The sequence below is a fragment of the Benincasa hispida genome, chromosome 6 (genome assembly GCF_009727055.1).
Source record: "Benincasa hispida cultivar B227 chromosome 6, ASM972705v1, whole genome shotgun sequence".
In the NCBI taxonomy this organism is placed as follows: Eukaryota; Viridiplantae; Streptophyta; class Magnoliopsida; order Cucurbitales; family Cucurbitaceae; genus Benincasa; species Benincasa hispida.
Window position 1 is genome coordinate 8,804,993 of NC_052354.1, and position 72,089 is coordinate 8,877,081.

General features: G+C 31.9%; 5 protein-coding genes and 2 non-coding genes across 8 annotated transcripts in view; 4 read left to right on the plus strand and 3 right to left on the minus strand.

The window, feature by feature from the left end:
- Positions 1-2,053: 2,053 nt before the first annotated feature.
- On the minus strand, positions 2,054-3,243 carry LOC120080201 (transcription factor MYB30-like). Its single transcript, XM_039034775.1, has 3 exons — positions 3,086-3,243; positions 2,888-3,017; positions 2,054-2,805 (listed from the first exon to the last, which is right to left on the minus strand). The coding sequence occupies exons 1-3, from the start codon at positions 3,216-3,218 to the stop codon at positions 2,211-2,213; spliced, it is 858 nt and encodes a 285-aa protein (XP_038890703.1). The 5' UTR covers positions 3,219-3,243; the 3' UTR covers positions 2,054-2,210.
- Positions 3,244-18,254: 15,011 nt separating this feature from the next.
- TRNAL-CAG lies at positions 18,255-18,335 on the plus strand. Its single transcript has one exon. It is a non-coding gene; the product is annotated as a tRNA-Leu (tRNA).
- Positions 18,336-30,968: 12,633 nt separating this feature from the next.
- On the minus strand, positions 30,969-32,276 carry LOC120079475 (60S ribosomal protein L34). Its single transcript, XM_039033675.1, has 4 exons — positions 32,116-32,276; positions 31,909-31,988; positions 31,484-31,593; positions 30,969-31,384 (listed from the first exon to the last, which is right to left on the minus strand). Exons 1-4 carry the CDS (start codon positions 32,192-32,194, stop codon positions 31,291-31,293), a joined length of 363 nt encoding a protein of 120 aa, XP_038889603.1. The 5' UTR covers positions 32,195-32,276; the 3' UTR covers positions 30,969-31,290.
- A 10,077-nt stretch (positions 32,277-42,353) lies between these two features.
- On the plus strand, positions 42,354-45,360 carry LOC120079052. Of its 2 annotated transcripts, XM_039033240.1 has the most exons (4): positions 42,354-43,330; positions 43,401-43,781; positions 44,592-44,833; positions 44,935-45,360. In XM_039033240.1, exons 1-4 carry the CDS (start codon positions 42,454-42,456, stop codon positions 45,196-45,198), a joined length of 1,764 nt encoding a protein of 587 aa, XP_038889168.1. In that variant the 5' UTR covers positions 42,354-42,453; the 3' UTR covers positions 45,199-45,360. The 2 variants fall into 2 exon arrangements, with proteins under 2 accessions (XP_038889168.1, XP_038889169.1); XM_039033241.1 differs by lacking the exon at positions 44,592-44,833 and having other exon boundaries at positions 44,935-45,059.
- Positions 45,361-46,067: 707 nt separating this feature from the next.
- Positions 46,068-46,148, minus strand: TRNAL-CAG. Its single transcript has one exon. It is a non-coding gene; the product is annotated as a tRNA-Leu (tRNA).
- A 1,727-nt stretch (positions 46,149-47,875) lies between these two features.
- LOC120079053 (protease Do-like 8, chloroplastic) lies at positions 47,876-53,293 on the plus strand. The gene is made up of 15 exons (XM_039033242.1): positions 47,876-48,178; positions 48,365-48,545; positions 48,715-48,834; positions 49,211-49,304; positions 49,422-49,520; positions 49,649-49,715; positions 49,938-50,013; positions 50,098-50,164; positions 50,781-50,998; positions 51,166-51,233; positions 51,414-51,493; positions 52,136-52,222; positions 52,343-52,450; positions 52,617-52,839; positions 52,952-53,293. Exons 2-14 carry the CDS (start codon positions 48,367-48,369, stop codon positions 52,740-52,742), a joined length of 1,389 nt encoding a protein of 462 aa, XP_038889170.1. The 5' UTR covers positions 47,876-48,178; positions 48,365-48,366; the 3' UTR covers positions 52,743-52,839; positions 52,952-53,293.
- A 16,931-nt stretch (positions 53,294-70,224) lies between these two features.
- LOC120079041 (NAP1-related protein 2-like) overlaps positions 70,225-72,089 on the plus strand; it is a 6,012-nt gene continuing 4,147 nt past the window's right edge. The window contains exon 1 of the mRNA XM_039033225.1: positions 70,225-70,540. Coding sequence (XP_038889153.1) covers positions 70,412-70,540 — 129 coding nt within the window. The 5' untranslated portion in view covers positions 70,225-70,411. The remainder of the gene's footprint in view (positions 70,541-72,089) is intronic.

The following is a 72,089-nucleotide window of genomic DNA, read 5'->3' on the forward strand; positions in this document are numbered from 1 at the left end:
ATAAAAAATTATGTTTCAGTGCAATGGGAAAAAACTATATCGATTTAATGGAAGGTAATATATGTCAAATACGGTTGAGTTATATACTCACTTTGACAAATGTTTTCTGAAGTTAGAGTGCCACAAAAATATTAACTACAAAGCCATAAATTAAACTACATGTGAAGAAGTCAATAAAACATTAGAGAAATGATACATAATCGAACTTACTAAAAAAGAATACACGACATTGAAATTCAAACTAAGAAAAATATTCATATTGTTGAACGTTGATTCATTTTATCATTTTGAAGTGAGTATACTTCGGTAAGATAATTGACATTGCACTAATTTTTTTAAAGTCAAAGATTCAAATTCTTGTACCTTTATTTAAAACAAAAACAATGATAATAAAATAAATTGACTTTAGATCATAAGAAATTAAGATTGTTTGAATATAACCTAGTTTGTGAACTTTATATAATTTTGTGGTGTCCATTGGAGCAACAGCTAGCTCATTGAAAAAGAAAGTGGAAGAATTAATAGTGAGTTGGAAAATGTGAGAAATCTCCAACCTTTTTATGTTTTAGTTTTTGTCAAAGTTGTAAAGCTATTAAATGGGCAACAATTCTCATGAGGCCTTCTGCTTCTTTTCAATGCCCTTTTCTTTACACCAATAGTAATGTGTAATATTTTCTACATGTTCTACCCATACCAAACTTGTTTTTCCAACCTGTAAAACACCCAAACTTAATACAAACCAATCCTCCAATATTATCTCGATTAAATCCTCTCGTTTGTTCGTTAGTCCCTGAATTTTCAATCGTTTTATTTTGGTCTCTAAATTTTCAAATCCTTCATTTTAGTCTCTAAACTTTTAAAAACTATTTATTTTTGTCATTATTAAATTATGTTGACTCTTATAGAAATGTGAGGAAGTTTGTATTTTTGGATGACTAGGTTTTACATGTATTAAACAAGATAAAGGTGAAATAAAATGCCGACAACCAACACGCCAAAATACTGAATTACCAAAATTTTGAACTAAAAATGTCTTTTATATTTTTCCGCTTTACCACTTTATTCAAAATTAAAACTCTAGATTTTTTATGGTAGTTTGGTCATCCAAAAAAACAAGTCACCTTGCTATTTGGTTAAAAAGTTAACAAAATCTTAATATAGTGGGACCAAAATAAGCACTTTTTAAAAGTTTGAGAATTAAAACAATCGTTTTTAAAATTTAGATAACAAAATAAAACAATATTCAAAGTTTAGGTACTAAAATAAAATTTAAACCTTTTCTTTTTTTCTATTTTCTAAGAATGTGAGACAGTTAGGGATGTTTGGGATAGAGTAAAGTTATTTTGTGTAGCTAGAGAGTTGTTTAGTTTTGTGGTCTACGGTATAGGAAGTTAACAAGTCATGGGGTTTATGTTTTTTAGTCATAATGTAGCTCACTAATTTCTTGAACAAAACAACGAGTCTCACTCCAACTTCTATTCCATGGACTAAATAAGCTAGGGTTTGTGTAGAAATTGGTCTTCTCAAGGAAAGTTGCTCGAGGCTTCGAAAATAATACAAATGCATTTCAAAAGTTAGAAGAATAGTTTCATAATTATTTTGTAGATGAACTGTGGCTTATGAGTACCTATTTATTTTCTTTTTATCAATAATTTACAAAACCAAACTAAAATTTGAAAACTAAAAAATAGTAACTTTTATTATTATTATTTTTTTTTTTTGAAATTTGACTATGAATTTAATCATTGTACTTAAATAAGATACAAATCATTATAAAAAACAAAATGGTCACCAAACAGAGTCTTTAATTTATAAGTTATGATAAATTTAATTATATAAAAAATTTAAAAATTATTGTTAGACACACATGACTATAATTTAACTATAATTGAATATATTATTTCCTTTTGGGGCGAATATTCAAATTTTAATATATATTTTTTTTTACAGGCATTAAATTTTAAAAATGTTAGATATTTGAGGACTACTAGAATAGATGATATTAAAAGAAGTTGTGGAGAGCAAGAAATTAAAATATTAACAGAAGAGAACAGATAAATAAAAACATGAATATATAATATTTTTACATGATCTATATTAATATTGCTAACTTTGAAATTTAAATCAAGAATGTAAAGGAGAGATTAAAAAAATATATATATTCCCCCCCAAAGAAATTATTTTTTTTTTTTTTTTTTTTTTAATGTTCTTCAAATATTTTCATCCAATATTCCAATATCATTAATCCCACAATCTTTTGTTTGGACACCTCCATTTTCTTCAAGCAACCATTTTTCAATCACAGAAAATGGTAATCCTTCACAATTAATCCCATCCTCCATACCCTCATATTTTTCACAATTACCATTTTCAATACACTCATACTTCAAAATTGACCCAATTTCCTGATCGCCGCCGCCATGTGGGGTGGTTTTCGCCGCCGCCTTGGGCGGAGTTTTCATCCACCCAGTCAACAATTTGGCTATGTTCTCAGTGCTCGATGCATAAGCGGTAGCTTGGGCCTGGGCCTGGGCTTGGGCTTGGGAAGAAAAAGAGAAACAGCCAGAGAAATTAGGAGTAGTTGAATTTTGTGGTGTAAGAGCTTCCCACAATGCTTGTCTTGCCATTCTAATATCAGTTTGAAGTCTCTTCTCCCATTGTCCTCTTGCTATTCCTTGCTTTGATGTATCTCCATAATTTGACCTCATGTGAACCTTCCTCAACTTCTTTTTCAAATGTGTATTCCAGTAATTCTTTATATCGTTGTCCGTTCTTTGTGGAAGATATGAAGCTATCGCAGCCCATCTATATAACCAAAATCTCAACGTGACTGACAGCTTTACATCGTTAAAAAATTAAAATGATTGGATCGTAATTCTTTACGTACCTATTTCCCAAAAGGGCTTGAAGATGAATAATCATTCTCTCTTCTTGATCAGTGAAATTCCCCCGTTTGATTCCTGGTCTAAGATAATTAGTCCATCTCAACCTACAACTCTTGCTACATCTAAGCAATCCTGTCAAAAATCAAAAAATAGAATGTAAAAATGAATAAATAAATGAATAAATGAATAAATGAAATTACCTGTATTAGTAGGAACAGCTCTCCAATTTCCAGGGCCATGTTCTTGAATATAAGAAACCAAAACAATATCTTCTTCAGGAGTCCAAGGCCCTTTCTTTACACCTTCTTTATCACAACATGGAGGCCTTCCCATTTCTTTAATTCAATTTCTTCACCCAATTTTGAAGTAAGGTTGAAAATTTCTTTGCTTTTGGGAGAGTTTAAATAGACCAAAAAAAATAATAAATAAAGTGGGTTGGCAAAGAGTCAAAAGAGCATTAAATTGCTTCAAAAAATATATATTTAAAAAAAATTAAAAAATAAATAAATAAAAGCATTAAATTATAAATACAGCAGCAGCATGCTCCAACTCACTTGTTTCAAAAATTACCACTTTCATCTTTATGCCTCACAAAACCGCGTTATATTCAATGTGGCAGCCTTCACGATTAATAATAATATCGATAATATTAATAATAAAATTCTCCTTTTATTATTATTATTATTATTATTATTATTATTATTATTATATGTGTAATGAATTATGGTCCTTTTTTTTTTTTCTTTTCTTTTTGTCTTAGCTGACTCTACTAGAAATTAGCTAAATAATAATGGAATCTAATTTTTTCCTGCTTGAGTTCTAAGATATCTTCATTTCATATATGTTTTATTTATATATGTTTAATGTAGTGTACAATAATTTCTCTTTATGAAATGGAAACATGTGAAAAATAATGTTGCAGGGAAATCATAATGTAATCTCTTTTTTTTTTTTTTTAATAATGCATTTTTTCCTTAATTTTGATTTTAGTTTCTATTTGGTTTCTATATTTTAAAATATTATACATTTAGTCTTTAAGTTTTGAGTTTTAATTCAATTTAATCCCTGAATTTCAAAATGTGATAATTTTACCTTTGAGATTTGAGTTTTGTTTCAATTTAATCACTATGCTTCAAAATTGTACGTTTCAAACATCAATTTTTCATTAAATATTCAATTTATATTACTTAATTAAAAATAATTATGAAATTAGTGATAAGGAAAAGTTAAATTTAATTAGTTATAATTCTTTTAAAGATTTTTAATTTATTAACGTAAATTAACTTTAAAGACAGAAAATTAGTATTTATTGAAAAATCAAGATTAAAAGTATAGATGTTTAAATATATGGATCAATTACAGCAATTTTGAAATTTAAGAAAAAAAATTGAAATCAATGATTAAATACATAATATTTTGAAATCTGCGAATAAAAAAAATTAGAAGTGGGATTGAAAAAATGATATATATTCTATTTAAACTATTCTTAGAAGTTGGTGAAACCCTTTTGTTACGTGTCATGTTTTGGATTTGGGTTTCGAGATTATTAAATTTGATGTTATTATTAAACTTTCATTTATTATTACCTTATTTGAATTCGATTGTCTTTCTTTTTGGGAAATAAAACGTCGTTATATCTCTCTATCTCTTATTTCTTTTAAAGTTCATTTTTAATGGCTATGGCTCAACAAAGTAAGTTCAGCCATGAACACTACTACTTGGGGTGTTTGTCTTACCATCTTCAGTTCATAATAAACTTTCAATTATCTTAAAAAGATGGAGGTAATTCTCAACAAATTATGATAATATAAGCTTAACTTTTTAAACTAAATTCGAAAAGATCATGAAATAGAGTCTTACTATCAAAATAAACATAATTCAACTGGCATAAAGTTGCACTATCAACCTTGATGTAAGAAATTCAATTCTCCTACTTTACGTATTGTATAAAAATTATGGTTGTTTTCAAATATCGGAAAATTAGTCAATTTATTTGTAAACATAGCGAAATATCATTGTCTGTCACTGATAGACAATGACATTTTGTTATATTTAAAAATATTTCCAGCAGTTTTACTATTTAAATCAATTGAAAAAACTCACTACTAATGTATTATTTATTGATTATCTACAAGGAAAAAAAAAACATATAATAACTAACAATAAAGTATCGCAGAGAGGTAGTTTGACATGTTTGAGAATTAAAAATGAAAAAGAAAAATGAATTTTGAACGAAAGTTTAGGAGTGTCTAAACGTGAAATACATTGAAAGAGAGAGTCTCAAGTTAGGAGAAGTCTAAACTCTTCAATCTTTGTGAATCTGGATAGGGCGAACTATCCATTGTAATTGTCTAACTCTATTAATGAAGTTCTTTTCATCGGTACACTACCACTAGGTGTAGGGATGATTATACAGAATTGGGTTATTATTCTTTGTGATCTTTCTACTACTGTTTTCTTTTTTACTCTCTAGCTCATATCTTGTCTATGACTCATGTCAGATTTATACTTCATTAAATATATAAGAGGGAATTATTTTTTAAACAATATTTGATTAGAGAAAAATAATTAATTAAAATTACAACACTATTTAAATTAATTTAAGGTTATGATCGTAACATTAATAAATTGAACATCACTTGAATGAAACTAAAAACTTAGGTTTATAAACTTAAAATTGATATAATTTAAAGTCAATTTTTTTATTTCATTTTCCCCTGTTTTGTAAATGAAAATATGTTTCTTCTTAATTATAAAGATTATCTATCACAAAATATTTAAGGGTTTCTATGTAAGAGACCTAAAGAAAATCTTATATTGCATTTTTTAAAATTTGAATTTTTTTTAAAGGTGACTTTTAGATTTAATTTGGACAATTATATTCTTTTTTATTTATTTATATCCAAATTTTATATATTTTTTCCTAATTTCAAAACAAATTTAATGATGAGGAGAGAAAATATATTTATTATAGAGAAAAAACACATTTAATATAATGTTTCTCATTTATCAATTGGAGAGAGAAAATACATTTATTGTAATTTTTTTCCCATTCCCAATTTAAAAAATATGCATTTAATGAAATTTTATTTTCTATTTACGTTGGTTTTCACATATCAACTTATTGACTTTTTTGACAGATTAATGGTTATTTTAAATATACCTTAAAACTTTTTACGAATTCGTGCTTATTTTAAATATACCTTAGAACATTTTGTTACGTATTTGAAAATATTTTAACCAATATATGAAATATACTACCGTTTCTAAATTAGAGATTAACTAAATGTTTAACATAAATCACAGTATAAACCGATATATGAAATATATCACAATATATAAATCTTCATAAATTTCATTTACACTACAATATAAATATCATAATACATGATGTCTAAATAAAAAAATAAAAAAAAAACTCTCATTATATCAAATAAACGAATACATATTCCACATTATATATCAAGTTTCCTACCGAAGCTAAAAAAAAGTACATATATATCCTAGTATATATAAGAAATAGGAAAAATAAAACTAAAAAGTTGAACTGGATCTGCCGTTCATCTGCTCCGAGTCCGCCGTCCCCATCCATTTGTTCCAAACCCATGATTGTCGTTCATCCACTCTGAGTCCGCCATCACCATTCTTGTCATCCCGTGCTTGTCCTGTCGCCGGATTGCCCATGTCATCCGTCTCCCACCCGTAACTCACACCGTTGAAAAGAGAAAAGAGAGAAAGGGAGAAGGAGAAAAGAGAAGGAGGAGGATGAAAGACCTTGAAGCATGGGAGGAGAGAGAATAATATATATATATATAATACAGGTGAGGGTTAAATTGTAAATATACACTGATATTAATAAAAATAGGGAGAAATGAAACGTTCAAGACATTAACGTAATAAATATCTATTTTTAAGATATTTTATGTAGAAATCCTAAATAGTTAATATTGTTTTAGGAATAGTTGTCGTACTTTGTCATGAATGAATATACCTAGTTTATAAAGAGTCGTTTCTTGTTATTAATTCTCTATCTTCTCTCATAAAAATTCTTTCGTCCTTCTGTAATAATTCTCTTTTTTTTTTTTTCAATCTTTAGTTTTATGTTCTTTGTGTTCTCGTGCGAATTCTCCTATTGTCATCGTTTTTGATAAATACTGATATAATATCATTGATAAATTTTAAAAATTCTATTATATTTTGTAAATATTTTTTTTATTTTTCTATATTTGAAAACAATACTATTTTTTTTCTATTATTCAAAATTCAACTCAATTTTGATGAGAAAAAGAAGATATAATATCATACTTTTGTCATTAACCAAAACAAGATGCATATAAAAAGCTCAAATTCTGACTTTGCTTAGATACCTATTACTATTACTTGTGTTGAAAGTATATTTGGACTTGAGGGAATGGACATAAAGTTGAACGAATTAAAGAACATAATGGCGTTAAGATTATAAACTCTAGGTCGATAAGCATCGGGGTGCCTTGTTATAGAATTAAAAAATACATGAAATCATAAAAATCATAACTTTCATATAAAAGAAATTATATGAGCCTAACGACTTTATGTTGTCTCCTTCAGACAAATTTACTCACCCTAATATCTGAGTTGAGTTTAGAGAGTAATTATCTCTTAGAATAAAATAGATTACATTTTTTATGTATGTAGCACCCTGTCTACAAGATCAACGAACTAAACTTTGTGGATATACCGAACTTCTTCAGCAAATTTTGAAAATGGAGATAAATTTTAAAGGAGAAAAATGTTATAGAAAACATTAAGAAAACAAATTGAAGGAATGACATATTTATAGACTAATTTGTGGCCATTTGAATAGTCATGTCTCTTGTTCAATTTAGTTATTTATGAAATGATACAATCATTCATGAAGAAGCACAACTTACGGAATTGAAAAGATACAATCCTACATGAAGAATTGCATACCATTTATTCCAACTGACCTAACTTGGTTTTTGGTTCATAGTAAGAAGCTTTTGATAAAAGTTTTGTACATCATTGTCCCACGTTGAAAGATTTTAATTCCCTTTGGATTTATTTTACTACTATGTTTTTGTGAGTTCCAAAATGTGGTTGAGGTAGTTGTAGAATCTCCTTTCATATGAAGACTGTTGTTTGGCCGATGAGCGGGTAAATTCTTCGTCTTTTGTTGTTTTTGTGTTTTATCTTATGAGCACAATTTCCTTGATTCTAATATTTTTCTGGCAAATAAGTGCTCGTCTATTACGGGTGTTATGTTAATCTTGAAGAATAACCGATGTGAAACAATTAGCACCAAGGTCGTATTGAAATTATTTTCAATTGGGCACTGGTAATTCCACGGCACAATTATCATTCAGATCAACAATTTAATTCCATGTGAAAGCAAGTTCAAAAGTTCACTTCGAGATCAAGAAGACTAAAAATTCTAAAGTCAATTCTGACATAAATACAATTTTAAGACACTAATCAATGTACACTACTACAAAAACCATATTACTTGATGCTTGGAACTTTTGAGTACTTGACGCTTTTATTAAATAAAAGCGCAAGTAACATGTAAATTTGATGAAAAATGTCAAGAATAATGGAAAAAAAAAAAAAAAAGCAGAGGTTGGCAGAAATTTTTTGACTTTTTTCATTCCGTTTTTACTTGACGGTTTATAAATTTAAAGTAACATGTGGTTTAATTTTTTTTAGGGTTCCATATATATCAAAGCTCTTCATCCCTGTCACCCTCTCCTCTTTTTCATTTTCCCTCTCATCCCACGCTTCAACTTCTGATTTCCATCTCTTTCAACTTCTCCCTAATTTTCATTCATCTCTCCCTCCTTAGGCAGCCACCCTCCCCTTTCATATTTTGTTCCTCTTCTTCACGATTCTTCACGATTCTTCACTTTTTCTTCCTTCGTCTCCTCCATTAATGCATTCAGTAGCACACCCGCTGGCAGTTTCTTTCCGCCGCCAGCCAAAGAAGCTCCCAACTGCAAATCTATCGTTGTTCAGTGGTGGAAGGTCGACGTCGTCTCGATTGCTAGCCATGAGGTGAGTTTTCCGCCTTCTCTCTTCTCCAACCTATCTATCTCTCCTCCAACCCCTCTCTCTCTTAACTTTCAGATGTACCATCCCAACAACTAATACGTCGCATGTCTGTCGTAGCTCATTGCCGATGTACTCCGCCCTTAGTCACCAACCATCCAATTTTTGTCAAATTTTGTAACTGCTATGTTTTTTTCGTATGGAGTTGTTATGGGGATGGGTTTTGATAACTCATTAAGTAGTAATGCAAGATTGTGTTTAACATCCATGGTGTTTGGAGGTTATGTTGTGCTTTTTGAGGTGTTTCGAAGTGCTGTCCAGCAGACGTTGAGGTTTCAACGTGATTTTGGTAAGTGTTTTAAGGGTTCTAATGATTCTTACCAATGGGTCGAGCAGGTACCTTTCATTTTTCTTGTTTGATTGTCCCCATCTTCCTTCCCTCTTCATTTCTTGATGATTTTTCCATTTTTCCTATGATTTTTCTTGTTCTAGGTTGTGACTGAGCTATTCGAATCACTTAGGAATGTAATGTGGTTCTTGATTCTTATTTTTCTTCTTATTATTGCTATTTTGCATATTGCGATTTGTTGTTTGATTGATTTTTATGGAGATGTGGCTGAAATGGATGATCTGATGATTTGGTGGGTTTCTTGGAAATTTTTAAATACCCATAAATTTTTTTTACCAAAATTGATTGATGTTCTTTGTGATTCGGCTTTAGATTCAAGATTTGGAGAACATTAATGTGTTGTCCAAAAGGTTATATCGATTTCGGTAAGATTTTCGATAAGTATATGAGGTATATCTTGTTTGCTATTGGATATTGGGTTTGCTCCATTGTTGCCCACAATATTTTGGCCAATGTTGGTGGTTTTGCTTGAAGATTTTTGAACACTCAATAAGTTTTGACATTGACTTAGTACTATCGGGCACTTTTTTGTATTAGATTGAAGTGTTGGAAGGAGTTGAGTTGTTGTCCAATAGGTTTGAGAACGATCTTGGCAAGGTATTGGTAAGTTTTGAGGTTAGTATTCGTAGTTCTTTGTTACCCATTGAAATATTGATCTAATAATTGAGTTATTTTCAATTTTTGATGTTCAATTCAAAGATTTCAAGCGACTGGAGCCACTATCCAGCAAAGTTAATGATGTTTGGACGTTTTCATAGGTATTGAGGCCTTGAAATTCTTTTAGAGTTGTTACATAGTTGCTGGAATATGGGTTTGTAACTATTATTATTGAATTTTTCGTAGGTTGGATTACTTAATTAGTTGTAGTTTTGAAGTGGCATTCGAATCAAGCCACATTTTGGGTAATTTACTTGGAGTTAATTAGTTATTTTGGTGAATGAAATTAGGTCCTAGGGGTTGAACTTAAATTTGGATTTATGATTATAGGTTAGAATTCTAGACTTTTGCGAGAGAAGCTTATTTTTTTATTTGTAATTTCTGCATTTGTAATTTTGCTATCATATTTTTAAAAATTTGTAACTGGAGTGGCTAGACTTAGATTCAAATTATTTGTAAATGAAAAATTGCACGTTTTCTCTTATTTGATTTGAATGATGTGTTTCTAATCTAGTGATTTGGATTTTGTTGAACAGTGTGTGGTGAGACACACTTGGTCGTTGATTTTAAACAAATATTTTGGAGGTGTATTTTCCTTTTTCAAGTGTGGTTTATCAAATGTTCAGGGGAAACTTTGCCGAAATTTTTATAAATTTTGATTTAAAAAATTCTATTTCTAACGGTTTTTACTATGAAAGATTGCTAGCCACTTAGTTTTGAAAAATGCTTTTAGAGTATGACATTGGATTTCATAGTTTAGTTGATTTGATTTTAAATGTTTGAATTATATTCTCAACTCTTGGAAACTCATTTGTTATTATGATTTGGTAAAATTTCTATGTATTTGATTAAGTTTTAGCAAGATTAACACATTTCATATTCTGTTGAACTTAGACTTGTTGTGCTACTACTTAGTTGTGGGAATAAGTATTGCATGCATAGAAATTTTTCCTTGCTTGTAGATAAGATTGGGCTTCCAATATTCTCTTCTACTCATTGATTCCTATATTAGTTTTCTATTAAAGGTGTAATTTGATTGCCTTTATAGAGGGATTACAATTGTGTCAAGTCGCTTTCGCTTGAAAGTTGTGAGAGTTGGGAGAAAGTTATCTGCATTCTCCTTGTGCATGACTTTTTGTCATTATTGTATCTTAACACTTATTTCTATATTTTGAAATTTGATGTTATCGCCATTTATTCTATTTTGCAGGTTTACTTGCTTAAACATGGCTTGCGTGACTCTTAGTTCTCGATCTTTAGACTTCAAAACTCAATGTATAGTTTAAATAATGTACTTTGTTGAAAGGCTACTTATTAAACAATTTGTCACTTTTGTGTTTATTGAAAGTTGAGTTTTGCATACAAAAGCAATAGTTGAGATTTTATTTTGTACATGTACATGTGAAAGAGAAATATTATTGTAACTTGAACATATGGAATTTTTAGTGAATATATTGAGTTGATAGATTTTAAATGTGAAGGAACTCGTTTACAAAAAGATCCTTGAGCGGAAGTAGATCATCCAAATTCCATTTAGATTGAAAACATGAATTTACAGCAAACATTCAGATTATGCATTCTAAGCAAAATTATAGCATGCTTTTTAAAATAAGAAATAAAGATTAAGTGATTATACCTTTGAAGAACACTTCTTCTCATACAACTCTCGAACTGTCACAAACTTTTCGAACAACAACAAAACTCAAACACTGCAACCTTGAAGACTTTCTTCAAGAATCTCACGAACCAAAAACGAGACACGACCACTTATTTCTTGGTATACTTGGGGTGAGAACCCATGAGTTGTGGGCTCTGACTATTTTGGTAAGGAGGGATTTTGTGAGTTTGAAAGAGGAAGAAGATTGAGGAAGATGACTATCGTATATCAAGTTTCTCAATCGTATAGTCTATCGTATAGTCTCTGCTAATTTCGTGTAGATAAGATATGGAAAAATAAAATTATATTTTATTTATTCCATTTTCCAAAAAAAAAAAAAAAAACTATTTAACCACCCACGGTTTGAGAGCAAAGTGGATTATTATTCAAAATAATAAATAATATAAATAAATATGATAACCAACTTATCATATTATATTTATAACCTGTAGTTTTAATATTGCATTATATATAATATAAACTATAGTTCTTCTTCTCTATTTTATGGCATTTAATATAAATCATATTTGTATTAAATTTAATAACTATGAATCTCATTCATAGAAAATATATTTGAATCAAATATTTATTCCTATAATTAAATTATAATGTAACAAATACATTATGACAATTATATCATATATAATTGAATTTAATTAATTATATCATATATAATTAAATTCCCTCTTATTAATTTAAACCATTCAAAATAACCCAAAAACTGATTTTCAACTAAATTCTTTTGAGCTACTATGGGGACCTTATGAACCTATAGCTTAAAGCTCCAACGGTACGTGAATAATTAATTAAACTCTTTAATCACATTATCTACCATTTGTTAACTATCGGACACTCCACTAAAGGCCGACAGCTGCACTCTTAACACTACAGATATATTTTTATGTTTATTAGATATAACCAATCAACACTATGATGACCCTTCACAAATTGCTCATAAGTACAGCTGGACAAAATTACAGTTTTGCCCATATAGTTACATCTAACTCTTAAAGTGCCACCGATCTCTCTAATGAACAATAGATTATAGTCTCGGTCCAAGAGAGGGTGTAGCGCCACAATGTTCAAGACCCAAAATCAACCCTTAAGGGAGCAATTTATCTACTTACCTCTGTTTCGGGAAATGAGTGAATTCTGTCTTATGTAGTTGAGTTCACAGCTCTCCAATAAGACGAATCTCCAAAATATAGGCATGTTGAGTCGGCGATCTGGCCATTCTCACCCATACAAATCAAATGACCGCCTTCATAAGTAGGAGTTCACAACTCACTCAGGATTAAGGTCATGTTACCTATGGTCATCCTAGTGAAATGAAAGTTTTTATTATAAACAGTTATATAATGAGACTAAACATTTCGTGGTCCGGTATTGTACAAACTCCTTTGTATAGAATATTCCCACTCGCATGTCTAATACATGAATGATCAGGATCAAATCATTTATAACACTTTACAACATTTTTAACATCTACAAAGTGGACCATACTTGTAATGTTACCAAGATAAGGTACCCAACCTTATCCATATACTACAGATCATTTAGGTTATCACTTAAACATGATCCATCTGTATGTCTCCACATACATGTTTAAGTTACAACGATAACCTTAGATGTTAGTTTATTAGTTTGTGGTTAATGTAACTAAAATATCACATATTTCATAGACAAAGTGAATAAAAATATCATATATTACTAATCACATAAAAGTTTGTTCATACAAGGTTTACAAACTATAGGACCCTACGAGATTTAGGGCATCAACCTCAACAAAATGTATACATATGATGTTTATTTTGTTGATATAATTGTATTATTGGAATACAAGGCAGAGAATGAGAATATCAATTGGGGCATTTAATTTGAAAAAAAAAAAGACATACACTTGACAAATAAAAAACGTCAAGAGTTATCATATATGATACGTAATCAATGTCAAGAATCAATAAACTTGACATACCACCAATGTCAAGTGTGTTATCTTTCTTGACACGAAAATTATATTAAGAAATATTTGTCTTGACGTTTTTTCGGAATCAAGTTATCACATTATACTTGACAAATACTCAATGCTTTTATAAGCGTCAGGTATACTCTTTACTTGACATTGGAAAAACGTCACGTAATCCAATTTCTGTAGTAGTGGTACATCTTGATATTTGAATTCAACCATTGAACCATTATATATAGCAAAAAAAAGCTATTACAAGAAGTAAGACAAATAAGATTCAAGAGACCTTCACACTATTTCTTGAAAAACTAGCTAATTCACAAGAAGAGACAAAGATTTTCTAGCCAAAATTTATGTATAATGTTAGTTCAATGAGTCTAGAAGAGAATGAAATGAAGATGACATGGAAAAAGTCATATAATTTGGAAGATGGTATAGAGGACCAAAAAATGTGCAGGAAGTGTGAAAAAAATGTTGTCAAGTATGCACTCCATTGGAATTCGTGATATCAAATATTGTCAAACGTGCACATCAAGCTTGTCATCTTCTAGAGAAGTTATTAAAGACTATTTGGAGCATTTTTACATTTTTAGTTTTATATTTTGACATATTAATTAGTATGCAATTAAATTTCAAGTTCCTATGTCCTATTTTCTACAATTTGCACTATTTGTATTTGAATGACTTGAATTCTTAGACATTTGCTCATACTTTTGGCTTTTAAAATGACTTGTGATGCTCTTCAAAAGTCATATTAATGATATTACAAATATTGTGTTTATTCGACCCCCTTTAGTGTTGTCCTTAATTTTCAAATCTTGTTGTAGATTTGATGTTTAAACCAATTCATTAGATTAGAGTCTTGATCAAGCTAATTCTGGAATGAATTATCTTAGGATCTAGGAGTGAATTGTCTTAGGATCTAAGACTGACTATCATAGAACTCGAGATTCGATCTAAACATTATTCATCCTTCTCACTAAGCTCTTGGTTAGAATCATTTGTCAAGTTAACTTTATTTGTGTGTATTTACAAAGATATTAGAAGAAGCTCTAACTTTACATAAATCAAATATTATAGACGCTTATCAAACCCTATTTGAGACCTCGATTCTCTCCAACACTAAACCCCTTATATTATGTTGGAAAAGAAAAAAGCAATTAACAAATAAAAAGTTGATTGAATTTTTATAATGAAAACTAACATTATATTTAAAACATCCTAGGTATAATACATTGGTACAAAATCTCCAATTAACGCCACAGAAATATAGTTTCAGCAATTAATAAATTAAAGAAATATCAATAAATATATCCAATAATGCAATGTAGTAGCAACATCATTTCTTAGAACAACTTCTAATGAATCCCCCAAAAACATGTATTACATATTAAAATACTATAATGATTAATTATAACCAACCGAATTTCTATTTTTATATACTAGTTTAATAATACGTGCATTGCACGTGGTTAGTAATTTTTAAAATAGTAGCATACGAGAATACATAAACAAATTTGTAAGTTAACCTAACAAATTTAATTATTGACATATTGTATCAACTAAACTATTTTAGACTTAGTTTATATTTTATTTCTTTAAAATATTTTTTTATATAAAATATGCATGGGATCGTTATCATTACAATATAAAATACATGATAAGATGAATGTGCAAATTAAATTTAAAATTGAGTTTTTTAAAAAAAGTTTTGAATTAATTACACAATTATTTGTTATATAGTTTTGATGTTTATTATTTCAAATATTTAAATTTTCTTTTATATATATTATGTTTTAGGTCGACTATGGATAACTAGTTTAAATAATAAATTTTAAAATAACTCATAATAAAAGCGGTGACATTCTTAGCATAACTTGATTGGTCAAAGGATTATATATCTTCTTTTTAAATGTTAGCCTCGTAAAAGTCAATAACATAAAATAATATTTTTATTTGGTTGTGCCTAATGCTTAGTCTTAAAGTAAGCTTTCAAATATAGAATTTATTCATTTAAATTTGTTAATTTATTATTAACCGTTAAAGTAATTTAATATCTTTAAAAGATGAAAAATGGATACTAAAAATTAAAGATCAAGTCATAATAGATCTAAGATATAATATAATAACAATAATGTTGGTTTATTATGATATTTACTCAATAATATTTTTTTTATGGTCCATAGAGTTGTTTCAATTATATTAACTTCCAAGCTCTAAAAAATTATAAGTTGAATTTTTGTGGAGCATTTTTATAATATAATCTAAGAGAGAGTATAGACAAAAACTAAATCTAAAAGATTTTCTCCATTTTTTCTTAAAAATATATTTCATATGGCCTAAAATTCAAAATTTTATGGAAGTGAGTTTTTATATTTAAATACAATGCAATGTTATAAAATAAATCTAGAGAATGAAGATGGAGTAAAACAACTTATTAGAGATCATGTATCGAATACAAATGAATTTTATTAAGGTGGATTATTATATTTAAGTACAACCCAATAAGATAAAACAAATTTAAAAGAGTGAAAATTAGGTAATACAAATGTATTAGAGATCAAATATTCTCCAAAATCAAATAAATTTTATTTGGTTGTGTTATTATAATATACCATTCAATGAGATAAAACAAAATTTAAAATAATGAAAGTTGGGTAAAAGAAATATTATAGATATTGTGTAACCTATAAAATCAAATAAATTTTATTGAGGTGGGTGTTCAAATCTAAATACATTACAATAAAATTTTAAAAAAATAATAAAGAAAAAATTGAGTAAAAGACAGATTATTTATCCCATAGTCTATGAAATCAAGGGAGGGAAGTAATAGTCAACATACCTTATTTGGCTTTAGATTATTTAGCATTTTCATTTGTTTCATTCTCTCCCTCTTCCCACATAGTGCTTTTTCTTTTCAACTTTCATGCAAAATAAGTAATGCAGGCAAAATTGAATGAGTCACTAAAAGTTAAAATAAATAAATTTAAATGAATCATATACACTTATTTCCAATTATAATCGAAGATATATACAATGAACAAAAATTTCCCTAATTTAAATCAATCCTTCCAATGGAGTCAATGTATGGAATCGTCAAACACCTTCTATACACTTCCCATTTGAAATTCAAATCTCATCTTTCCATGTAAATAAACTCCTAAATCAAAAACTCAAAAACTCAAAATCAAAAGACAAACAAACACATTTCAATACAACATCTAAATAAAATTACATCTTGCGAAGATCCATTATCTACCTGCATTGAGGAGATATTTCCATTGTTCCGCATTTGGGTTTTTCATATAAATAAACTTCTAAATCAAACCCTTGAAAATCTAAATACAAACAAATAAATTTCACACTAAGATCCATTATCCACATAGATAATTGAGAAGATTTTTTCGTTGTTTTGCATTTGAATTTTTGGATATAAATAAATTTCTAAATCAAAACATTTCAAAATCCAAAAACAAACAAATAAATTTCAATACGATATCCAAAAGAGCAAAATAATATAACTAACCATTTGGAATCGCTAAAGATTTATTATCCACATGCAAAATGCTCATGCTAAGAAGATTACTTCTATTGTTCAGCGTTTGGATTGACTATCCATATTTCTTCCATTTTCACAAAGTGATCTATTGACCTTATTCCTCTCGAATTTCTTCAGTAGTAAAAAGTTATAGGTCCGTGCCTACTTGTATCTTTCGGATGAAAGGTTTCATTTGAGTTGTGTTTTTGCAAATGAGGTGTCTTTCTATAGAGGATTTAATTGGAAAAGTCACTTCCACTATTTTCCAAACGGACACCTACACTCAAGTTTTAACCACTCGATGAAAGACATTATAAGAATTTATGAAAAATGTAAAGATAAAAGAGATATATAAAGATTCTCTTTATATAGCTATATATATAGAATATAATCTTCACAATGAATGCAATTTGTAATATTGAGAAGAAGAAAAAAAAACAACTTTAATAATGAAGAAAGAGATTAATGTTTGGCAGAAGATTGAGAATATAAAAAATGGGATTCATTGCATATATATGCTAAAGGTATGCAATGTATCTCTGCTCAAACTATGCAAAAGCTTATGATCTGTAGACTAGAATTAATATATAGCTTTACTATTTCCAAATTAATTCCTATTGTTACATAAAATAGTACACTACTGTTTTTTCTTTTTTAATCTTACACTTTTTAAATTGTCCTTATTTGATTTGACCGCAATTTTGGATTATTCTATAGATTATTTTGTTTTCTATTTTTAGAAAGAGCAATACTTAGCACCCAAGTCCATCTTTTCATTCCTCTCCATATATAAAAACTAACTTTTTTTCAATAATTTTCTTTTTTTATATAATTGGAGTGCCACAATAGATGGGTCATACACCCAATTTGATAGTTTAAAAAATTTTGAAAACCAAAAAAAGGCATGTTTTTTCAATTAAGTCTCTAAATACATATCTATACATCTTAATTTTTTTTTTAAAAAAAATATGCTTTAATATATCATTAACTATGTAGAGTTTATCCCTTTTTTTACTTTATGAATAATTATGATGTGTTTGGGATATTACGAAAATGAATAAATATGAACTTAACTAATCAGTGCAATTTGATGTCAAAACGTCAAGATGGCCGAGTTGGTCTAAGGCGCCAGTTTCAGGTACTGGTCCGAAAGGGCATGGGTTCGAATCCCATTCTTGACATTCTTTTTTATGGTTTTTCTTGGTTCTTTACTATTCTATCCAATTGAGACAAAATAGTTATTTTAAAAAAGTAATAATAAATCAAAAATTTAAAAGTCCAAAGTACCCCTAACACATAGATTTTAATTATAACTACCGAAATTACCAATATATTTTTAAAACATATTACCAATTGATCTCCCCATAAAGCTAACCCTATTTTTGAAGTTGTTACTTTCAACATTGAATGAATAGACAACTCTTCCCTTTCCTATCAGTGAACTCTTTTCCTCTTCCCGTACCTTCCATCTTCAAGGTTCTCCTCCATAGAAAGTGCAACCAAAAGTAAACAAAAACCCACCAATGCAAACTTGAACCTTGTCGAAAATTTTGTCTAGGCGTTTGGAACTCACAAAATTCGTTCCTATGTAACGACAGCAATCCTGAGGCAGTGACTGATGGTCGGCAACTGGTGCCGGTAAAAAAACGAAAGAGGAGAAAAGAAGGAGAGAGATCGGAGAAGAGAAAAAACATAACGCCCATCGGAAGCTAGTGCCGACAACAACAACGAGGTGTTGCGTGCAGCAATGACTTGGTTTGCAGTCGAGTGAGAGACGAGAGGGAGAAAGGCGGCAAACTTCTCCTGTGGGTCTGATGCAGTTAACTAAACAAAAGAAAGGGGCTGAGATCGTGACGGTGAGTAAGGGGAAGAGAGATTTCGTGTGTGGGGAGCAGCTCATATAGGGATTTAGGGTTTTATTGTTATTGTTATTTTATTTTTCTTTTCCTTCTCCCCCTTAAATTCCCAATCTTCCAACAAAACAAGTTTAAACTCCCAAATCCCCCCATTAAATTTTAACCAAACTCTCATATCTTTTATAACTTATAATTCATATTTCCAAAATTATTTTTTTGGCAAAAATATCTAGAATTTAACCTAAATAATATGACATAATTAATTTTAAATTACCGTTTGTTTCCTTTTAATTATTCTATCAATGAAGCAAATCTGAAGTGTGAAATTTTGTTTACATATCTAGTCATTCCTATATATTGATAAATATCATTAAAATTTAGAATGATGGCCAATATTTTATAATATTGCACAACGTTTTTATCTATAAATATAATCTAAACATGCAAATCATGATTGAATGAATGAACAAAAACATGAACCATTAAGGAAAAAACAATTCTATGCATAAATTCCATAACGGAAAACAAAAAACAAATAAAGTGATCATTTAATTCTTTACTAATATACAAATACAAAGAGCATGTAAGAACAAACTTTAAAAAGCAATATTTTATTACACAGTTATATATGATTATGTTGTAACAAATTTATATGAAAAAATTAACATGTATTAAACAAATAAAATTACAGTGTAACTAAATTGTAAATGTATGAGAAACAACATATAAAGTATAGTAATAATATATGAAAAAATTAATATGTATTAAACAAATAACAAATTTATAAGTACTTGAAACAAATAAAACCAACAATAAATATTCACAATGAAAAATATGAGGTAAAAATGCACAAACAAATAAAAAACCAAACTCAACCAAGTTTTGGATTTTTACATGACCTATGATTATGACCCTTACTACCACAAAGAGTACAACATACATGACCTATTCTCTAAGTAAGACGGAATTCTCTTTTTTCTAGGTCTTCCAGCCAAGCGCTTGACTTGAGAAGGACGAATGGGGTTGTCGTTCAAATTACAAAGACTTCAAAATTGTTGTGCATTACCAATAGGTCATGTTTCCTACCTATATAGGGGTTATTTTCATCCTACTTACCATTAAACAAAACTCTTAATCGTTGAACAACCATAACAAGAAAGCATTCAGCATAGAGGATGAAGAAAGCTAGGGATACATGTTGTATTCTAATATTTTATGTTTGAAACAAAAGGAAGATAAATATAATATTAAAAATCATTTAAAACATGCGAATCTTGGTTCAGATTAATAGAAAGAATAATATAAATAAAAAAAATCTCAGTTAGGATAATTAATACAATATGATATTTTAAATTTCAAAACAAAATTAGTTGATGTACAAGATTCGAAAATTGAACAACTACTATATCTCGAGATTTATGGTAAATTAAATTATCAGCTTGAAATGATGATCTTAGTTGACGTTGAAAGTTTGTTGGGATATATAGTTGAGCAATTAATTAATTATAGTCTCATTAACAAAGATGCCGAATTAATTACACTACAATTAAAAGGGACAATGAGGACATTTTAGGATTTCAAAAAATTATGCTCACGTGAGGTATATGTGTTTTGCTATATTGTCTTGCCTTCTGCTATTTTTTCAAATGATAGTGTAATTACTGCTATATACCTGATTATTCTTTTTTTTAAAAAAAAGACAGTAACATGATTGTTATACTATGTTATAAGATTGTTTGAAAAATTCGATGACCCCAAAAATCTATCAACCCAATCCATATGGTTTGGGTTTGGGTTATTAATTTATTTGGGTTGGATTAGATTCAGATAGAGATATTCGGGTATATAGAAGTAATTATACTATCATTTGAAAAAACAGCACAAGGCGAGATCCTTTTGAATTATAGCGAAATGAATGAATGTCATGTAAGTCTAATTTTCGAAAATCCTAAGATGTTCTCATTGTCCCTTTTAATTGCAGTGTAATTAATATGACATCTTTATTAATGACATTGTAATTAATTGTTCACATATATCTCCCAGCAAACTTTCAACGTCAATTAAGATCATCTTTCCAAGTAGATAATTGGCCATAAATCTCAAGATTTAATAGTTGTTTTGAACTTTCGAATCAGATTTAATAGTTGCTTTGAATTTTCGAATCTGTACATCAACTAATTTTCAAAAGTTCTTTTGAAATTTAAAATATCAGATTATATTAATTATCCTGAATGAGAGTTGTCATTTATATTATAATTTCTGTTATATTTATTATCCTTTTGTTTTAAACATAAAATATTATAATACAACACGTAGGCCTAGCTTTCTTCATCCCCTGTACTAAACCCTCTCTTGTTATGGTTGTTCAATGATTAATAGTTTTGTTCAATTGTAAATGGGATGAAAATAATCACTATCATAACTTCCGATTTATTGAAATTTTTGTTGTTTAAAGCACATCTTTTAACCATTTTATCGATCTAATCCAATCTAAGGTTTTTCTAACTTCTGAATATATTATTTCTCGATTAAAAATGTATCATGATGGTTGTAGCAATCCTAATGTTATTAGGATCATGGAAGATAAAGATATATTATGGTTCTTGTCGTTTGTTTCAGATTGCTCCCATAATGATGTTTGTACTAAAGTTGACCATATTTCATCTTGTCAATCAATTTCTCCAATTACATTGCATACTGGGTCTAGCAACACTAAAATAGGTTCCTTGTCTAAAATGTCCAATAACACCTGTGATATTGTTAACCTACTAGATTTAGATTCGTGTGTCATAGACTTCACCATAAAGGAAGGTTTTATTTCTAACAACAAGGATGCATTAAAGAAAGTTACTTGCTATTAAACATAGTTTTGAACTTAGGACTGCTCGCTCAAATCAAACGTCTCTTGAACTTTGTTACAAAGACACTTCTTGTAGTTGGTATCTTAGGTCATCTAGTTATAAAAAAAAGTGGTTTATGGATTGTTCATAAGTTTAACAAGGTTCATAAATGCTCTATTGACATTGTTAAGGATGCTCATAGTCGGGCCAAATGTTAACACGCTACTTATGTTAAGAAGTTTAATTGTAAGGAAGATTTAGGCTTGCATTGTCTCTGAATTAAGTGCATCAGCTGTTGGGGAGACTGATTTGTTATCGAGAAATCAAGGAAATGATCAAACGAATTTTCCCTAGACTTTTCTAGAAGAGGTCCACTAAGTCTCTCCTTGAGTTTATCAATTACCTCTAATTTTCCTTCTAGGTTTATCCGTAGGGGTTCATCCTGCTCTAATTTTGGCATTAAATACAATGCGTCCTAAAAAACCCCATAATAAACATATTGTAAAATCGTAGTATTATTATAGTCGATTAGAGGTTTGAATGATATATCATTCAACAGTGTTGGGTTTTATGTCCTAAAACTCGTGGTATGTAAAAATTGAATTTATTCTGAAAATTCAATGAAGGTGTTATTGAATAAATCTAGTGCTTGAATAGAAATCCAATAAAATTAAAGTCCCTTGACTATTGGATGAGTACTTGAACGTTATGTGGAGACATAAAGGTGGATCAGGTTCGAATAAATAGTCAAAATGATCTATAGTACATTGATAAGGTTAGATACCTTATTCTGGTAACACTATTGGATACGACCTGCTCTGTAGTTGTTACAAGGAGTTATAAAGTGTTACAAATGAAGTGATCCGTTCATGTTGGACATGAGGAGTGGGGGTGTCCTTGTGCAAAAGAATCTGTACAAGATCAGACCACGAAATGAGTCACTTTTACTTTATAACACTGTTTACTGTTTAAGACTAACTATTTCAAAGCGATGACCTAGGTAATTTGACCTTAATCCTGAGCTAACTATGAACTCCTGTTTATCTGAGATTGCCCCTAGATTTGTATAGGTGAGGGTTGACTCAACAGCGCCGGCTCAATATGACTGCCATTTCAGGGGTGAAACTGGATAGATAGCTGGGGATATAGGGTACAAGAGGGAATTCACTCCTACCCGCTTTAGGAATAGTAGAGAGGTTGTTCCCTTAAGTGCTGATTCTGGGCTTGAACAAAGGACTCGCCCTCTCATTTGGCATGAGAGGGACTCGTTTTGTGATTGGATCACAAAATAATTATTCATTAAGGGATCAATGGGGACTTAAGGAACAAGAGACAATTTCAGGGTAAAACAAAGATTTGACCAGCCGTCATTGCGAACAACCTTTGAAGAATTAACTAACTAATCATGGTTATATCGAGTAGACATAATATATCTACAATGATGGGAGTTCAACTATGAGTTTTAGTGGAGTGACCCATTAGTTAACGAATGGGGTTAGATCGGTCTAATGAGATTAGCCAATTAATCTCGGATCATTGGAGCCCATGATATATAGGTCCATGAGGTCCCCCTACTAGCTCGAAAATGGAATAACTCTAGAGTAGCATGATAAGTTAATTTGAAACGTTCAAATTAGAATCAAACGGAATTGGAGAAATATATTTAAATATGATTTAAATATATAAAGATGAATTTCTGTAAAAATTAATTTAATATTAGATATTAAATTAATTAGAATTATTTAAATTGTTTAAATAATTATTTATTAATTATATTAGAAAATTAATTTTTGAAATTAATTTGTAAAATTAATAAATTTTGAATTTAGAAATAAAATATGATTTTAAAATCAAAATGAATTTTTGGAAATTGAAAAATTACACAAAATCGAAATTGGGTTTTTCAAATCATCTTCAAAGTAGCTTACAAGGAACCCACCTTCTCCTTTGGTTTACTTCAAGCTGAGCTGCATCCCATGCAGCACGTCTCTTTGCATGATAGTTTGCAATATATTGAAGAGATTGGAGTGAAGAATGGATGAGGAACCGATTGAATTTTTGTTGAAATATTCGGATGAAGAAGGTATTCTTCAATGGGTTCTGTTTAGTGAGCTTTCTCCATATTCCCTTTGATTCCTGCTTATTTTGAGTCTCACAACTCAATCTAGCACTAAGAGGATAGTAGGAAAGATATTGTGGTGGTCTACACAAGAATTCGGAGGATTTAGCAGCTGAAAATAGAGATTTCGTTGGTTCGGCCCAGGTATGTTCTTGAAACCCATTATACTTTGTTTTTAGCATGTTTCTTTTCAACCAAAATTAATGAATTAGAGTGCTTATGGATCATGTTCCTTTCCACTACATGCTGGTATCCATCCAACAAACAGTATATTGGTTTTAGTAGAGAAATGTGTTAATCTAACAGATTAATTAAGGTGTAATTATATTATTATCATCATAAAACATACAACACCACCATATTATCCTTACTCACATTACAACATAACTAGACATATTAAACCATAACTTTAATTTATATGCATCCAGTCAGTCACATTACATCATATTTTCAATTTATATTCAGTATCCAAACATATAATTAACAAAATGATTAGTTCTAATAAAAGTTATTATATGTAGTCTTTCGAGCTTCCCTTTTTGTCTTCTTTTTCCTCTTTCATTCTCCTTCTTAACTATTGCCTTCAGGGATTAACATTCTATTAGAATTTTGTATACATCAAACTATTTTATAAATTCACTTGAGAAACATTATCTTTTTTATTTGTTTCTGCAATGGATGAATCTTCTGGTTGTGATGTTATTGCTTCTTGGCTATTTGTTGGCCTTTTAATCTCCTCATTGCTATAATTTTCAATGTCTTCTTTTGTATGTTCTTGATTTTCTATTTATTCCATAGTCTCATCATGTGTTACTTTCATGTTATAATGCTTCAATTTGAACATAATTATGGCCTAATTTTATTATTTCATACATTTTTCTCTTCAATATCTTCTTCATGTTTGTTAGTATCACTTACTCTTGTCTTTCTTTTACCCTTTGCTAGCCTTTTCACATTTTGCTACACAATGTAGACATGATTTCAAGGCGTCTATTTAACAATTGTTATATGAAATTACATGAAACTTTGATTACCTTTGTATTTATTTTTTTCCTTTTAGGTGTTATGTTTACATCAAGGGCCATTTTACTCATTCCTCTTTTCTTAGATTGTCTTTTTGGGTTGATTCTTTCAACTGAAAGACTTGCCATTGTGTTATTTGTTCTTTGTATCAATGCAAACAATCAATTCATAGTTTTATTTATACAACTTATAGCTTAATATCTACACTTTGATTATGTTTGGATCAAATCTCGAGCGGAAGCGTATAAACACCTTGCATTTCGATTTTTCGATTTAAATGAAATAAAATCAGCATAGAAAACAGAACCAAACAAAGGATAAACATGTAATAAATCAGCATGTTAATTGAACAGTAAAAAAAGGGAAGAAGAATATCACATACCTTCATTGATTCTCTAACTCTTCGTGATTTTCTCGTCGCCTTCTCTATCTAACAATGGATACTACCGTAAGTGAGACCTCGTTATTCTCTTAGGAATCTAAGGGTAGAAGAGTGGTCTCTACACCTTGGATGAGGAAGAAAAATAGAGAATATGGAGAAGATAAATTGTTATAGGAGATTAATTTGGAGGCTAAAGTTTCATTTCACCAAATGAATTCCTTTACCCTAATTTGGGCAAAATAACAAATTTATATGGAGACTTTCTCCATAGCTTTCCAAAATTACACTTAGTGCTAATTTAATTAAATAATAATTATTTAATTAATTAGCCAATTAATTAAATAACCATATTAAATCTAATTTAATTAATTAATAAACCTCATATGTTTATTTGCCTTCACCTCTCAAAATTAATTAATTAATTCTCTATGATTCAAATTCATAAGAATTTAATACTTGAATCCTATTCAAATGTTTCTCTTTTAATTATAAATCATGTCTATAATTAACCATATCATATTAATCTCATTAGTATGTTATTCCATCAATTGATTTGAACAATTTAAATCATTCCTCTTTTCCTTTAGTGAGCTAACAAGGGGACTTTATAGACGTACAGATCAGAAGCTATAATGATATGAGATTAATTAATTAAACTCTTTAATTAAATTAATCAATATTCATTAACCACCGGGCACTCCACTAAAGACTAATAGCTACCTTCTTCGCACTGTAGATATATTTCTGTGTCCACGAATATAACCAATAAGAGCAAATTAGTCATTTGCAATTGTCCATAATACCAATTGGGTCAAATTACCGTTTTATCCTTGGGTAATCTCTGGATCCTTAAATACCAGTGCTCCTTTAATGAACAACTTGTTTATGATCCAACCAATAAACAAAAACCCCTTTCGGGCCAGTTGGAGGGTAGGGTCCTTTGTTCAAGTCCAGGAGACACCACTTAAGGAAACATTCATCTATTTGCCCTAAAGTCGAGAAAGAGTTAATGTCATCTTATATTATTTGTTCTAACTCCTCACTCAGTCTTATCCCTAAAATGGTAGGCTTATTAAGTCAGTGAACTGGCCACTCTCACCTATACAAATCAAAAGACAATCCCTCGTGAACAGGAGTTCATAATACACTCGGAATTAAGACTAAGTTACCTAGATAATTTAATTGAAATACGAACCAAACTAGTTAACGAAGTTACATCTAATGGTTACTATTTTGTGGTCCGGTCTTATGCAAACTCATTGCATAGGATACCTTCATTCGTGTATCACTTACACGAACGTGTTGGATAATTGCATTTGTATCAAATACAAAGTGGACTGTATTCCTATTATCACCAGGGTAAGGTACCCAATCTTATCCCTATACTATAGACTCTTGAGCTTTTTTTCTTGAACATTGATCTCTATATGTCTCCACATACAGTTCAAAACTCATAAGGCAACTCTAGATGTTAGTTTCTTGGATTTAGGGTTATGAAGACTAAAATACAACACAATCAATAACATTTATAGAATTGACATCGATAACTCTTTATTGATGACAATCAATTGATAACATTTACTATCTGCGAGTTTTAGAGCATAAAACTTGACAGGTTATATAAAATTACCTCTATAATCTATTGAATATTATATACATAAAACACTATTCTTATTGAAAAGACAAATGTACCTCCTCGTCACTACTTAAAGGGTGTAATGATTCAGTTTTTTTAGGCTTTCTTCCAGTTATCCCTGCAGCATGCGATCGATCACTACTTCTCGTATTCTTTTTTGCCTTCTCTTTTACCATCTCTTTTAGTAACATGAAGAAGATCTTGTTTTAAAATGAATTTATATATTTGATTTGTGATCCCTTGAAAATCAAACTTGATCTTTTTTTTAATCAAAATAAATATTTTTTATTTTTAATATAAAAAATCTCGCATATACATTTAAGGCAAAGAGTATGTATGTCAAACCTTTGTTGTAGCGCACTTCTAAAGTTTGTAGATTTTAAGAGTAGAGATTCGTCGTTGAATCCCTACTCCATTCATTTATTGAGTTCAAAGACTATATACTGCGCATTTCTGTTAGAAAGAACGGCCGGAGCACCTCCTATTGAAGACTACTTCATAGGTTTTGATGGTTTCATCCGATTCTTCTAAGTATCTCTTGATTTCTTGTGGCTTCTTTAGAAGGAACGGTCGAAGCACCTCCTATGGAGCAGAACCTTAAAGATGGAAGGATGGGGAAGTTTAGTATTTTGATGGGAAGAGGAAGAGATTTTATCTATTCATTTGATATTGGAAGTGATAGGTTCAAAAATAGGGTTAGCTTTTTAGGAAAGATAAGTCAGGTGGGTTTTGACATTTCAAAATGCTTGACACGTTTCCTATATCACATTAAAGGTATGTTAGTAATTTTGGGTGGGTGTAATTAAAGTATAACTAAGATTTTTTTTCTTAATAAGGGTTGTATCTATGTGTTAAGAGTACTTTGCACTTTTACAATTTTGAATTATTATTTTTTTAATTCCGTTTTCCCATTTTTAATAATGAAAAGTTAAAATATGTTATATTTCTTCTTAACTTATTAGCTTTGAAATTTATATATTTTTTTATTTATAATACAATTATATATACATATATTTATTTTGGTTTTATTTAATTTCATTATTCTTAGGATAATTTCTTCTCCAAAAACTCCTAAAAATAGTTTTTTAACACTTTGAAAAGAAAATTTCACTATAATTTGAAATTGAGGCATTAATCTTAATTCAATATATGAAAATAATTTAAATAAATGACCTAATTAACCCGAATCAACCCAACCCAAATGTTTCATGATTGGGTTGGATTGAGTTCATTTTTTAATAAGGATTATTTAAGTTGAAGAAATTTACAACCCAAACAATTGTGTTGGTAAAAAATCCTTCGACCTAACCCAATGGAACCCATGAACACCCTACTATATTACACTTCAAATTTTATTGATTTTGTTAGAGTATTTAATGTTAAATGTAATAGTTTTACATTATGTGTTATTAGATGTTACTTAGGTTTATTTTAGATGTAAAAGTCCATGGAGTCTATATAGACTTTGTATTTGTTCATACTTTCATCTCATTGTAAGGTTGAGAAACCTAATGTGATTATCCAATATTTTATCTATCTTCTCTCTAGATTTTTTTTACCTCTTTCTAAAATTCATAAATTTTAGAACCAAATCCTTACCCTTTTTTCTTTTCTTTTTCCTCTTCTTTCAAACATCAAAGTTTTTTTTTCTTTTTTTTTTTTTTTGGCAAAGACAATGAATGACAATAAATTGAAGTTGAGGTCAAGGTATAGATAAAAATGCAAAAGACTTACACAAAACGAGAATCAAAGGAAATCAAGAAAGACAAGCACAATTCAAGAAAAAAGGTCCCAAGGAGGGTAATCATCGCAAATTCTCTTGATAGAAGTCCCAAACTACGAACAACAAAGAAAAACTTCAGACCACATAAACTGACTAACCACCTGGGGAGGACTCAAATATCAAAGTTATTAACACATATTTTATGTTAATCTAACTATGTTTATTTAACTCAATAATATCAATTTTAATAGTAATTGCTATACCATTTTTCATATCTCATTTAATTATGAGTATTCATAAGACGTCACGAAAAGAAAATCTAATTGGTGGTTTCCCACACAAACCATTCTTTGTATCTCAACCTATCCCAAACTCTTACAACCAAAAAACGTGAAAATTCCATTGTTCTAAAGAAAATATAAAACAGACTTTTTGGGTAGAGAAATTAAAAAACAAAAATTTGAAAACAATGAATTTTATAAAAACGGAGTTCTATATCATTACGTCCATTTGATAACAGTTTCAGAAATTAGATTCCAATTTAATCAATTATTTAAAATGTATTTAACACATATATTTATAAATCACATAACTAGCTATAGTTAATCATTACTATTTAATTGACAATAAACTATTATTAATTTATTTTGAATATGATTTATGCTTTAAAAATTATATAATAATTATTTTATAATATTATATACATATTATATTTCTTAGAAAATGAATTGAATTTATAACATGAGATATTATATTTTTAAATATTTTTATTTTAATTTAAAATAATTTTGCATTTAAAATTAAAAATTCAAAATATGTATACAATAAAAATAGTATTTTCAAAATTTACATTGTTTCGATCCCCGTTTTTAAAAATAAAATTTGGATGGTATGTCAAACACATATTTGCATAACTAAATCTGAAAATATAAAATTAAATCTTAATTCTCTACTAAATAGACTCTAAAATATCCTAAACATAAATAGATAGTAAGATTTATTGCCACAACAATAAAATTGACTTTCATAAAGATAAATTTCTAACTTAGTCCTTAAATTTTAATTAGTTGTGTTTACTTAATCTGTAAATATTCGAAAAGTTTTTAATGGTATCTTTAAAAACTTTAAAATGTAATTTTATACAACATTTTAAGTAATGATTAAATTACACGCAATATCTCAAAATTTGAAGTGAGTTTTAACTTTTAAAGTTCAACTTTGAAAATGTTAACATGGAAATCGTCTAAGACAGTTATATTTAAAAATTAATTGTTTGCTAATATTTAAACATTAACTATCCCATCAACTTTCATCCATATTTTTATAAAAGTAAATCAATATTTTCATTATGTTGTAAAAAAAATCTACAAAGCATTGGAATGATGCTTATATAAATATAATATAAATAATAACCATATTAATTTATTTACCAATTTAAATTTACTTTTTAACAATTATTTTTTTAATTTTTTATTTCAATCAAAATTTCCATAAATCTAAGGCTTCAATATTTTCATCAATACCCATATTTTAAACCTTGATTGAACCTCACAATTTTTCTTCCTTATTTTAAGTATTTATGAAGTTTTTATGTTATGATCAAAGTACACTATAAAAGTTACAACTCATGATATACTTGAAGATATAACTTCAAAATTCAATACAGATACAAACCAAAATGCACACAAGAACCCAATGAATTGGAAACTAGTGTTAAGCTTACAAATATTTTGTAGAATTTAAAATGGATTTGATATCGCATTCGATGTTACATCTCTTCAACATTCAATTTGATACCCGCTCCCATACTAAAAACAAATTGTAGAACTGTTGCATTCAAAAAGTAAAATAGTAAACATTAATACAAATATTTAACTTCTCAACAATTCCACTCCCTGTTTAGTCCAAAGAAATTAGTGATCTTACAAGTAAAAACATCAATTTCATATTTTATCAACTTCTAACATCGTGGACTCTACAACTAAATAACTCCCCAAACATAATTAAAGAACAAAATCACTCTTTTAAGGGAGCATAAACAAAATTTGTTTATGCATTAACGAGATGCTTTCTTATAGATGGATTAGTGCAAACTATCTTTTATCCTTTGATCCCCCAAGAACAAAAGGCTTCTAAACCTCCTAAAAATTAATCATAACCAATATAGACAAAATTATCCAAAGGATAAGGATAACCTCATCAACAGTTGAGAACAATAAACAAAGCTCCATCTAATCAGAGAAATTCTATTCTACTGTCAATTCCACAAGATAGATCATATAAGATTCAGCAACATAATACAAAAATCTTTAAAACGGGAGTTAAAAAATAACATCCCAACATTGTCATAGTAGATACACAATATCACAAAACAAGATCTCGGGAATTGATTTGTCAACAAAGTGAAGAATGAAAATGTGATGATCCAATTAAGCAAAAGAAGAAACACCTACTCACTATCAACACTAAAATTCTTAAATTCAACTCAAAACACTTCTAAACCAGAGCAGTTCCAAGGTTGTTTCTTTTTTACCCCTTCTTTTTACCTAATCACATCTTAACTCTTGGCAGCTAACTTTTCCTTTGCCTTCTGGATTTTCAATACCTTTTTCACAATCTTCTGCTCTTCTACGAGAAAAGCCCGAATAATCCTGCAATGTGGAAACAGCATTTATGCTCGGATACTTTGGTTACAGTAGGAAAAACCCAAGGAAACCAAAATATCAGGGTTAATTCAATGAAGCACATACCTTTCCCTCACAGCACTTCCTGACAACACACCACCATATGCTCGATTAACGGTTCTACGGTTCCTAGCCAGTCTAGACCTCTTGTATTCAGCAGGCCTCAAGTGGGGAATCTGTTCAAATGAAAGATCAAAACTAAAATAGAATACAGAGAGAAGAATATCACAACCGAGCCAAAATGATACCAATCGTTACAATCTCACGAGTATATGTTCAAGTGACTGAGAGTATACACACAACTTATATTCATGACCTCCAGCAATTAACAAAATAAAAACGCACTCCCACCCATCAGTACGACGCATGTCAGCTTCAAGTAGAATGACTATCCCCAAATGCACATGGCAATTATAAACCCCCGGAAGAATTCAACTTTGTATCAAGATAAACAACGCCTTTATTGATCAAAGATATAAAATCATACACACCCCTTGGATTCTCTTCCCCGTAACAGGACATTTGGGGCCGCTGGCTCTCTTTTTAGTGGTTTGATAGATCAATTTTCCACCTAAAACGCATCATTCAGGAAACCCATTATGCGGATTGATACTAAAATACTACAGAATGGTCAAGAAATGGAAAGGGGAAAAGAGATTATAAGAGCTGGAACTATAGTGAAGAGGGAAGAAAAATACCGGGGGTTTTGACAACGCGGTGCTGATTGGATTTGGTGGCGTAGCTGTGGCGCTTACGGTAAGTAAGTCGCTGCACCATCTTCGATTAAGCTTGAGTTGAGCTCTATGTGTCTCTGAGAAAAATCGCGGCAGTAGGAGCTGCAATTTGGCGGAGGAAGTTGGATATATAAGGTAAGGTTTTAAGCTTTTGAAGCCCTAGATCCAACGGCTGTTGTACGTTTCAAATTGACGATTGAGATTAGGGGTAAAACGGATAATTTAGGTACTCAGCATTGCAGACTCAGGAATCAAGACTTGAAGATAGGGAAGTTCAAAAAATCCGATGACCCGAAAATACCGATCAACCTAACCAAATCCAGTTGGGTTATCAACTCATTTGGATTGGGTTTGATTCAAATAAATGAAAATTTTATGAATTGAGTTGGTTCATGAGTTCACCTAATATAACTCAAACCAACTCAAATTTATTATTAACTTTAAAATATATTTTTTTATTACTTATAACACAATTATTTATACATATATTGATTTTTAATTTTATTTAATTTCAATATTTTTTTTAATAATCTATTCTTCAACAACTCTTAAAAGTAATTTATTTGCACTATAGAAAGAAAATTTTCACTATATATATTGAAATTGAGTTGTTAATCTTAATTCAATATAGAAAAATAATTAAATTAGATTTTTACATATTTATGTTTTGCTTTTTTTTAGAATAAAATTTTAAATAAATGACCCGATTAACCCGAACCAGCTCAACCCAAATATTTCATGGTTCGGTTGGGTTGGGTTCATTTTTTAATAAGGATTATGGGTTGAAAAATTTTACAATCCGAACAATTAGGTTGGGTTTAAAAAATCTTTCAACTCAACCCATGAACACCCCTACTTGAAAATGTTGAATTTATTTCCTTTTCTTTTATTTATATTGAGTTGAAAAAGAGATTACTCCAAAATAAAGAAGAAAAAAATGGGGAAAAGAGAAAACTAAATAGAGGGTTTGGACTTTAGGGTATATAAAATATATATTAAAACACCATTTAGGTTTCTATATTTTGCATAATGTTTGATTTTAATCCTATGCTTTCAAATACTCAATTCTAGCCTATTATTTATATATATATAATTTTAGTTCATATATTTTCAATAAATCTTAAGTTTAGTTCTTTTGAAGTTATTGTTGAAATAATTATAAAAAAATATATAAAAAAAATATGAACATGATAAATTTATGGTAAAAATGCTAATAAATATTTTAAAGAATTAAAAAAAAAAACAACCATAAATTAATAATAGACTAAATTTAAAATTATTGAAAGTATTGAGATTAGCATTAGACATTTGAAAGTACATTTTTAATATTAAACAAGTCTTAGAGTATGTTGAGAGTTGCCCAAGACAATGTCTAGAGTTCATAAGCTGGCCCAAACCCATGAGACTGGAAGGAGGCATAAGGGATAACCAAAATGTATATTAATGGAAAATAATTAAGAATATTTAGGGTCAAGTGCAAGCATACACGGTCAACAAACAATAAAATGGAACTATTCCAAGTATCATTTTCTCAAAGACTATTTATACAATTCATTTTTTCTAAGAAAGAGTTTTTTTAATGTAAATCAAGTGATGACCTATAAAATTAGTTGTTTTTGGGTTGTTTGCCATTAATAAAGACAAACAATAAAAGGAAACAAAAAACTCAAGTCAAGTTCCAATCCATGGATAAACTACATTACACCATGCGGTTGCATTGAAATCGCATCACTATCCTACGAACTAAGAAAAACTTCTATTCAACCTTGTTTTCAAGTATCCAAGCCTAAGTAAATTGTCCTATATTTCTATGGCTAATTAGTTCTTATATAATTTCATATATTTCTTTAGTCCTATGTGTCTTATGTCTAAGGTCACATGACAATCTATGTTTGGGTTTTTTGTCTCATATTCTTTTGCGAGATCCATTTGTATCTTAACTTTCTCAGCATAAGACTCAAATAGCATGTTTTAAGTGATCATAAAGTTAACAAGATGACAATTTCAATAAAAGAAATGGAAAGCGAGAGCAATACAATATGTTGTATTAACTAAGCCTTTTTTTCTTTTAGGGTATCCACAAGACTAAATCCCTTAAGAAAATTAGCCCATAAGTGAATAAGGACAAATAGACTTCATTAAATCAAGTGTAATGAATTACAATGGAACAAAATAATGTAATGACAAAAATTAGATAAGAATAATAGCAAAGTACCAAAAAAGAGAAATCTGGAAAATCAGCAAACAATAAAATTTGAGCAAGCCTACACTATTAGGAAGTCCTCTAAGATTTATTCAACATTTCTCATGGTGAATCTCTCTCTACAACGCAATCTCATGGGTAAAGATGACCGAAGGAAACTTATACTTCATATGAACTCGTTCTTGAAGGAAGTATAGACGAAAATATGGGGTTTTTTTTGCCAAGTCACAGATTCCACTTCTTTTGATGATTCAAATGCTTTATATCGAACGCCGTGGTTGAACTATTGGGATTTGTGTCCTAAATCTCCTGGTAGTCTCGTAGTTTGTAAACACTATGTAAACATATTGTTATTAATAAAATAAGTATTTTTTTTATAAGCATTTACTCAATCCAATAAACTAAGATCCGAGATTAGTTATGTAGCTTAAGTATGTATATAGAGACATACAAGTGGATCATGCCTTAAGTAATAACCTAAATGGTCTGTAGTAGATGGATAAAGGAGGGATACCTTATCTTGGCGATAATACGGATACGACCTACTTTGTAGATTTTACAAGTGTTGTAAAGTGCTACAAATGGTCTGATCCTGACCATTCATGTGGAGACATGCGAGCAGGGTATACTATACAAAGAGTTTGTATAAGACCAGACCACGAAATGATTAGTCTCTTTATATAACGCCATTGATAATTGAGACTTACATTTCACTAGAATGACCATAGGAGATATGACCTTAATTTTGAGTGAGTTGGGAATTTCTGCCTATGAGGATGGTCATTTAATTTGTATGGGTGAGAGTGGCCAGATTGCCAACTCAATAAGCTTACCATTTTAGGGATTCATCTAATTGGGGAGCTAAGAACTCGACTACACAAGATGAAATTCACTCCTTCCCCGAAGCATGGGTAAGTAGATAAATTGCTCCTTTAAGGGCTGATTCCGAGTCTTGAACATAGTAGCCACACCCTCTCTTGGGAAGAAAGAACTCAGTCATAGTGGGATTATGACTTATTGTTCATTGGAGGAATCAGTAGTACTTAAGAAGTTAGATGTAACTACAGGGGCAAAACGGTAAATTGGTCTAACTGTAATTACGAGCGATTTGTGAAGGGTCATCATTGAAAGAAATTGGATTTGTGATTTTCACAAGCAACAGAAGAACGATAATTTCAAATTACAATCATGAATAAACAATGCATTTACAGTCGACTTCAAACAAGCGGTTATACAAATAAAATGCAGAAATTACAGCATGAACAACAAATGCACAAAGGGCAAACTATACGAACAAATGCAGAAGCGTCTTCACGCTTCGTTGCGCATGAACGCTCGAACAATAGCGACCATGAACGCTCGATCTACACGACTGCAAACCGCAACGAACAACCAGACGAACACTTACACTCGTCCTCATACGATCGCCTCGGCACGAGACTCCTCAGCAACAACACGGCCTTAACAGCACCACGAACAACCTCCAAAAATCTCGATGGTGTCGAGTTGAGTCTGATACCACCATAAGGCACCTTGATATTCTCAGTGTGAGAATCTAGAAGGTGGCTCTGTTCAGACTTGGTATGAGGCAGACAAGAAGGAAACACCGATCGCGTACACAACTGGGCAAGTGAGAGATGGCGGAGACCTATCGTATAGGTCGATGCCCAATCGTTTAGATAAAAGCTAAGTGATCGTCTAGAAAATCTATGTTGATCGTTTAGCTCGTTCTGTCGCCTACAGATACTACACGATCATTTACTTAGGGCAAGTGATCGTCTAGCAAAACTATGCTATCGTTTAGTAAATACTGCACGATCGTTTAGCTCGCCACTGCACAATCGTCTAGCTCGTCCAACCGTCGTTTAGTAAATCTGAATTTATTTGACGACTTCGTGAGTTTCTTTTGCGCAGAGAGAAAACTCAAAACCTTTTCAATCGTTTAAAAAAAACATTTTTGAAAATAGGAAAACCATTTTCCTTTTTAGCTCACAATTACCATGATTCAATAACCACCCACTAATTTGGTTATTAAAAGAAAACTAATTAATTATCCAATAATTAATATTATTATAAATATTGATTTTAGGTCTAATTTCCTTTATAACACTTATAAACGGAAACAACCACCACAATGCGAAGCTAACACATGTAAGGCATTCATAATGCTTATAAACAGCCTAAGTGTCATGCTCAATGCATTGTCCATTCATTGCTACTTCTTTTATATAACACTTATACAAAACCGCAATGAAACAAGTAAAACATGCTTCCATTCACCCTTAGACTATAACATTTATAATAAAAGGATGATACATGATAATGCTCACTGCATGCAAAATATAACTCTTATATTTCATGATGCATGCGCATGCTTTCAAGTAATTTCTTCATGCTCGATTATAACAATTATAATATATGATGCATGATTAATTGCACAACCTAAGGTGGATTTTTAACTATATGACAAATACTTTGGCATATAAGTATCATACATCACATGTATAAACAATAAAAGTTGATGAACCGGGTAAAATTGCCTTAAAACACAAAAGAAAAGCTAACTATTACAAAGACAAGAAGTCTCCGGTTCAAATAGGCGAACCAGGTCTTGAACCACTCGAACAAAGCATTGCTTCTCCAACCATCGTATATATAGCACCCTGCGATCATTTACACGATAACATAAACATTTTGCTCTATCGCGTACCCACGCTCCCAAAGTTAAATGATCATTTAGCATTTACTATACGATTGTCTAGAAAAATCAAAACAATCATTTAGTTGTTACTACACGGTCGTGTAACTTTACTAAGTGATGAAGCCTGAAGTACACGATCGCTTAGTGCACTCCGCAAAACGCCTGCCTTCTGCGATTGTCTAAGCGACTACAATGTCGCGAAGCACCATCACCTAATCGATCACTTAGCTAGCGCCTCCGTATCGCATACGCATGATCACATAGGTAGTGATAAGCGGATGAAGCTTGCTAACTACACAATCGTCTAGCGCGTGCCTCTGTACTAAACTATGAGCATCACATGCTCCCACTATGATCGTCTACTTCCAACGCCTACTCGATCGCGCAACCAACGCTACACGATATGGTAAACGATTTACCCCATCGTTAGCATTAGCTAAACGATTGATTAGATAATACTACACAATCGTCTAGAAAAAATATCTAAACGATCGCTTAGTTAAATCCCAATGATCGTTTACCATCCGATCAACGCTTGGTCTTCTTCTTCGTTGAGAACCGCATCGCCATGCACTGAAGCTTCATCACGAACGACTTGATGAACTCAAAAAATTTGAATTACAGACTCGATTGCAATGTTAATTTCGCCCAAAAACATAGGGGCCCTTACAATTAACACTTTGTAATACCGAAAACTTTAACAAAAAGGGAATTTAAACCCAAAAGCTTTAGCAGCGGAAGAATGATAATTCCAAATTATAGTCATGAATAAACAATGCATTTACAGTCGACTTCAAACAAGCGGTTATACAAATAAAATGTAGAAATTACAGCATGAACAACAAATGCACAAAGGGCAAACTATACGAATAAGGTCAGAAGCTTCTCCACGCTCCGTTGCACACGAACGCTCGAACAACAGCGACCACAAACGCTCAATCTACACGACCGTAACACCGCAACGAACACAGCACGAACACTTTGTGCCCGTCCTCAATGATCGCCTCGGCCACAAACTTCTCAGCAACAGCACGACCTCCACAACACCACAAACAACCTCCAGAAAACCTCGACGGTGTCGAGTTGAGTCTGACACCACCAACAAGGCGACCTTGGTATTCTCGGTATGAAAATCCAGAGGGTGAGCTCTGTTCGGACTTGGTATAAGGCAGACGAAAGAGGAAACACCGATCGCGTACACGACTGGGCAAGTGGGAGATGGCGGAGACTTATCGTATAGGTCGATGCCCAATCGTTTGGATAAAGCTAAGCGATCGTCTAGCAAAAGCTATGTGATCGTTTAGCTCGGTCTGTCGCCTACAAACACTACACGATCGTTTACTTAAGGCAAGTGATCGTCTAACAAAACTATGCGATCGTTTAGCTCGCCACTGCACGACCGTTTAGCTCGCCCAGTCGTCGTTTAGTAAATCTGAATTTACTTAACGACTTCGTGAGTTTCTTTTGCGCGGAGAGAAAACTCAAAACCTTTTCAATCGTTTAAGAAAAACATTTTTGAAAATAGGAAAACAATTTTCCTTTTAAACTCACGGTTACCATGATTCAATAACCACCCACTAATTTGGTTATTAAAAGAAAAAGAATTAATTATCTAATAATTAATATTATTATAAATATAAATGATAATCAACGTATCATACTATACTTATAACTTATAGTTTTAATATTTCATCTCACGAAATATATAAACCATAGTTCTTTTTCTATTCCATGGTACTTAATGTAAATCGTATTTACATCAATCCTCCACTAGATATATCTCATACATCAAACCGATTATATCACATATAATCAAAATACCTCTTGTCAATTTGAACATTTCAAATCAACACCAATAATTGATTCTCAACTGAATCCATTAAGCTACCAAGGGGACCTCATGGACCTGTAGCTCGAAGCTCCAACGGTACGTGAATAACTGACTAAACTCTTTAGTCACGGGATCCACCATCCGTTAACTGCCAAACACTTCACTAAAGACCGACAACTAAACTCTCCTTACCACAGATATATTATGTGTTCATCTTAACTAATCAGCAGTGCAACAACCCTTCACAAATCGCTCGTAAGTACAGCTGGGCTAATAACCGTTATGCCCCTGTAGTTACATTTGTCTCCTTAAGTACCACTGATCTCTTTAATGAACATAAGTCATAGTCTTACTATGACTGAGTCTTCTCTTCCAAAGAGAAGTTGTAGCCACTATGTTCAAGCCCCAGAATCAGCTCTTAAGGGAGCAATCTCTCTACTTATCCTTGCTTCGGGAAAGAAGTGAATTCCATATTGTAAATTGAGTTCCTAGCTCCCAGATCAGACAAGTCCCCAAAAAGGTAGGCATGTTGAGTTTGGCAATCTGGCCACTCTCACCTATACTAATCAAAGGACGCCCTCAAAGGCAGGAGATCCCAAAACACTCAAGATTGAGGTCATGTCACCTATGATCGTTTAGGTGAGATGCAAGTCTCTAGTATCAACGACGTTATATACACAGTCTAGTCATCTCGTGGGCCAGGTCTTATACAAACTCTTTGTATAGGACACCCCCGCCTCGCACTTCTCCACACGAATGGTTAGGATCTACTATCTGCAATAGTTTACAACACTTGCAAACCTCTACAAAAGCGGGTTGTATCCGTAGTGTCACCAGGATCAAGTATCCCATCTTAATCCTTATACTACAAACCTATTTAGGTTATCACATATTAATAGCTTAAGTTCCCATAAGATAACCAAGAAGCTTTGTTTATTGGATATGAGTAAATGCCAGAATTAAATAACACTTATTTTATTCATTGAACAATTGTGTATCTTTACAAAACAACGAGACTCTTGGGAAAATTTAGGATATCAATCCCAACAATCGCATTGTTGATTGGTTATATGGACATAGAAATATATCTGTAGTGCGAAGAGTGCAACTGTTGGTCTTTAGTGGAGTGTCCGATAGGTTAACTGATGGTGAATATCATGATTAAAGAGTTTAGTCAGATATTCACATACCGTTGGAGCTTCAAGCTACAAGTCCAAAAGGTCCCTTTGGTAGCTCAATGGGTTCGAGTTGAGAATCAGATTTTGGGTTAGTTTGAAGTATTCAAATTAACAAAAGGAAATTCAATTATATGTGATAATTGATATGATGTATTTGATACATTATCATTGGAGGAATTAATATAAATGTGATTTATATTAAATACCATAAAATAGAAAAAAGAACTATGGTTTATGTATTTCATATGATGAAATATTAAAACTATAGGTTATAAATATAATATGATAAGTTAGTTATTATATTTATTTATAATATATTAATTATGTGATAAGTAATTATTCTTTTTCTTAATAACCGACTTGAGTGGGAGGTTATTTGCAGTTTATGGTAACTGTGAGATGACGTAAGAAAAATGGTTTTTCAAATCAAATGATGGTGATGATTCATTTTGTATCATCTCACATAAAGAAAAACTATCGAGTAAAAGAGTTTTACTAAACGATAGTATCTTACAGCCTAAACGATCAAGTATCGAGTTTACTATACAATTATTACTCATTGCTACACGATCGAGTAACAAGTCTATATGATGGGCTTCTTCTTACTACACGATTGAGTATCAAGTCTATACAATAGACTTCTTTCTTCTCACACTTACTCGATCGTTTACCTCATTCATTCCTCTAACCAAAGTCATACAGAAACCACAACACCTGGATTCTCACACCGAGAATACCAAGGTAACCTTTTGTGGTTGTGTTCAGTTCTGTTTGAGAGTTGAGGTTCATCCAGTTGATCGTTGAGATCAAGTTTTGACCGTTGCGTTTGAGATGTGTTGTTGGACGCGTTGCTGAACGAACAAGGGATACTTAAAGAAAGATTCTTCAAAGGTATTGCATACTCTATCTCTTGTTTGTTCTTAAAAGAAACATGTAATTTACTCGTTATGCATAATATGTTCTTGTTTACTGTAATTGTTTGTGTTCTTTCTCAAGAGAGTTTGGAATGATCTGCTTTCACTCACTGGTTTTCTATTTAGAATTCCTTCATGAACAAGGGTTGAAATCTATGTTCCATGAAACTCTAGTTGAATTCATGGTCAAAGATCGACTTGGGAGCGAAAAAAATAGCAAAATAAGAACGGTATGAAAATTTCATTTTTCTGGGTCTAGGGCACAATACAATCGCATTGTTTGCATGATGCGGTCGCACTAAAGCAACTTTTTCCCTAAATTTGCCTACAACATTACAACATTGCTCAGGTAATCTCAAAATACTCCTCATTCACTTCAAAACGTCATCAAAATTACCCAAATTACTCATAAAAGATGTAATAACTTATCTTGACTAACTTAGGACTTCCTTGGGCTTTAATAATGCATCATATACACACTTTTAAGATGAATTAACCATAATTTAAAGACAAAAACGTGCAAAATATGACATTTATCAATGACGGAATCCACGTTAAAAAAAAAAGAGAAATGTCAATCCATAAAGGTTTAGATTGATCAGTCGAGTTAATGAATATATACCAATCAAAAAAATATTGAGTTAGATATGGACTGACACCCTGTAACCTTGAGTGCCAAAAATGTCCTTAATACCACCGTCGTTAAATGTAATTGTAGACATGAGTCAAAGGACAAACTTATAAATAGTTTTATTTGACATCTTAATGGGGAGAGTAAGTAATTTTCGAAAGAGAGAACCGACCTTACTTCTTTTTGTGATTGATTGAATTAGTCACTCTTTATACTAGTTTAAGCATCAAAGTATAGCAAACTCAGCATAACACCAGTGTAAGGATTACTTACTCAAGTCGGCTCAAAGAATATTAAGATTAGACCAAGGGGAAGTGGACTAGAAGTCAAGGTCATTGGAAACCTATAACAAAAGCTAAGGCGGACGAGTTTTGAGTGCCAACAAGAGTACAACTACCAAAATTATACTTTAACCTAAAATACAATTAAAAATTAGGAGTAAAATACTTTCTTAAACAATTAGGTTACTCCATACCCAATAAAAACAAGGTCAATCGTTAATGAGAGTAAAATGAAAATTATATTTAGAAAGTCGGTCGTCCATGAAAATGACGGATTATATATGACGGCCACAACCACTACCATGCTCTTCGACTTTAAAGATGAGAAATAAAAATAAAGTCAAAACAAAAGTTATATTTTCTTTCATAAAATATCTTTCTTTAGGCTTAAAAATAGATTTTTTCTTTTTAGAAATAAATAATTTCCATGTTCATCAACCTGCCTTCCAAAAATTCTAAAATTCACTAAACGAGAATTTCTGGGAATCAAAAACGAAATTCAACTTTCCATAAATCGTATTGACTAAAAAGGGTTCTCAAAATTTCCGAAAATCTTCAAGATTATGTTTCAAAAACACCATCCATCTAGGTTTCAGAAACATGCTCTGTTTTCTCTTCATAAAACAGAGGAACCAATTTCAAAAGTTATCTCACGGATGAAGCTATTGTCCAATACCCAGTTTTCTTTTCCTGTTAATGAACACTTGTACAACATTTTGGTTGTTCTTTTTAAAGCATTATTGGTCTTGTTCTGTGCTCTGTTCCCACTCCTCCTCGGCTACTTCAGGTACTTCAAAACCTCCAACCACAAACAGCCTCTGTTTGAAGAAAATTGTGATGAAGCTTTACAAGAAAGTTTCAATCATAATGAAATTGAAACGCCCTTTTCAGCTTTAAGCTTTCGGTTTCCAACTTACGAAGAATTTTTGACAAATAGAGAGAATGTTGATTCAGTCAGATCCGATACTTCAAACGAAAGCGATTTTCTTGAAGAACACTGCTCGATTCCTTCCAATCCTGATCCAAATTTCAGTCTTCATCCCAAAGAAGTCTCAGAAAATGTTTCTCCAAATGGTTTGGATTGCACCAATGATGTCAGAATCGAAGACGATAATGGGTTTGACGAATTTGATGACTCTATCGAAGCTAGTAAAATTGAAGACTCTGCTGAAATCGAGTCAGAAGATGATAACTTTATAAAAGCTTTACAAATTCAGATTATGAAAGCCAAAGCCGACGCCAAAGCCAAATCTGTTCTGCCATCAATTCCCGAAGAATCAGAGTACCCAATAACAAATGAAAACGATTTAAAGCCATGGAAGAAAGAAGAAAGCTTCAATCATAGAGACTCAATAAAAGAACTCCACATATTCCACAAGCTATACATAGAAAAGATGCGAAAGTACGACACCTTAAATCACCAAAACACGTACGCAAAAGGTCAGTTCTAGTCGTAACGAAATTCCGTTTCGATAATTGAATGAATCTTGACCCAAGTAGAATTTTACAGAGTTGAGAAGGATGCAATCGAAGGAGTCGGTGGAATCAGTTTTATCGAGAGGGTTTTGTGGGTGTAAGCCAGATAAGAAAACAGGGGAAACCAGAGGAATTGATGAGGAACTGGAGTTGGTGTATGTAATGCAATTATGGGTTTCTTGGGAGTTTATTGTGTGGCAGTACAAGAAAACCTTGGAGATTTATGGCAGAGAAGGTTATGGAGGTTGCATATTCAATGAAGTCGCTGAGAAATTTGAGCATTTTCAAGTGATGATTCAGAGATTTATGGAGAATGAATCGTTTGATGAAGGATCCAGAGTTGAATGTTATGTTAGAAATCGACTTGCTAGGAGAAAGCTTCTGCAAGTCCCTCTCGTCAAACGTGAGTCAAATGGTATTTCCTTTAGCTCTAACCCGAGTTTAATTTTATTTTAATTCATAATCTTCAAAATATAACCTTTTATTCTTGAGATTTTTAATTTTTCACTAAATAATCATTTTAAATCCTTCATCTTCTTAATTGAAATTTTAATATGGTTTAAAAAAATAGTAAAAATTATTTAATTATATTTTTTTATTTTTTAAAATTAATAAATAAATATTAAAAACCATAAAATTTAAGGATTAGATTGAAATGAAACTTTAAACTTATGAATTATAACCTTTCAAAACCTATACACCAAATAAAAACTAAATAGAAAATATAAAGACCAAAAGGTACAAAAAAAAAATATCCATTTATAAAAATGTTGCAATATTACTCAACTCCTCATTAATTTTTTAAAAATATAATTGTAATGTAAATTTGATAGAATAGTAGATAATAATTGGGATATAGAATGATATGATGATGACCTAAAACGAAAAATGATGTCAAAATAAAGCCATATCACACTCGTTTTAGGTCACAATTCATATCCAAAATCCTATAAAAAAAATTTATTGCAAGGTTAGTTTTGAAACATTTACAAAAAAAAAAAAAAAAGAAAAAAGAAAGAAAAAAGAAATGTAAGACTGTAACTTTTGAAATAATACAAATATTTTTTGAAACAAATGACAATACATTATAAAATACACGAGTTTCTCTTCTCATTGTGATTTATTTTTGTTGATTAGATGAAATCCATGTTTATCTAATACATTACATATATATAGTTTGCAACCAAAGGAAGCTAACTATTTGTAAATTTGCCTTTGATGGTAGAAGATGAAGTGAAAAACAATAAGAACAAAGGAGGAACAGAAGAAGATGACAAGGAAAATGCAGTTAAAATCGATAGGCTTATAAAGATACAACAAGAATCCATAAGAATCTTGTGGCAGTTCATTGAAGCAGACAAACTTGTTCATATATCAACTTTAAAGTGTTGTTTAGAAGCAAAACAAGAATGTACAAGTCCTTCACATTCCAAGATTCAAACACAAATTCTTTTACACCTCCAAAAAGTTTGTTTTTTTTCCCATTAAACTTCATAGTTGCATTCAAGTTCTTATCATTCATTAAATTACTTAGATAGAAACATTAATTTTTTTTGTTCTTTTTGCAGAAAGAGAGAAAATTGAGGAAGATAGTAAAGAGAAAAAAGTGCATGTTGAAGAATTGCAAAGAGGATATAGAAGAAGATGACCCAAATGATGATGAACTTTGCTTCTTAACAATGGTGGATTTGAAGTTGGTGTCGAGGATGTTAAATATGAAGAGGATTACAAGAAACCAGCTTAGTTGGTGTCACCATAAATTGAGTTGCATTACTTTTCCAAATGGGAAGATTGAAATACGGCCTTCTTCATTTCTCTTTTCTTCCTCTTAAGTTTTGTTTTGCTTTTGTATTTTTAATATATATAAGCCTAGATTAGCAAGTTTTTGAGTTAATGTCATTTATGTTTGAATTGTAAAAGGAAAGTTAGCTGCTAGAGAAAGTTATTAAAAGCTTCAAAAGGGTAGGTTCTGTTTTTTTGTAACCAAACTTTGTAGGGGCTATATGACATTAGTATTCTTTTTTCTCTGCTTTTTACTTTTTGAGTTTAATCATTTGAGGTAATGTGTATGTTTGATTTCTATTAGAGTTATCCATTTTACCTATGGTCGGGTTCTATGGGAACCCACTTTGAATGGGATAGAAGATTCTTGATTGCAAGTAGAATAGAAGAGGGAGCGAGGAACATTTTTCTCTACGAGCAACATGGGGACGAGGCTTATATTCCTTGACTGTAGTCTAGTCATCGCTCACTCCCTCTTAATTTCTATCTTTCTAAACCTCTTTGTTCTATGTTTTATCCCCGTTCATAAAGGTTAATTTAGTTTAATTTAAGTTTTTAGTCCTAGAAACTTTGAAGCATTAAACCTATCGTCTATCCAGTTTTCTACATATAGCTCTTTACATTAGATAGATCATTTTAGTGCTTTTTCAATAGATGATTTTTGTGACCAATGTGACTTTTTAAATAGTATTACAGCTCATTAGAGGTTTTTATGACCATTTGGATAGATGATTTTATGACAAATAAATTTTGTATTGATTTGGATAGAATTTGAATTTGTCAAATTAGAATATTATTGTATTTATTATTAAATTTTATAATGTTTTATTTAAATGAAAATTATATTGAAAATGCTCCCTTTAAAAAATTAGAAAATAAGGAAGTGTTTAAAAAAAAAAAAACAAAAAACAAAAAGGGATGTCAAGAATGGGATTCGAACCCATGCCCTTTCGGACCAGTACCTGAAACTGGCGCCTTAGACCAACTCGGCCATCTTGACATAGCACGATACCCAAAATGTTTGTATATTTAATTAATTGTTTACGAATACAAAAAAACTTTAGGCACTTAGTTGGGTTAGTTTGTGTTAGGTGCAAATTTACAAAATTAGAAGGAACCAATTTTTTTAGTTGGAGAATCTCATATTAGAAAATTTGGTGCTGGAAATCTCATTTATGTATTCCAACCTTGTATTTTGGGTTTTGACCTCAAGAGGGCACCCATGTTTTTGGAGGAAGTGAGGAGATAGACCAATGTAGGTTAGATGGACATCCACACGTGCCGCAATCGGTCGGATGAAGCCCATTGATTAATTTTAAAACGTCTATAAAAGGCGAGACTTTCAGCAGTTCGTAATACACATAATTCATTTTCTAAATTCTCTCTTCATTTTCCTCGGTAATGGTACATTTCCGATGTTTTCATTTGGCTGTTTTATCCTAGGGACGACGTGGAAATCTTCAGACCTGCTTGCAAATTTGGACAGAGCCGCAAAACGTCTTAAAGAGAGCGAGCTCCATAGCTCAGCCTTAACGAGTTTCTATTTTGTAGATTTTGTTCTTCGCCTAATCGTTGTGCCTTGGCGATTTACTATTCGTCGTTCTGAGGGTCCTGCCGTTTCCAACCGTTTGAAGTTACTTTTTATTAACCTTGATAAAATAATAATAATAAGTTTCGTTTTAAAAAAATCTAATGCAAATATGTTTTTCAAAATTTATAAAAGGAAAATGAATAGATATTTTCATAAAAGAAAAAAAGGTTAACAACAATAAACTAGCGGTAAATATTAATTTTAAGATTTATTAAAAGTATACAGACCACAATAAAACAAGTTTCAAGATACATGAATAAAATGGTCAACATGACCATAATAAATTAGTTTAGTGTTTGTACTATAAACCTAGCATAGATTCTTCAATTTAAACTCTTAAAAAAGTATTTTCTTAACTATTGAAAAATTATAATTAAAATTTTCAATAAATAGAATTATTAGTTTTGCACGTAATATATGAGTGAACTTCCATTTTTTTAAGATATCCATTACTTTTAAAAAAATATTAGACATAAAATTACAAATTAGTAGACTAATCGAAATTCTTTACCTACATGAGAGTTACGACTTAAGGACTTAAGTTGAATTTTTTAAAATGTGTAACTCTACATACACAACTCTAAATAGAGAAGTGGTTAAATCACTAGTGAGTCCATAATTATATGGAGACTTTAACACTTCTCCTCACTTGTAGCTTGAAAATTTGTTGAAAACTCATAAGATCTTCTACTTTGATACAATCTTAAATCATCAATTAGTCAAAAAGGATAAACTTATGAATTTTAATAAATTTAATTATATCAATACTTTAAAAAAAAATGCGAAGAAAGATATGTAAATTTAAAAAACTTAGAACCAAAATCGGAATTGCCATGGAGAGAGGTAAATTAGCTTGAAATCATAACGTCAACAGAGTTTGTAAAAAGACTACATATTGGCCTAAATGCTTGTTGCTTGTATAGATTTGGAATGAAATAAATTTAGATGATGCTTTTGTGTTAACATAAGGTACCAATCTTCAATTCCAATGGTAGAACACTTCCAAATATCCTTTTTCACCATGTACTATGCTGAATACTCTCTCTGGTCTAAACTTATCTCAACCATTATTGTCAGTAAAACTATAATCCCCCAACTCAGAGATTAATCCTTTTTTTTTTTTTTTTTTTTAATTAGCGAAAAGAGAATTGGTTGATCTTTGATGGTTGGTTATGGACCATGTAAGCTTGACAGTTCCATAGAGCTTCCATGGACGAAGAGGATATATAAACTATATACGCAGTGTATCTCAAAAACCCTCTTCTCAGAAAGAGCCTTCCATTACTGAGTGGAGCTGTTGCCAAACCTAGTGCCCATTTGCTCTCTAATCTCTTCTCTTTCAATTGGGTTGTTGGGTAACACTTCCAGTTATCGCCTCTCTCAGTTTTCCTATCTCATTGTCTCTGATTTTGCTGCATCTGTTGAGATTTCATCTTCAGGTTAGTAATTTGTCTTAATGGGGGCATTTAAAATTACCTCTTTGCTTCTTTATTAATTCAATGGAGATTTGTGAGTGAGGAACCATTTGGAAATTGTGAAATTAGTCTTCCTATGCTACCTTGGATGATTTTATTATCCGTTTGGTCTTGAAATTTGCTTTATTTACTTCTAAATTTATTGCTTAGAAATGCAAGTTCTGGCATGTAATACTCCGCAACTGCGAATGGTGGCAAAATCTGGTGTTTCGACTTCGACCCATTTCTTGGGAAGGAGAGAACTGTGCTTTGATAGTGTGTCTTCTGTATGCTCTTCTTCCCAGCCCTCTACTTCAAATCCCAGCATTTCCGAATTCATTTCCATTAGAAGGTTGTTTTTCTCTCCTTTTTACTCTGTGCTACTGCATCGTCTGATCAAAATCTTTGTTCATCTTTTACACATTGATTTTCATTTAGGTGTTTTACTTCTGAGTTTTGTTGTTGGTTGTTGGTTTTGGACTTTGTGTGAAGCTCTGTAATTAGTTTAGTTGATTATTCAGGAGTGCTGATGATGACTCTGGGGATCTTGCTTCTGTAGTGAGCAGAAAATTTCTCTTCACAACTCGTCGGCGGACGTTATTTGCTAGTTTGTTTCTGAGTTTGTGGCCTTATCCTTCTAGGTACTTGACTACTTGTCTCACTATTTCAGCTTTATGCTCTACTTAGTGAACTTGGATTTAGTTCTTCTAGACTGGCCTCAACTTGTCATGTAATCTTCTGTCACGGATGAAATATCCTTGATCGCAACGGTGACATTGTTCATTTTTTGTATGTGAAAATGAAATGTTGGGTTAAATAGCAAACTTGTTAAATTTCGAAACTGAAAGCATGTACAAATCTTCCCTCTCAACTTGAAATGTGCAAATTTCTGATCTGGGGGTTCTAAGAAGCATAATTGTTAATTTACTACACCAAGTGGCTTTTATGGCTTTGTTTAGCGGCTTATACTTTGTTACACTTATGAGAAAATAACTTATTTATAACCAAGTTGTGTAGTGTATTTACAGCTCAAGCTTTGGGCGATCCATCTGTAACCATAGATGAAGTAACTCCCACTATTTCACCTTCTGGAACCCTTTTCCCTACAGAGGTTCTTTCTTCTCACTAGATACTTATATTTGCTTTCTTTCCACTTGATTTGTTTTGGAACTTTATTGCACTGTTGTTATTTATCATGGTGTGTGAATGAGAAATATGTGATTGACAGGAAAGAATTGTCGAATTGTTTGAGAAAAATACATACTCCGTTGTCAACATTTTCGACGTGACTTTGCGTCCTCAACTCAACGTAACTGGTATGGTTGAGGTAATTGGCAATAAAACTATGTTTAATGTTGTTTTAGCAACTATGACACATTACGAATTTGCATGTCCCAAGCCGTTTGTTATGGCTCCTTTTTTGATAGTCTTCATAATTACCATGCCCATTCGTAGATTCCTGAAGGAAATGGGTCCGGAGTAGTGTGGGATGATCAAGGACATATAGTAACAAATTATCATGGTGAGTGCTTTTAACGACCTAGTGAAATGGTCTCCACATACAACTAGAAACAACAATACATTGAATGACTTCATAAAAGATCATCTGAAATTTGCAATGTAGTTTTACCAAAATATGACATTTCTAATGCCAAGCCTAGTATTCACCTAATAAACCTTAGACTGTCATTTCAAAAAGAAGTGCAAAATTCCCTCATAACTTTTCTTTTTTATTACTAAACAGTAATTGCAAGTACCCTTGCAAGAAATCCGAGCGCTGGGCAGGTTGTTGCACGAGTTAATATTCTAGCATCTGATGGGTGAGGACACTTGAAGTTAGACCAATATACTACTGTGATAAACAACACGTATCTGTTTCCTCAAATTTCTAAATCTTTGAATAGGATACAAAAGAATTTTGAAGGCAAGCTTGTTGGTGCAGACCGCACGAAGGATCTTGCTGTTCTGAAGGTAAGGCTTTTCAACTTTAAATTTTCTCCAAGAATTTCCACTTTTGGATGAGTATTGTATCTCTATTCAAGTTTGGATTGAGTACTTTTCTTTTAAAGGAATTAAACGAATTTTTAATGCTGACACCGGTTTATTTGGATTTTAGATTTATTAGCTCTAACGTCAACAATCGATGCATACGTTTAGGTTTATTAGTTCAAGCATTTATGATTTATTTGATAACATGGGCATGCCAATAAGAGGAGTAGCTCATCTATCTTATAAAGAGGGTGAGACCCCTTAATTTTTTTAGTCTGAAATCTTCCATATGCTTTCTCAAAATGGTGCCTCTTTAGGTTTATGATTTTTAAATCAGATCTCTATTTATTTTTTTGACCAAGGGCCTATTTGGGCTTGATGGCTCTAATACCATATATCATAAAATCAATTGGCAATGAAAGGACTATCTTGGGTGTGAGACCCCTTTATTTTTTTAAGGTGAGATCCTTAACATGCTCCCTCAAGATGGTGCATCGTTGGGTCATTTTTAGATTGGATTCCAACTTTTTTGGGACCGAATGGCCCCCATTGTTTTTCAAGTCTAACTAAAAATGAGATAATCTCTGTCTCCTTGCAGGTGGATGCCTCAAACGATTTATTGAGGCCAATCAAGGTGGGGAAGTCATCTTCTCTTAAAGTGGGACAACAGTGCTTGGCAATTGGAAATCCATTTGGTTTTGATCATACTCTCACAGTTGGAGTCATTAGTGGACTAAATCGCGACATTTTTAGTCAGACTGGTGTCACCATCGGGGGTGGAATTCAAACAGACGCAGCTATCAATCCTGGGAATAGGTTAGTCTAAGATTCATCCTAAAATGAATTCCCCCACATTCATTCTTTCTTTAGGAAAATCTTGTCTTCCGTATTATTCCTTTCTTTAATTGTTGAATGTGTTACTTACCACTATATGTATTTAATTTTGACATTAAGGAGCTCAAGTTTTCCTGTATCTTTGACAGTGGAGGTCCTCTACTTGATTCGAAAGGAAACTTAGTTGGCATCAATACTGCTATTTTTACTCAAACAGGTACTTCTCCTGCCAAGTATCAGTTCACCATCAATGCTTAATTCAATATTTATAACACTCAGTTGCATCCTGGCTGCAACAACTGGGTAGCTGTTGCGATTTTCACATTTACCTCGTCCTACTCTTCAACGATGCCATTTGGAATGTGATTAACATTACTCTGTACTATTATGGTTGCAGGAACATCAGCTGGTGTCGGTTTTGCAATCCCATCTTCAACTGTAATCAAGATTGTACCTCAGTTGATCCAATTTGGTAGAGTAAGTGATCTTGCTTTCTAGTGAATTAAGGTGTAAGATTAAGGTGAAGTTAGAGTTTAGTCCTTAAACTTTTCATGTTTGTATCTAGTAAGTTCATGGACTTTAAAATGGACTTTAAAATGAACTTTAAAAAGTATCTTATAGGTCTCTAAGCTTATAATTTTAAAATTGAAGTTTTTATCTAATAGGACATTCAACTTTTAATTTTTTGTTCCATAGGTTTGTGAATTATAAAAAATATCGAATAGGTCAATAACCTATTAGATGCAAAATTGGAAGCTGGAGCCTTATTAGACATAGAATTAAATATTTATGAACTTATTAGACACTTTTTTAAAAAATTAAGGGACCAATTAGATACAATATTGAAAGTTTTCGAATAAGTTGAAAGACTTATTTGATACAAACTTAAAAGTTCAAGAACTAAACTTGTATTTTTAACTTAATGGTTAATTTGGTTGCTATACAAGATTATAAGATGTGTGTATTTGTTTCTGAAGCCAGCCTATATTTTTAGTTAGTTATGTTAGCTTGCTTCTTTTAACAGTCAGATTCTACCTTTACTTTATACGGTGTAAACCATTATAAACCATTACAAAGGCTCTAAACCATTCATGATCAAGATTCTGGGTTTTCATACAGGTCGTGCGGGCTGGCATAAATGTAGATTTTGCTCCTGACCTAATCGCAAATCAACTCAACGTTCGTGATGGAGCTCTAATTCTGCAGGTAGACTCTCCCCAGACTAATTTCATCTTCTTCATTATTATTCTTTACCTTCTAACATGTATCAAGTAATTCTCTTTAAGATTATTTATAGCCTTTTTATTTTTGGCTTCTACTCCTTAGGTTCATGCAAATAGTCCTGCAGCCGAAGCCGGACTTTTGCCCACCACCAGAGGTTTTGCAGGTAATATAGTACTTGGGGATATCATTGCTGCCATCGATAATAAGCCGGTATGCCCCTTCTTTTCTTTCCCAAAAAATGTTGTATTTCCAGCCGCTGCATTAAACAGGGAGAACATTTCTGTATAAGGGCATGAACAATGAAATGTCCCTCCATAATATTTAAGAAAGTTGCCATTGTTTCTTAAAGATATACGGTTTTCACATCTGTTTACAGGTAAAGAATAAAGCAGAATTGTACAAGTTATTGGATGAGTACAACGCAGGAGACAAAGTTATTTTGAAGATAAAGAGAGGAGGGCAAACTTTGGACCTGCCATTGATATTAGAAGAAAGTCGGTAGAAAATTCTTCAATAACACGATAACTCTTTTGACATTCTACTCAGATCAAATGAAGAAGAAGATTAAACGGAGCAATGGAAGCAAAGCAAAGCTTGAGGTAAAATGAGTGATCTTTTGTCATAAAACCAAAGCTTTCCATGAAAATTGCTGAGTTGCTGTGAGATAATTTGAATTGTTTTGTCTGAGTTGCATATTTTATATTATAACAGCAAGCCTGAAATGTGGTGAGTTCTCATGGGGGTGGATTCAACTTTTGAACGTGATGCCTTGATGGTAAGGGAGAGATGGAAGAATCAAATTTGAACGTGATGCCTTGATGGTAAGGGAGAGATGGAAGAATCAAATATTAGCTTTTGTTAGAATTGATGTAAATGTTTATGTAAAGATTAACTGTCACTGATTAATCCGATTCCCATGATGGATTCAATTCAAGAGTCGATATGTGCTTCTGTAATCTTGCTTAACTACTTCATCTGCCCTGTTTTTGCTCTTTATCTGCTCTGTTTGTTGTTCTGGAATTATTACATGAATATCATTTGTAAAGTGCTCAAGTAACAAATTTTTTTAATCTTTTGTTACTTTAACATTGAAATATGAATACAAAAAAGTTGGGTTTAATCAGTGTGTAAACTTTTTTTGGGTAAACTGATTTATGAGGTATCTTTATAAGTAGTTTCCGTTGATGAATCGAACCGATGTAAATTTCTTGTTTGGTTTTATACTTTAAATGCATTTTTCTTAGTATTATAATTGTTTTTGAATGATTAAAAATATGTTTTAAATTAGCGAGTGATTATTCTCACACGTTACAACATAGTTATCCTATAATAAACTTAAACAAAATAACCTCTTACGTATGATATTTGGCGTATCTCTTAGATGCCAAATTTGTTTAGGCCATCAATTTTTGAATTTACAAAAATTAAAGTTGGCTTAATCAAAGATGAAGGTGGATGACTTCCAAAGATGATCCACCAACAAAAATGGATTTCAATCAGTGATGTACTAAAGTGAATGTTAAATCTTCCTCCTAATTTTATTTGTTTACGTGAAAGAATGTCAATACCATCATATGATGATGTTTACAAACTAAAGTGATCTAACCCGGATATTTTTCACAATTATTCCTTTTTTTTAAGAAAAGAAATAAATTTTCTTGATGAATAAAATAACAATGTAAGCAGTTCGATTTTTTTTCATAATTTATCCATTTTTCTTAAGAAAAATAAATAAATTTCATTGATAAATAAAATAAATAAATAAGAACTCCGAACATCTAAAGATGAATTACAAAAAGCCTTTCCTATTTGAAATCAAGGAAGAAGAAAAACTATAATAATACTTTGCACAAATATATATCCCATAAATTTAAGCTTGTCCAACTTTGGACTCGTTGAGGTGCGGCCCTGCCCTAGAGCTTTCTGGTACTCCATGTCATTTGTAACAAATAATGTGTGAGTGTGACAATAAGAAAAAGTAATGGGAAGTGGCATTCTGCTGATATCATCTACGTATGATTTTATCACTTCGTCCCTGAGATGCATCCCACGTAGCTGGGCCTATCAAGGAACTCGATCCTCGATTTTCCATCACTTGATCCTCGATTACTCATCACATGATCCTTGATGCACGGTCACTCAATACCCGGATGCATGGTAACTCAATACGTGTGCAATTAAAATGTGTATACTCGATTATAGCCACGTCATACTCGATACTCGATTAACGTATACTCGATCATTTTGAATTTTTTGAATTCTTAACCTATTTGAAGTCCATTATTTTACCACTTCAACTCGTATCTCAGACTATTCTATCTCATCTTTTGATTTTATATCCCTCAACGACTGCACCTCTACACTCGAAACTCTCTCGATTCTCTCTACATCAGGTAACATTATTCTCTTTGTTTATATATTGGCATTATTCGTCTCTTTGTTTGTTATATTTTGTCATCATGCACTTGCATGTTCCTCGATACTTGACCAATACGATTTTCATTTCAGTTTTCATATCTTGCATGTTTGGCTAGAGCTCGATTTTTTTTTCATTTTTGTTTTCATATTTCTGGTATTTCGAATCGTCTAGAGTTTAAGATTTAAGTAGGATAAGTCATGAAGGTGGAAAATCAAACCGAATGCTCGATAACCGACCATTTAGTCACATGTAATGTAGCAAGTAAGGGTCACTCTGTAGCATATATCCTGTATCGGGTATTGAGCAATCACGTATCGTGTATCGTATATCGAGTATCGAGTATCGCGCATCAAGTATCATACACTGAGTATCGAGTATTAAACAAAATGCTTAATTTCTCGTGTTCTTTGTTATTCAGTGCAGTATGACTAGACAATTCAAGATTCCTCCTTAGGATCAATTTTTAGGCCAAGCGACCAGCCTATCCTCTCACATTGGGATGACTAACAAGATTGTGAAAGAGAAACTTACTCCCACTCAGCTTGCCTCTTCAAGAAGATAGTATTTGGGCGATTCGTGGACATGAATATTATCTTTAGCAGTTCATTAATCCACTGCATTCTATTGAAGAAGGTTGTAGATGATAGGAATAATTCAATGACCTTTGATTTGAATGGTACGATTGTTACATTCTCCAAAATCAAAGAATTGGTTAAGGTTCGTGAGCGGAATGGGGATCATACCCAAATCCCAATTTTATAGAATCATTATGCAACAAAAGAAAAAAAAATTAGAGCGTGCTAAATGGAAATTGAGAAAAGAGAGATAAGGAGGACTCACCCTTGAAAATTCGATCTTCACGTATGATTCCTTCTCCAAAATGGCCACGAACTCGAAATCCTAATTGCCACCACCACAAAAGCTTCCCCTGTATTCTCTAGGATGAGAATCCAAGGAGTTGTGGACTTTTGGTATTTTGGAAGAGAATGAGTGGGATTAAGAGAAGGAAAGGGTGAGAACTTGAGAATTTTTTCTGGATTTCTTCTATCAGTTTTTCACAGAGTTCTCTGTAAAAACTCAAACATGGAAGAAATAGAAAAATCAACATATATGCTCACCACTCACACACGCACGTTGTACAGAGAAAAGGGGCGAGGACTCTCAAGATAATTTTTCAAAAAATTTAAAATAAATAAAAAAATATATTTTGATAAAACATTAATATATATTTATATGATAAACACTATATCATATAATATATATTAAACTATATGATACGTCAAATATAACATATAACCTATAGTTTAATATCGTACCAAATACAATATAATCTATAGTTTAATTCTCTCATTAATGCATGTCATTTATACTAAATTTAATTATATGAATCCAATTCACATAATTAATGCTTGAATCATATTCAAATATTTATTTTCTTTCAGATAAACTTTATATTATAACGTATCAAATACATTATAGTAATTATATCATATATAATTAAATTAAAATAAAATATATCACATACAATTAATTTCCTCAATTAATTTGAACAATTCAAATTAATCCAAAATTGATTCTCATTTAATCCCTGTTGAGCTACAAAGGGGACCTCATGGACATGTAGCTTGAAGTTTCAATGGTACTTAAATAATTAATTAAACTCCTTTAATTATATTATTCAACATCCATTAACTGTCGGACATTCACTAAAGACCGATAATTACACTCTTCGCAGTACAAATATATTTTTGTGTCCATTGTGTTGGGATTGGTGTCCTAATTCTCTTAGAGTCTCGTAGTTTGTAATATATACACATTGTTCTGAATAAAATAAGAGTTATTTCATTCTGGCATTTACTCATATCCAATAAACAAAGCTCCATGGTTATCATATGTAAACTTAAGCATGTATATGAGATATACAAGTGGATCACACCTTAAGTGATAACCTAAATAGGTCTGTAGTATAAGGATTAAGGTGGGATACCTGATCCTGGTGACACTACGGATACGGCTTGCTTTGTAGAGGTTTGCAAGTGTTGTGAACTACTACAGATGGTAGATCCTGACCATTCATGTAGAGACATGCGAGTGGGGGTGTCCTATACAAAGAGTTTGTATAAGACCGGACCACGAGATGATTCGTCTCTGTATATAACGCCGTTGATACTAGAGACTTACATCTCACCTAAATGACCATAGGTGACATGACCTTAATCCTGAGTGTTTTGGGAACTCCTGCCTTTGAGGGAGGTCATTTAGTTAGTATGGGTGAGAATGACTAGATTGCCAACTCAACATGTTTACCTTTTTGGGGACTTGTCTGATTTGGGAGCTAGAAACTCAGTTGCACAAGATGGAATTCACTCCTTCCCCGGAGCAAGGTAAGTAGATAGATTACTCTTTTAAGGGATGATTCCGGGGCTTAAACATAGTGGCCACAACTTCTCTTTAGAAGAGAGGACTCGGTTATAGTAAGACTATGATTTATGTTCATTAGAGGGACCAGTGGTACTTAAGAAGTTAGATGTAACTACAGGGACATAACGATTATTGGCCGAGCTATAATTACAAGCGATCTGTGAAGGATTATTGAACTGTTGATTGGTTCAGATGGACATATAGTAAGGAGAGTTCAGTTGTCAATCTTTAGTGGAGTGTTTGGCAGTTAACGGATGGTGAATCCCGTGACTAAAGAGTTTAGACAGTTATTCACGTACCGTTGGAGCGTCGAGCTACAGGTCCATAAGGTCCCCTTGGTAGCTTAATGAATGAGTTGAGGATCAGTTCTTGGTGCTGATTTGAAATGTTCAAATTGACAAGAGGTAATTCGATTATATATATATGATCGGTGTGGTGTATGAGATACATCGAGTGGAGGATTTATGTAAATGAGATTTACATTAAGTGCCATGAAATAGAAAAAGAGCTATGGTTTATATGTTTCATGAGATGAAATATTAAAACCATAGGTTATAAATATACTATGTTAAGTTGGTTATCATATATATTTATAATAATATTAATTATTGGATAATTATCTGTTTTTCTCTAATAACCAATTGAGTGGGAGGTTATTGGTGGTTTCATGATAACCGTGAGATAAAAGGAAAAATGTTTTCCTAAATTTAGTAGTTGTTGATTTGAGATTTCCATTCTCCAAAAGTTTTCACGGTTAGCTGTCAAGTAAATAAGATTTATTAAACAACAACTTGGAAAGACTAAACGATCGTGGAGTGTTTCTGTACGGTAGTCATTCAGCTGGCCAATTAGCTAAACGATTGCATAACTTTTGTTAGACGATTAGGCATCGTCTATACAATAGACCTTGTCATCCCCCACTTGCTCAATCATTTACACGATTGTCCTTTCTCCATTCTTTGCCTCTAACCAAGTCCACACAGAGTCCACACTTCTGGATTCTCACACCCAGAATATCAAGGTAGCCATTGTGGTGTCATACTCAACTCGACATAGTCAAGGTTATCTGGAGGCCGTTCGTGTGGAGTCCGTTGTGTTCGTGATTTTGGAGATCGTAGTGTTTGGTATTGTTGTGAACGAGCATTCGTGATCAAAGATGTTAAAGTTGAGTCTTCAAATGTATGTATAATTATATCCCTTGATCTGTAGTAAAGCATGCTGTAATTTCGTTTTGTGCATAGCATGTAGTTTCCGTTTCTTGATTGTAATTGTTAATGTTCATATACGAATGAAATTTGGAACGATAATTCCACAGCTCATGGAAATCCTCATGTCTGATTTCCTTCACATTTGATATAACCAATCAACAGTGCAATGACCATTCACAAATTGCTCGTAAGTATAGCTAGGCCAAAATTATCATTTTGCCCCTGTAGTTACATCTAAATCCTTAAGTACCACTGATCCCACTAATGAACAACAAGTCATAGTCCAACTATGACCAAACCCCTCTAGGGCCAGGAGAGGGCGTGGTGCCACATTGTTCAAGCCTTGGAATCAGCCCTTAAGGGAGCAATTTATCTACTTTCCTCGATGTTGGAGAAGTAGTGAATTCCTCTTGTGTAGCTGTGTTCCTAGCTCCTCAATCAGACGAATCCCCAAAATGGTAGACTTGTTGAGTCGACGATCTAACCACTCTCACTCATACAAATCAAAGGTCTGCCTTTATAGGTAAAGTTTACAAATCACCCAGGATTCGGGTCATGTCACCTATGATCATTCTAGTGAAATGTAAGTCTCTATTATGAATCGTGTTATATAATGAGACTAGTCATTTCGTGGTCTGGTCTTATATAAACTCATTTGTATAGAATACCCATACTCACATGTCTCCACATGAATGATCAAGATCATACCACTTATAGCACTTTACAATAAGTATAATATTTACAAAGTTGGTCATACTCGTAGTGTCACTAGGATAAGGTATCCAACCTTATCCATCTACCACAGACCATTTAGGTTATCACTTAAACATGATCCACATGTTTGTCTCTACATACATGTTTAAGTTACAAAAGATAACCTTGGATGTTAGTTATTGGTTTGTGGGTTTAATGCTACTAAATGTCAAATAAAACATCTCATATTTCATTAAATAAATAAAATGTTTGTACAGTATAATTACAAACTACAGGACCTTACGAGATTTAGGGCATCAACCTTAATACAAACAAGACTTCCGATTAGTGATGGGATTATGGCGGTCACCTAATCCAATAGTTGTGAGGAGGGGTGAGACACTTGGATCATTGCGTAGTAGGTACTTCAAGAATGATTTTGTGGGGGACATTCACATTGGTACCTTAGGGACAATGTAAAAAGAGATGGAGTTTGATAACAACTTGGATGTTGTGAAGATGACATTGGTCTATTACACTGAATTGGGTATGATGGGGAAGGAGAAACGAGCGTCAATGCTAATAAGATATTATTAATTGATGTGGAGGATTTGGATTACTTTAATTCCATGGATTGGGAAATCGTCCTATGGGAGAGGACTTTACTTGGACTACAAAGAGGATTGAGTTGCAAGACAGATAATTAAAAAAAAAAAAAAAAGGTTCAAGAACAACAAGAACTACATTTTCAGGTACAACCTACCGGAGTTTCCTCATACATTCTAGGTAATATCCATTCATTGGCCATATGAGATCTACTTATTTTAGTTACAATATGACTTATTGTTTATTCTTATTTTATAATTATTTATGAATTATGGTAGGTGAAGGCATACGAGATCATATCAACGTTTGTCGAAAAAGTTGCAACCTGATTGAATAGACATGTCGTACCTTAATTCCTGAGGTAGGAGTGTGCATACTCACGGTCGACCAAAACAATACAACATCAACAACATTAGCTACACTCTATGTAGGGATCGAATCCCGAGCAAAAGCGTATGAACGTCTTACAACTCGAAAACTTATTTTTGAATAAACAAAAATAGTGTTCTAAAACCGAACATATGGAGGATAAACATATGAAATAACATGCTTTAGAGAAAGGAAACTAAGAGGGAACCATTCTTATCTTTGAAGATTCTCGAGCTCCACGAAAAATCCCCTCTATCTTGGCACGAACTTCTTCTCGATCGAACTAGAACACAACCACGAGAATAACCTTGTTATTTTCAAGAATTCTAATAAAAGGATAGATGTTATCCAACTAATTGGAAGAGAAATAGGTAGAGCGATTTCTCTTAGAGAGTAAAGAGAGGATTTGTGTTTTTGTGGCTAGGGTAAATTTCACTCAAATGAAAATCTTACCTTAAAAGGGCTATAAGGTAGAATTTATATGGAGAATGGTTAACCCTTTCTCCAAGTCGTTCCATATTTACCCTTGTGCTTGATTAATTAAATAACGTTTATTTAATTAATTAGCATATTTATTAAATAACCATCTATACATTAAATCCAATTTAACGTATATATTAAATAACATAAATAAACATCGTATGTTTATATGCATCACCTCTCTATTAATTTAATTAATTAATTCTTCATGAATCTAATTCACTCGAGTTAAATATTTGAATCTCATTCAAATATTTCTCTCCAATTTAATTTAAATTATAGATCACATCCATAATCAATTACATATTAATCACATTAATATAAAATTTCCTCAAATTGATTTGAACAATTCAAATCATTCCTCTTTAATATTCTTTAATGAGCTACCAAGGGGACCTGGTGGATCTGCAGATCAGAAGCTCCAACGATATAAGATTAATTAGCTTAACTCATTAACCAAATTAATCGATATTCATTAATTGCGGGTACACTCCACTAAAGACCTACAACTATACTCTTCTCACTACATATATATTTCTGTGTCCATGGATATAGACCAATAATAGCAAGTTAGTTCTTCACGAGTGTCCATAACACCAACTGGATCAAATTATTGTTTTACCCTTGGGTTACATCTGTATCCTTAAGTACCAGTGCTTCTCTAATGAACAACCTCTTTATGGTCCAACCAATAAATAGAAATCCCTCTTTGGCCAATGAGAGGGTAGGGTTCTTTGTTCAAGTCCCGGAGATACTACTTAAAGGAACACTCATTTACTTACCCTTAATTCAGGAAAGAGTGAATTTCATCTTGTATTATTATGTTCCCAACTTCTCACTCGGTCTTGTACCCAAAATGGTATGCTTATTAAGTCGAAAAACTGGCCACTCTTACCTATACAAATCAAAGAACAATTCCTCGTGAACAGGAGTTCATAATACACTTAGGATTAAGACTAAGTTACCTAGTCATCCAATTGAAATAGGAACCAAATTAGTTAACGGTGTAACATCTAGTGGTTACTATTTCACGGCCTGGTCTTATGCAAACTCATGGCATAGGACACCCTCATTTGCGTGTCACCTACATGAACGTGTTGGATCATTGCATTTGTATCAAATACAAAGTGGGCCGTATTCATAGTGTCACAAGGATAAGGTACTCAACCTTATCCCTATATTATAGACTCTTTAGGCTATTTTTTGAACATTGATCCTTATATGACTCCACATACAATTCAAGACTCATAAGACAACTTTTGATATTAGTTTATTGGATTTAGGGTCATTTAAGACAAAATAGAATACAACATAATCAATAATATTTATTGAATTAACATCGATAACTCTTTATTGATGATGGTCAATTGATGACATTTACTATCTACAAGTTTTAGGGCATAAAACCCAACACTCTGTCCACGTTCTGAGGCGAATACGGGGTTAGGGCATTCTCCAATTGTTGTTTTAAGGTTCGTCATGAACCACTTCAGGGCTTGGTCATTCTCACTATAAACAATTACATATGCCAGTGGACACAGTTGGTTGTTACTATCCATTACAACACCAACTAACATTGTTCCCTTGTACTTACCCTTTAAATGAGTACCATTTATAATGACCATGGGTCGACAACTCTTAAAACCTCTTAAACACGCACCTAGTGTTGGGTTTTATGTCCTAAAAACTCGCAGTTTGTAAAATAATAAACATTTTCTATTATCAATATACTTGTTATTGATCTCATAAATTGCATAAAAGCCTAAATCCAATAAACTAAGACCCATGACTATTGTATGAGTACTTGAAATTTATGTGGAGACATAAGGGTAGATCGGGTTCGAGTAAATAGTCAAAATGATCTATGGTACATGAATGAGGTTGAGTACCTTATTCTAGTAACACCATTGGATGCGGCCTACTCTGTAGTTGTTACAAAGAGTTGTAAAGTGCTACATACGATGTGATCTTAATTCATACATGTTATGACATGAGGAGTGGGGGCGTCCTATGCAATGAATTTGCATAAGATTAGGACCAAGAAATAAGTCACTCTTACTTTATAACGTTGTTTATTGTTTAAGACTGACTATTTCACCTAGATGACCTAGGTAACTCGATCTTAATCTGAGCTAACTATGAACTCCTGTTTATTCGGAATTGCCCTTAGATTTGCATAGTTGAGGGTTGGCTCAACGGCGCCAGCTCAATAAAACTCCCATTTCAGTACCGGATAGATAGATGGGTACATAGGGTGTAAGATGGAGTTCACACCTACTTGATTTAGGGATACGAGAAAGGTTGTTCTCTCAAGTACTGGATCCAAGTCTTGAACAAGGGACCCCACCCTCTCACTGGGCTGAGAGAATTTGGTTTGATGATTGGATAACAAACCAGTTGTTCATTAGAGGATCAATAGGGACTTGAAGAATAAGACGTAATCTCGGGGGTAAAACATATATTTGACCCAGCCGTTATTACGAATAATCTGTGAAGGGTCGACCTGCTGATTATGGTTAAATCACGTGGATATAGTATATCTATAGTGAGGAGAGTGCAACTCTGGGCTTTAGTAGAATGACCCATTAGTTAACGAATGGAGATTAATCTGGTCTAATGAGTTTAACCAATTAATCTCGGATCGTTGGAGTCCATGATCTGTAGGTTCGCGAGGATCCCCTACTAGCTCGTAACAGACTAGCTCTAGAATAGCGTGATAAGTTAATTTGAATCATTCAAATTAGAATTAAGAGAATTAGTGATTATATGAGATATAATTACATGTTTAATTTGAGAATTAAACGGAATAGGAGAATTTTTATATTTAAATATGATTTAAATATATAAAGATGGATATGTGTTAAAATTAATTTAATATTTGATATTAAATTAATTAAGTTTTATTTAATAATTAATTTATGAAATTAATTAATTTTTCTTTTTTAAAATCAAAATTTGATTTTATGATAAAATTAGGAGGAAAAAAAAAAAAAAAAAACCAAAACACTAAATGGAAAAAAGAGTTTTTCCATTATTCATCTTTGTAGTTACTCACACAAGTATTTGCTTTGGCCTTGTTTTCTCCAAGCATGAGTTGTAACTCATGCAACTCTTTTCTTTGTATGTTGATCTGCAATATAATGAAGAGATTGGAGTGAAAATCGGGCATGCAATCTATAGAGATTTTAAGAGACATTGGGTTTAAAGAAAGAGTTCTCCAGCTAGTTTTTTGCAGTAAGCATTTCTCCTTCTACCCTTGATTCAAGCTTGTTTTGAGTCCCACAACTCAATCTAGAGCACCAAGAGAATAGTGAGAAATATCTTGAGGTGGTCTATATCAAGTTTTGGAGAAGATAGCAGCTAGTGAAGGAGTTTTGAAGAAGTTCTATAAGAGGTATGTCTTGAAACTCACTTGTTTCTGCAAAAGCATGCTTTATATTTTGCCAAAATTAGTGAATTTGAGTGCTTAAATGATCCTTATGCTTCCGCTACTGTTGATATAATCCTACACGTAGTGCCATAAACATGTATTTGAAATATTTTGATTATTCAAGCTCCATCTTAAATACAGTTCTAGGATTTTCTATCTTCAAAGCTTCACCATATGCATGCAAGTTGACATATGATTCCTCTGGCGTCCCCCTTACAAGAGAAAAAGCAGTTTCTCTCGCATGTCATACCTTGTCATAGCTAATATTGACACCGTACTAATGCCATATATCCTCAATAATATGGTGTAGGTTGTCCCCCCGACAATGTCAAACTTGTCCTTCATCAAGTGACCATAAAGAATGTGTTGGCTTGCCTGTGGTCATGACTCAATACTTCAATCGAGCATGTGCGATTGGACGTGCATTTAGTAACAACCCGAGTTTAGGAGGGGTATATGAATTACCGATATCACATCTGAATGAGAGGGATCCTGAGGACATGAAAGTATGGTTAAGAAAGGCTTAAAAGAATTGAAAGTTACTACCTATACCAACAAGGTACACCTTCCTTTTCGGTGGCTCAATCATAAGAACTCCAAAGTTAAGCGTGCTTAGCTTGGAGCAATCCTATGTTGGATGACCTCCTGAGAATTTTTCCAAGGATGCATGTGAGTGGAGGACAAAGCATGTTGAAAGGACTCGTGTTGGTTTATGGGGACAACTTTCACTTCTAAAACGCATTCAAGGTGAGGGAGGATGACATAGCCAGATCGCAGGGGACGCAGGGGAATGTCAGCATTAACCACTCCCTAAAACAACCTAGGTTGGTTGTTCTTCATTCTCAGTCTTTTCCTCTTCTATTGTCATAGTTGGATGTAATACATTTGCTATATTAACATTAATATTGTCGTCTTCCAGTGAGACACCCGATGGACAAACATCATGCTCATTGACATCCGCTCCACACATGGGTTGGTCTTCTCTCTTTGGGTAATCAAATGTTGTCTTGCGATGAATTTCTTCAATTTTCCATCTATTAAGCATACTGGAGGAGAATTAATATCTATTTTATATGTAACCCTCATTATAATCTTCAACTTTGTCTAACTAACTTGCATGATCTCATATACTAGATTTACCAACTCATTATACGTCAATGTGCTCGAAACTAGCAAACCCTTCAAACGGCCTCTAATATAGTGTTCTTCTGTGTCATCTCATATACCACTATAACATAAGAATATATACTTCTCCATTCTTCAAGAAAAACAATACACAAAGTGAGCAGTTAGAAAAATTGGTTACTGTTAAATACTCACTATACTCGATCCTCATTACTCGCTTTTCGCTACTCGTCCCTCAATCCATAGTATTCTTAACTCGATGCTTACTATTTCATAGCTTTCTCTCCCTCATCTTCGTTCACTAAGAGCTACTCGCATGTCTCAGTGTACGCTCACAAACTCACACTCATCTATTCTCTTTGCTACATTCGTATGTCTCACATAACATCGAAAGAGTAAAAAACATGAGCAAAAAATGAGAAAAAAAACTAGCACATTTACTTACTTGAGGTGTGAGACAATATAGTGAAATGATCTGAATGCCTTTATAACTTGATCTCTGTCAAGAAAAACAGGTTTTGTGAAGTGGGTTTTTTGGAGAGAAGGTAAACTAGATTTTCTCTTTTGTGTTTCAGTTTTGTTTGTTCTTAATAAAAAAAACTACTTCACATTTTAGGAAATTGATTTGAAAGAATAGTGAGAATTCTCAGAAAATTCTCCAATTTGTGTATGTTCATACATAAGCATTAACTCTAGAACAGGTCCTTTAACGAGCGCGAGCAATTCAAAATGATCGAGTATACATTAATCCACTATTGAGTGGCTATGATCGAGTATACACGTGTCGATTGCACATGTATCGAGTGACCATGCATCCGGGTATCGAGTAACCATGCATCGAGGATCATATGATGAGCCAACGAGGATCGAGTGACGGGTAATCGAGGATTGAGTTCCTTGGTAGGCCTAGGCGCACGAGGTGCATCTTAGGGGCGAAGTAGTAAAATCACACGTGGATGTCATCAGCAAAATGCCACTTTCCATTACTTTTTCTACAGATGACCATATTTCATTTATGCCCCCCCAAATGAAGCCATTCGTACAAAAATCCAAAGAAAACGAAGTGACTTGCTAGACTTTTTAAAGTGTTTTGTCTTTTTGGGAAATTGTCAGAAATAACATGTTTAGGTTCTCACCTTACAAAACTAGCACACTTTTTGAAAACTCGTAAAAATAGTTTTTCTCGATCCATCTCGTGCGAGATCGACTACCAAGAATTAGTTAAAAAATCATTTTTTTTCTAACTTCTCGATTGTTTTGGACCTTCTCGATACATCTCGCCTGATTACACACCGAAATTTTCTAATTTTTTTATGTAATATTCCCAAATCTTATATTATTTTCAAATTTTCTCCAAATTTGGTTATGTTTACTAAATATTATATCAAATTATTACATTTTTTTTTTTAAAAAAAAAAAAATAGCATAATTATGTTTTCACAATTATATGAATTTCCAAAATTCTAAATGGGTTTTCTAATTATCAAAATAGATTTTTCAAATTGATTCAACATTTTTAAGTTTTGGGAAAGATCAAAATTTTCCAAAAATTAGACAGATTTGGGATATATATAGAATCTCGATTTTAATTTTGCCTAAGATTCCATTGAAAAAGCTCAAATATATGAATTTTAGTGTTAACTATGCCAGAAATTTTACCGAGAAATCTCAAATATATAGAATCTTGGTATTATTTTGCCCAAGATTAATACCCAAGTGCACATAATCTTGGTGTATAATCTAGCGAGATGTATGGAGAAAGCACCAAACAATTGATAAGTTGGAAGAATTTGATTTTTTAACTAAAATCTCGTGGTCAATCTCGTTCGAGGGACCGAGAAAAACTATTTTTACAAGTTTTAAAAAAGATGCTAGTTTTGTAAGGTAAAAACTTAAATGGGCTATTTCTGAAAATTTTTCAATCTTTTTCTAAAACTAAAAATAGTGAAGTTCTTTTATATTGCAAATTCTTCTTGTAATCTTCATCATTTTAATAGACATTGTAGTTAAAGATTAAAGGTAGCCCTAACTTTTGGTTAACATACCATATCAACTTTTGTCTCATCCGTTTCAAATAGGTAAAGATCTATTAGAAAAAAGATTGAAAGTTCAAAGATTTATTATATTTTTTTCTTTCATGAAGCCGTATCAAATAAATCCTAAATTTTGTAAATGTACAAATTTATAGCCTCGATTGTATTCGTTGTGCGAATCTTATGAGTTTATTAATTGAATCCTAAAATTTTCTACGCAAATAAGTTTGGACTCTTAGTTAATATTTTCTTTGAAATTCATCAATTATAATCTTTAATTTTATTAATTAGATATTTGAAGAAGTATACATGATGCATTGAAGATTTTCAAATGTAATTTTAAATAAGAGACTAAATTGAATCGCTTCTAAGAATTTATGAGTTTAATTAAAATGATTATAAGTCTCACATAAAAAATGTCAAACAAAATTTGAAATTGTTACACTTATAAAAGTTTATGGTTTGTAAATTGATACTATTATTAATTCATGATTTGAATTGATACAAAGCCCAAAGTTTTAGGATTTAAATTATAAAAGAAAATGTCCTTGAATATTGTACTTTGTGTAAAAAATACTCCTGAATTTTCAAAAATACCCTCGCCGCCGTTAGTTTTGGATGAAAACCATTAATGTTTTGTTTCAAAAATACCTTGAAACTTTCAAAAGTTTAAAAAATACCCTTAACTTAAAAAAAAAAGTTAAAAAATACCTTTACTATTAATATATGAACAAAAATCGTTAATATTTCGTTCCAAAAATAATTTTAGAATTTAAAAAAAAGTTTAAAAATACTCATACCATTAATATGATGATCAACTTGTTTGAAGTTTTCTCAAGTTCAAAAAATGCAATTTGAAAATAAATTATATAGATATCATCATTTTTTTCACATAGATACTTTTATTTTTCAATTAAATTTTTCATTCTTAGCTTATACCAATTCTTTCCACAACCAAGATTTTAAGTTAAATAATAAAATCCGACAAATTCACACAAAATTTCAAAGACAAAATCTCCCTTTAAAACATATCAAAATGATAAATAGTAAAAAAAAAAATGTATTTAGTTATTAACAGACATTCAACTACTAACGTACAACTTTGTTAAAATATTTAAGTTCTTACTATAGTCCATACTTATATTTTCTTAAAAGAATAAATGTTGACAAAGAGGGGACTAAGTGATAAAAAAAATGAACCTTCACATATCTCCACAATGGTATGATATTGTCCACTTTGGGTATAAACCCTCATGACTTTGCTTTTGAAACCACCCCAAAAGGTCTCATTCCCAATGAAAATAATTGTCCTTATTTATATACCCATGACCATTCTCTTCTCTACTAATGTGGGATTTTGTTCGTACTCCTAACAATCCTCTCCTTGAACAAAGTACCACTTTGAGACTCCCTTTGAACAAATCCGTCCACTCCCAGCTATGAGAACTTGCTCTAAATCCCAAGGCACCTCCCGTTCATCTTAAGCAAATTGTTCTTCATCTCGAGACACACCAGTCCCAAGTCAACTTGGTCTTCTATCTTGAGGCACATCTCATTGCAAATAGAGCACATGAGCACGAATGTGGATCACACTTGCTATTATCAAGGTAGGGAAAACCACAAGGTTACCTAGATAGAGCACGAACAAAGCTCATTAAATTTTTTTGTTCATTATTTGAGGATTTCACCCATATAGCTAGGTTTAGACCAAGACTCTGATACCAATTGATAAGGACAACAGACCTCCACATATCTCTACAATGGTATGATATTGTCCATTTTAGGCATAAATCATCATGACTTTGCTTTTGGAACCACCTCAAAAGGTCTCATTCCCAATGAAAATAATTGTCCTTATTTATATACCCACAACCATTCTCTTCTCTAACTAATGTGGGATTTTGTTCGTACTCCTAACAATCCTCTCCTTGAACAAAGTACCACTTTGAGCCTCCCTTTGAACAAATCCGTCCACTCCCAGCTATGAGAACTTACTCTAAATCCCAAGGCACCTCCCGTTCATCTTGAGCAAATTGTTCTTCATCTCGAGACACACCAGTTCATCCCAAGTCAACTTGGTCTTCTATCCTGAGGCACATCTCGTTGCAAACAGAGCACATGAGCACGAATGTGGATCACACTTGCTATTATCAGGGTAGGGAAAACCACAAGGTTACCTAGATAGAGCACGAATAAAGCTCATTAAATTTTTTTGTTCATTATTTGAGGATTTCACCCATATAGCTAGGTTTAGACCAAGACTCTGATACCAATTGATAAGGACAACAAACCTCCACATATCTCTACAATGATATGATATTGTCCATTTTAGGCATAAATCATCATGACTTTGCTTTTGGAACCACCCAAAAAGCCCCATCCTGGAGATAATCGTCCTTACTTACATACCCATGACCATTCCTTAACCAATGTGGGGCTTCGTTTGCACTCCTTATAGTAAGAGGATATTGAAGAAGGGATGAGAGAAAATATATGGAAAATAGAGATGTAAGATGGTATTAAAGATTTCTGTTCATATAAAAGTGATGTAACATAAAAGGTATTTATGCCAAATCCATGGCCAAGCAAGAAAAATCCATCCCTAAAAAGGAGAGATCACTCTCTAAGAGAACCAAACATTCTATATTGAAAGAAAGATCAAAAGCTTACTATTACAACCCTAAATTGTCCATTTATAAAGGGAAATTATTTCAAATGGTAAAACTGTTGAAAATATAGACATCAGTGTCTATCAGCGTCTATCATTGATAATTCTAAAATTTCACTATATCTTGTAAATATTTTTTTTTAATATTTAAAAATGGTCCATTTATAAATTTACAAGAAAATAAGAAAATTAACTAATTAAATACTAATTAATCTAAATTAACAACTACACAAATATTAAACTAATATATATTAATTATTCTATAACTATCCTCATAAAAAAGTAAAGGTATTTTAAAACTTTTTTTTTTAAGTTTAAGAGTATTTCTGAAATTTTTAAAGTATGTTTTATACAAAATACTAACTATTTTCATCTAAAATTAATTGTATTTTTAAATTTATTTAAAAATTTTAAGAGTATTTTTGAAAGAAGAGTACAAAATTTTGGGTATTTTGTATAATTTAGGGGAAAAGAAAAATAGAAAAGAAAAGGAGAAAGGGAGAATATAGGAATGAAAACTGTAACAGAGTCGTCCCTTGTCCGTCCAATATAAATACAGAGCAACTACCACTTCTTCATTAGCCGATTCCAGTTTTTTTTTTTTCCCTTTCTTTTTGGCCCCAAAAACGTATTTATTTTATTTTCTCTCTGTTTTTTTCCTTCGCTTTCTCTTCAACTTAGGGTGTTTCCCTCCCCAAAACTAGGTTTCCGCCCCTAAAATGGTCGCCGATAAGGCTAAAAAATCCAAGTCCGCCGACACACTTGACGTCGATGAAGCTGACCACATTGACGTCGAGCTCGTCCATTATATCGAGAAGTTACAGGAGGTTCAAGACGAACTCGAGAAGGTCACCCTCCCTTCCCCCCCTTTTCTCACTCTTTACTTTCTGCATGCATTTTTCTGCTATTAATTCTGTAGCTGCCTTTGCTGAACTTGAACCTCATTTCCTTGATGGATATGCTATGCTAGCTCAATTTCTTCGGAGGATGTCTTTTTCTGTAGTTTCATATTTCTAATTTTGCTTGCTTCTTTAACTGGGGTCAATTCAAGTTACCTTTTTTGAATTTCTTACATGTTTAGTGTGATGAACATAAGTTGGTTATTCAACAGTATTATACTACCAAGGCTTAACTTTTTATTAGCTTTCTGAGTTGAGGTCCCCCACGGATGGAATCGTGTGATTAGAGCTAATTTTCTTGGGTTACGATTCTTGTATGGAATGAGGGTGGTTTAGGTGTTCTGAAGTATACTTGTGTTAAATTGACTTCAGTCCTAGTTTTTATAATGTGTCAAGTTTTACCCTAAATTCTCTGGGCCAGAAGTATTAGGTTATGATTCACTTGAACAATTTGGTAACTCTTTATCATAAAATTTGACATTTTATGTTAATTATGGATGCCCATTGACATCGACAACTAATTTATTTAGGAAGAAAAATGTACATTTTTTTTTTTTTTTTACTAGGATTTCTAGTTAGGATGTGTCTCGGTGTTTTTAAAGCTCAAGGTGCACTAAAGCAGGGCTTAAGCGCAAGTCACCAAAAAAAAAGTGCGGTTTTTATTTTATTTTATTTATTTATTTTTTTAATTATGAGGTAGACACTAGAAAAATGTAAATAGTAATATATATATATATGAAGGAAACTAGTATGATAAATAATAAGATACAGAAAGCTTAAGAAAATAGAGTTTCTATTTGAGATTGAAAGAACATTCGTGTGTTTCTTTCTTAAAAATTAGGCCTCTATTTAAAAGAAAAAAAGAAGATAGGAAGTTGGACTCAAGGCTCTAAAGCATGCCTCACAAGTCCTAAGGCTTGCGCCTCAACTGGGCTTTATTAAGGGAGCCTCACTTTTTGAAGCGAGGTGCAGAGGCCCGACCTTGGGCCTAAGCACCCCTAGGCACACGACTCAGTGGACTTTCTGAAACACTGAGGCACATTTTTATTTTATTTTATTTTTTTTTTTTGTAAAGGAGTGGTATGATGTTTGCAATGTTCAGATGTAGATTTCCCCTGCCCCACCTTGTTTTCTTGTTGAGGTTTTCGTTCTTTCATCATTTACCTTTCGGTCTTGCTTCTTATCAAAATACCCTTAGTATAATTTTATAATAACATTTATCAAGAATTTGGTTCGTTTTCTTTTTCTCCCTCATTTTTAATATTATTTTCCTGCTTCCATCTCTTGCGAAGTACTTAACTTGGTTAGTGTGCTTGCTTTATGGCTAGATTTTTCTATTTTTGCAATTTTTTTTAATCTTTTATGCAAAACAGTTATGTGTGCATTATAACTATTAATGATTGGTATGATTCCCAAGTTCGATAGAAGTTCTTTCCCGTTCGAGATTTTAAGCAGTTCAGTGTTGGGTCAAAAAATCTGAGTTCTTGTTCTAGGCATG

What these genes read in the sequence shown, in the direction of transcription:
- LOC120080201 (XM_039034775.1), bottom strand. Translation starts at nt 3,218, where the DNA reads ATGGGAAGGCCTCCATGTTGTGATAAAGAAGGTGTAAAGAAAGGGCCT. An exon ending in AGCTGTTCCTACTAATACAG is followed by an intron (nt 3,018 to 3,085) that starts GTAATTTCATTT and finishes GATTTTTGACAG; the next exon opens with GATTGCTTAGATGTAGCAAG. An exon ending in CAAGCCCTTTTGGGAAATAG is followed by an intron (nt 2,806 to 2,887) that starts GTACGTAAAGAA and finishes TTGGTTATATAG; the next exon opens with ATGGGCTGCGATAGCTTCAT.
- LOC120079475 (XM_039033675.1), bottom strand. Translation starts at nt 32,194, where the DNA reads ATGGTGCAGCGACTTACTTACCGTAAGCGCCACAGCTACGCCACCAAA. An exon ending in CGGGGAAGAGAATCCAAGGG is followed by an intron (nt 31,594 to 31,908) that starts GTGTGTATGATT and finishes TCATTTGAACAG; the next exon opens with ATTCCCCACTTGAGGCCTGC. An exon ending in GGAAGTGCTGTGAGGGAAAG is followed by an intron (nt 31,385 to 31,483) that starts GTATGTGCTTCA and finishes TCCACATTGCAG; the next exon opens with GATTATTCGGGCTTTTCTCG.
- LOC120079052 (XM_039033240.1), top strand. Translation starts at nt 42,454, where the DNA reads ATGTTTCAAAAACACCATCCATCTAGGTTTCAGAAACATGCTCTGTTT. An exon ending in CGTCAAACGTGAGTCAAATG is followed by an intron (nt 43,782 to 44,591) that starts GTATTTCCTTTA and finishes CTTTGATGGTAG; the next exon opens with AAGATGAAGTGAAAAACAAT. An exon ending in TTCTTTTACACCTCCAAAAA is followed by an intron (nt 44,834 to 44,934) that starts GTTTGTTTTTTT and finishes TTCTTTTTGCAG; the next exon opens with AAAGAGAGAAAATTGAGGAA.
- LOC120079053 (XM_039033242.1), top strand. Translation starts at nt 48,367, where the DNA reads ATGCAAGTTCTGGCATGTAATACTCCGCAACTGCGAATGGTGGCAAAA. An exon ending in GAATTCATTTCCATTAGAAG is followed by an intron (nt 48,546 to 48,714) that starts GTTGTTTTTCTC and finishes TTGATTATTCAG; the next exon opens with GAGTGCTGATGATGACTCTG. An exon ending in ACGTAACTGGTATGGTTGAG is followed by an intron (nt 49,521 to 49,648) that starts GTAATTGGCAAT and finishes GCCCATTCGTAG; the next exon opens with ATTCCTGAAGGAAATGGGTC.